Source organism: Solanum lycopersicum, chromosome 8, assembly GCF_036512215.1.
Source record: "Solanum lycopersicum chromosome 8, SLM_r2.1".
NCBI classification, from domain to species: Eukaryota; Viridiplantae; Streptophyta; class Magnoliopsida; order Solanales; family Solanaceae; genus Solanum; species Solanum lycopersicum.
The window spans coordinates 4,523,128-4,595,216 of NC_090807.1; the positions used below are offsets into that span (position 1 = coordinate 4,523,128).

At 33.0% G+C, this 72,089-nt stretch overlaps 3 protein-coding genes and 1 long non-coding RNA gene across 5 annotated transcripts in view; 2 read left to right on the forward strand and 2 right to left on the reverse strand.

The window, feature by feature from the left end:
* Positions 1 to 2,560: 2,560 nt before the first annotated feature.
* IPMS2 (isopropylmalate synthase) lies at positions 2,561 to 12,238 on the forward strand. The gene is given in 12 exon segments (NM_001329450.1): positions 2,561 to 3,599; positions 7,449 to 7,662; positions 7,747 to 7,827; positions 8,562 to 8,654; positions 8,747 to 8,833; positions 9,455 to 9,555; positions 10,049 to 10,082; positions 10,163 to 10,237; positions 10,381 to 10,464; positions 10,568 to 10,702; positions 10,823 to 10,968; positions 11,856 to 12,238. Coding segments are annotated over 12 exon segments (1,986 nt in total). The 5' UTR covers positions 2,561 to 2,793; the 3' UTR covers positions 11,986 to 12,238.
* A 4,816-nt stretch (positions 12,239 to 17,054) lies between these two features.
* Positions 17,055 to 45,038, reverse strand: LOC101252204 (BAG-associated GRAM protein 1-like). Of its 2 annotated transcripts, XM_004244709.5 has the most exons (18): positions 44,638 to 45,038; positions 30,646 to 30,696; positions 30,364 to 30,461; positions 29,497 to 29,572; positions 29,206 to 29,334; positions 29,039 to 29,085; positions 27,257 to 27,374; positions 27,036 to 27,152; positions 26,542 to 26,571; positions 26,327 to 26,426; positions 23,845 to 23,951; positions 21,813 to 21,956; positions 21,626 to 21,730; positions 18,974 to 19,120; positions 18,828 to 18,881; positions 18,603 to 18,666; positions 17,509 to 17,570; positions 17,055 to 17,408 (listed from the first exon to the last, which is right to left on the reverse strand). In XM_004244709.5, exons 1-18 carry the CDS (start codon positions 44,815 to 44,817, stop codon positions 17,298 to 17,300), a joined length of 1,740 nt encoding a protein of 579 aa, XP_004244757.2. In that variant the 5' UTR covers positions 44,818 to 45,038; the 3' UTR covers positions 17,055 to 17,297. The 2 variants fall into 2 exon arrangements, with proteins under 2 accessions (XP_004244757.2, XP_019070903.1); XM_019215358.3 differs by lacking the exon at positions 30,364 to 30,461 and having other exon boundaries at positions 44,638 to 45,015.
* A 2,302-nt stretch (positions 45,039 to 47,340) lies between these two features.
* Positions 47,341 to 51,932, forward strand: LOC104648639 (uncharacterized). Its single transcript, XR_742629.4, has 2 exons — positions 47,341 to 48,543; positions 49,520 to 51,932. It is a non-coding gene; the product is annotated as an uncharacterized lncRNA (long non-coding RNA).
* A 14,117-nt stretch (positions 51,933 to 66,049) lies between these two features.
* The window catches only part of LOC101252509 (geraniol 8-hydroxylase), a 6,476-nt gene continuing 436 nt past the window's right edge, over positions 66,050 to 72,089 (reverse strand). Inside the window, 4 exon segments of the mRNA XM_010326403.4 lie at positions 66,050 to 66,227; positions 66,230 to 66,788; positions 71,076 to 71,360; positions 71,787 to 72,089. The exon segment at positions 71,787 to 72,089 is cut by the window's right edge and continues 436 nt beyond it. Coding sequence (XP_010324705.2) covers positions 66,130 to 66,227; positions 66,230 to 66,788; positions 71,076 to 71,360; positions 71,787 to 72,089 — 1,245 coding nt within the window. The 3' untranslated portion in view covers positions 66,050 to 66,129.

Here is a 72,089-nt window from a genome sequence, read left to right on the forward strand (position 1 = left end):
AATATCATTATAGTAATATTTGACACTAAAATTTAAAAAGAAGTAAAAAATAATTTATATCTCACTTTATTTAATACTTTTCATTATCAATTTTTATTTTTAACAAAATACAAAAAAATGTCAAAATGTCTAAAACAATATATTAAAAAATTATTATTTTTTTAATCATAAATAATTAATTTTTATATAAAAGTTTTAACGTATAATTTATTCTTCATAAAAATTGAATGCTCTCGACCCTTTAAGGCAAAAGCCTTATCTTCAAAAAAAAAATATAGAGCCGTCACTGATCATTAATATTATGACGACTTTAAATTAAAGAAAAAAGACGACTCTTGAATTATGCTTTTATGGTAATTTGGTACACCCTATTAGTAGTGACTTTTAATTAAAATTATGAAATGCAATTAATATTTGTATATGTAATTTTAAGTTGATTTTATATAATAAGGTGAAGTTTTAAATTTTTTAAAAAACTTGATGTGAGAATTTTAAATACAAAAATTGAAATATAATTTTAATAATTTTAGATTTTATAAAAATTTTATAATTATAAAAAAATATATAACATAACAAATCCAAATTACATATTCAAATAAAACTTAAAGTTCCTATAAAGATTTTATATTACAAAGGCCAAACGGCCCTAAGAATCTATGTATCTACTTCTAGAACATACCTACTTTTCTTTTTCTTTTTATTTAATAGAGCAAATCAATGTTGTTTATAGTTGAATGTGCGATTAATATTGATCCAAAAAAATAAATTAATAAATGTTTTAAGACTACAAAAATTTGATAAAAAATAATAAATATAAGACCATTTTATCCTCGTAATGCACCAGGACTCTCACCTAGCTAGGGTTGCGTATCAGTCGGTTTCTTTCGATTTTCAAGTATATTAGTTTAGCTTATTGATTATCGATTTGTAGAAATGTTAAATTGTAATGGAATCATTAAAATATTAATTTATCGATTATTAGTTTATCAATTATTGATCGTTGTCAGTTCGGTTATTGATTTAACCGTTAAAATTTGACACAAAAATAAATTAATAAAAAAGTATTTCGAAATAAGGTGTCAAATCAAATGAATCATGTACCTGAGCTCACAAATTGTATCATGCTCAAAAGCGAACACTTTTACATTATAGAATAACAAAGATCTTGAGATAGCAAAAGATAAAAGTAGAATACTAAACTCTAAGTCAAAGATTTTAGATATAAAATAGTATAAATATAATTAATTAATTTACTATTGGGTTATCGATTAACCCATTAAAAAAAAAATCAAATTGTTAAAAATTGATACCCTGATAATAAAAAATAATAACTGGACTATTAAATCAATCACCCATTACTGATAAATCAATAACTTTCTTTTCAAATTAGAATTATTAATTTCAGTTCGATTTTGAATGATTCACACCCAATGATTCACCGTTGAGCCTTAAAATATATTACCAATTTGTGATTAACAAGCACAAATAAATATAAAATAAAAAAAGTAAAAATATTATCAACAAATATGTACTCATATCTTAAACTTATCAAAACAGAGGATTACATATAGTATTATTTTGTATTATATTTGGTACATAAAATATAAGCTAGTGAATTGCATTTATAAATCAAGGAATCAATTGAACACTAATAATAATAATAATTTCAATTATACTAAAATAAAACTGTTCATTGCCACTACTCTTTTTTCTATTTTCACATGTGAATTCAAAATATTTCATACATAAAAAAGAAAATAATTTACGTAATAATCAAAATAGTGAAAATAAAATATAAAATAAATTTCACCTACTAACCAAAAAATATATTGTTAAAAATAAAAAAAATATAGAGTACTAACACAACAATATTAATCATTCACGTTGTTACAAAAGAAATAACAAAATTTCAACAATACTAATTGCCTTATCTTGTTGGGTTCAAGTTATTGACATCAAATTGATTATTACTTACAAAATCAAATTGATCATTACTTACTAAATCAAATTATACTAATTGATCATTACTTACTAAATCAAATTATACTTTATTCGGAAACAATATTTAAATGAATTTAGAGACTATGCTGCTAACATGTTACAAAACTAAAGTAATTAGATAAGAATACTGAATATAAAAACAATAAAAATAGAGAAACAAGAGATAAGACCATTCCCATTCTTTCAATTATTCAAGTATTTACAATAAAAATCTTTCTATCTCTATTTAAAATATTACATAGTGGCATACAAAAAGATAATTATAAACATGACATCAATCATAAAAAAATGGAGGAGATTATAGAGACATACAATTATAATAATTATAAAAAAATAGAGGTTATCTAAATAATGAAGAAAAAAACAAAGATGATTAGTGAGTATAGCTTCTTAATATAATAGAAATTCATTCTATAATTACACAATATAGATAATCGTCATATCATAATCACAAGAAAAGTAATTAGTTACTTATTAAACTGATAAACCTTTAGAAAAATCTCAAAATTATTCCAAAATGATAAAACAATAAAGACCCATTCGAACTTTAAATTATTTGGTAAAACTTGAAACATTTTTTTATGGCTATATAATTTGTCTCCACGTATATTTACCAAATACTATAATTTTTTAAATAAAAAGGAAATTGCAAAGCATTTTAATAAATAGAAAGAGTGTAATAAAATATCTATTTTATTATTTTTTCGATAAATACGTCAAAAATTAAATAATAGCAACATTTACCAAAATCTCTTTGTGAAATGATCTAGAATCTTTTAACATATGAGATAAATGACTTGGTATCCACTTGGTTCAAATAATTTGGAGTACACTTTTTTCTTTTTATTATATAAATCTCCACACTTTGTTAGTATTAAAACCCCACTTTTCCTTTTCTCCTCTGTGTTTGACCCTTTTCTGCACATTTTCAGAATGTCTTCTTCTTCTTCTCTTTGTTCAAACTCTGTATTTTCTTATAGAAACAACTTCTCAATTTTTCAATCCAAAAATGTTCTTCTTCCTCCAATTTCTAGTACCAATAATTTCAGTTTTTCAATCAAAAAACACTACTACTCCACATTTATCCGGTGTTCGATTTCGAATCGTCGACCGGAATATGTACCCAGTAAAATCTCCGACCCGAAATACGTTCGCATATTCGATACTACTCTTCGTGACGGTGAGCAATCTCCAGGTGCTACAATGACTACGAAAGAGAAACTCGACGTCGCTCGTCAGCTAGCGAAACTCGGTGTTGATATAATTGAAGCTGGATTTCCAGCTTCATCCGAAGCAGATTTCGAATCTGTGAAACTAATTGCAGAGGAAATTGGTAATAATACTGATGAAAATGGATTTGTGCCTGTAATTTGTGGGTTATCTAGATGTAATAAAAGTGATATTGATAAAGCTTGGGAAGCAGTGAAATACGCTAAAAAACCTAGGGTTCATACGTTTATTGCTACGAGTGAAATACATATGAAGTATAAATTGAAGATGAGTAGAGAACAAGTGGTGGAAAAAGCAAGGAGTATGGTAGCTTATGCTAGAAGCCTTGGATGTGAAGATGTTGAATTTAGTCCAGAAGATGCAGGAAGGTATGCAATTTTATTTTATTTTTTTTTGCATAAAATTTCAAAATTAAACTATATCTAGAAGAATCTCAACAGCTCAAATTAATTAGGTAAGTAAATTTTTGTTTTATCGATAACAGTTCGATTCTTTAAAGTGACGGTTAAAAGGAAAATTTAATACTTACTTGTTTAGAAAGGAGTTTAATTTTATATTTCTCGACTTTCATAATTAGTACTCTTTTCCTCTTTATTTTATATGATAATATTTGATCGAACATAAAATATACTAAGAAATAATGAAAATTTGGATATATTTGCCAAATGGTCAAAAAAAGAAAAAGCTGAATTTATTTTCTCTCTACATCATAAATATAGTAGATATTTTCTCCGTCCTTTTATTTTTAAATTCAAATTATAAAAATTTTGATTAATGTTTTAAGATACATTTTTTTATTAATGCAAAAAATTGTAATTTATAATACTTTTCATATAGTTTTAGAATATTTAATTTTTTTGTTTAAAATATTCAATCAATGTGATCTAAATTAAATTAACTTTTGATAAACGCAATATGACAATATTTCTGAACAGATGAAATACTATCTTTAAAATTAAATGGAACAATAAAAGAAAAAAATCGTACCTTTGAATATTTTCCATATAAGGAAAGGTGGCTTTCTTAGTGTCGCATAAAATATAAAATAAGACGAAAAAAGGTAAAATAAAATAATAAATTATCTCTATCGATAATTAATTTTTTAATAAATATATTAATTTCAAAAATTGACGGTAACTAAGAACAGACGATTTGATTTTGAGTCGTAATTATAGATTCCATCGCATGCGAGGTAGTGAAGGACCCAAGCACTTAATTTCACTTTTTCTTTTGTTTACTAATTGCTGGGTTTTTGTAACTTTATGTTGGTTTGTGTGCATTTGTTTTAAAAATTTTTTGTCATGTTTAGATAAAAATAATATACTTCTCTTATGATTGAAAAATGTCTGGTGGGTGGTAAATGATACAATAATATTTGGGTTGTTGTTTGGTTCAGAGAAAATATTTTCTTTTTTAGGAAAAATGTGTGTTCTTTTTTATTTAAATTTTAGAACTTTTCTATGTTATTATTTGATTCAGATATAAAATTTATGAAATAAGAGAAACTTTTATTATTGTCCTTTGTTAGTTGTTAGAGTCACTTTAATGTTTATGTTTAGTTGATTTTTATTTGTAATAAGACATTTCTTAGAATGGACTTAAAAAAAGAAAGAGTGTTACGTCAATCGGAACACATAGAATATTACTTTTAAAAAATATTTATTTATAATTTAAACAAATTCTGTGAAAAGTTGAATTGAGATGAAAATAAGGTGTGTGGAAGGTTGAAGAGCTCAAAATTTGTAATATGAATAATGAAAAAGTCTCTTTAATACTTCTTATTTCAATTAGAAAAAAACATTTTTTTAATTCTTAAAAAAAATTATTGAATCAAAATAATAGCAATTCTTAGGTCAGCTAATTGCTCAGTTGACTTTTTTATATGGTTTAATTAGTGGGCATAGCTGGTAGATTCCTCTTAAAACTCTGAATAGACCCTATTGGGTGGTGGATTTGGTATGAAAACATATCATTATTAGAAATACAAGTGGGTTTTTTTTAAGTGTTTGATATATAAGTAAAATGTTTATTTTAAAATTAGGAGATTTGTATATAATCTTAGATAATTTCTATATTAATAAAGTTTGTGTATACTGTATCATTCTCTAGACCTTATTTGTGGAATTATTTTCTATTTTGAATATGTTATTATAATTTAGATAAAAGGATTGGAGGTGGAGTGAGGATGAGGTATACTCGAGGGTGATGAAAACACAATTAATTTTAACATAAAATGTTATTTGTAGATTTGTGTTTTTTCAAAACTATTTTATCATGCGATTGGTTTGAGGTATAATGAAAAAATATTTATTTCACCATTTATATCTTAGTAAGTTATTCCATACACATGATAAAATAATTTATCCCTAATTAACTTGTTTTAAAAATAATTAATTTTAAGATAACTTTTTTTTTGAAATAACTTGTTGACAACCAAACGATATAAAATATTTTCGTACCTTTCAAATACACCATTATTAGGTATTCTTATAGTACTAAATTGGGTTGTTTCTACGGAATATACATGTGATTGATGTGACTTGTGGGGCGTGAGAGCATAATATATTTTCCATATAAAGTAGTGTTGTCCATTTCAATAATATCTTCGACAATAATTACAGTTTTATGTGTCTTTTTTTTTGTGACATGATTTCAATTTGTTTGAAAATTAGTGATTGACTACAAATTTTTTAAATTCAACTTTAAATTAAAAAGAAAAGTACTCCACACTTATTATCCAAATCCATGTTCATGAATTGCAAATAAAGTAATCTATTCTTTTTTAGCAAAAAATATACCAAACATATTTTCATCTTGAAAATTTCAAATAAAATAACAAATATTTAAAATTTATGGCTACATGCCCACTTAAAGCCCGGATGGATTGATTTAAAAAAAGTAACTTTTGAAAGTGCTGAAACTTATTTTAAAATAAGTAGTTACGTGTTTGCATAAAAGTGTTGCAGTTGAAAAAATAATTATTGATGTGTTTGGCACTGATAAACAATTTCTTTTAATTAAGATGTCTAAAATACCCTTAAAGTTGTTGACATGATAAAAATTGGTTAATTTAAGGTTTTTATACTTAAAAACAATTAGAAAAAAATAATTTTTATTTTACATCTATAAGTAATAATATTTCCTATCATTCACATATTTCTTTATCATCATAAATTATTATTATTATTGTTAATAACAACAACAACAACAACAATACTACTACTACTATTACTACTACTACTACTGCTAATAATAATAAGAGTAATACTACAACTACTACTAATAATAATCCTAATAATACTAATACTAATATTAATAATAGTAGTACAAATAATATTAATAACAATAATAATAATAATAAAAAAAAATTAAGGACAAAAAGGTAATAATGACTTTTAAGTTGAAAAAAAAGAACCTCTCACCTAGCTTTTAGCTTTTAGTTAAAATCAGTCATTTTGACTTAAAATAAGTCACTTTGATAATTGTCAAACACTCTAATAAGTCAAAAATTGACTTTTAAGTCAGTTTGACCAGCTTTTAAGCCCATCCAAACAAGCTCTTAATCTTTCGATGACTGAATCAGTTAATATTTCATGAAATAATCTAGGTGCACACAATATGATACAAACTTCATCATTCTTTGTTGACTTGAATCAACCATCTCTGAGTTGGAGGTGGAAAATGCTTACTATCTAAGCAATTCCACTTATCAACTAATTTTAAGAACTGGTCGTTAGGATAAAACCTTAAAAAATGTAGTATTTACATGAAAATATTTGGTTGCCCTTCTGATAATTTGCATAAAATTTAGTATTAGTTATGCAATATTTGGTTGTCCTTTTTATTGCTCGCATAAATAATATCTTGATAAGTTGTGCATAAATATTTTAGTTGAGAAATAAGAATGTGTGGATTAAAATTACGAATTTATAATATTGTCCTTCACAATATTAAGAAATCTTTTATTTTGTTTAGACAATAGACAAATATTTTAAACTATACATGATATACTAATTTTTACAATGTTTAACTAAAAAAATAATTCCTAACTTTTTCTTACATAAAATGAATAATTGTTGCATATTCCCCAACAACATACCCATGAAATCCTATAAGTGGGTCTGAGAAGGATAGATTATACAGGAATCTTGAAGGCAGGATGCTTTTTGGTGTAAAAGAAGATATGAGTGTATATTTTTTGTTTATTCCACACTCAGGTCTGATCGAGAGTTCCTTTATGATATCCTCGGAGAAGTTATTAAAGCTGGTGCAACAACACTTAACATACCTGATACTGTTGGATACACTGTTCCAAGTGAATTTGGACAATTAATTGCTGACATAAAAGCCAATACTCCGGGGATTGAAAATGTGATAATTTCAACACATTGCCAGAACGATCTTGGGCTTTCTACTGCCAACACTTTAGCTGTAAGTGTGTAATTTCTTCCATGCCTATATGGTTATGTACTAACTTACATTGTATGAAAAATATTGAAGCATGTTCAATTTCAGGGAGCTTGTGCAGGAGCAAGACAACTAGAGGTGACCATTAATGGCATTGGTGAAAGAGCTGGAAATGCTTCTCTGGAGGAGGTGAGTTAAGAGAGTTTTATACAAAGAAACTTGAGGTTTTTATACTGCCAGTAACAAAGGCTTTTCTCATCGTGAATTGACGAGAAATTTGTGTTATAAAACATGATTTTCCCACTGAAACAACTTATTAGGAAATTGCATGGTAGAAAACCGATTCTAATGAATCGTTACTGAGTTACCAAATTAAAAGTATGAGTAAGAAAGGAATAGAAATTGCGTATTGCTTAATTCTTATTCCTGAAGACATGAACATATGGGAAAAGGTATATTATCATTATATTCTTTGTTAGAAACGAATGAGAAAAAAATTGTATGAAGAAGAGCAAAAACAAGTGCCAGCTAACATTTTTGCTATATAATACTGTTAAAGTTTGAACTTCCCTATCCTATGGCATGTCTGAAACATGAAAAATGGATACTTCTCTTCCTGTCCAACAAATGCTTGTTCTACCAATAGGTTCCATACTTTTGTTACGATATAGCTTATATAAGGGACCAGCTACTTCTCTTTTTTTGTTTAATTCAAGAAAAATCATATGACAAGAACAACTGTGAAAATGCAACAAATAACGGGTATTTTTACAGCGGTTGATGGTGATACCCGAAACTTGAAAATTGACACTACTGAATTGTATAGGAACTTTTGCCTCTTTGATACTTTTATTCTATTTGGTCATTTTCCCGTGCTTTCTTTCTTTCTTTTAATTTTTTACCTTTCCCTTGTACTGAGATAGGTTGTAATGGCCTTAAAATGTCGCGGAGAGCAAGTATTAGGTGGCCTCTACACGGGGATTAACACTCAACATATTGTTCCATCGAGCAAAATGGTATTGTACCCCTAGTTGCATCCTATCTTCTAGAGACTTATACCAGCTAAATCTGTTATCTTTGTGCTTTGTGATGACCTATACCTTTGCAGGTGGAGGAGTACAGTGGGCTACAGGTGCAGCCACATAAGGCCATTGTTGGAGCTAATGCATTTGCTCATGAAAGTGGCATCCATCAGGTAACATTGATGCACCTAGATTTAGTGTTGTAAACTTTTTCTTTTATATTACTGTGGTTGGTAAACATAACATGTAGCTACTTATGTTGAAACATCCATTTATTAATCTACTGCAAGTATTGTGTTTTACTGCCTCTTTCTCAGACTGGACACTTGGTTCACTTGTTCTCTTTTAAAGCTTAAGTACATGTATATATTTCGTCAAATTATGCGCATCATAACAGAAACCACAGTTGCTTGTAGATTAAGATATCTTCTAACTCCCAACATAAAGGGCTTAACTTCAAAAGTTTGAATCTACCTAGTCTTTCTTCCCTGAAATTTTCCATTTCCTCTTTGGCCTTTTCACTTGTTGGTGTGCATTTGCTGTAATTTTCTCTAGTTGAATTTATCAATTTATCTCCTACATATTAGAATTTATAGCACAAATCAATGTTTTTTTTTTTGGTTGACTGTTCAGATTCATATTAGATATCAATTATTTCAGTTATCATTCTTTGATTATCTGCAGTCAGTTCCCAGTTGGCCCCTAACTTTCAACTATCGTTAAGTTGTCTACTAAAAGAAGAGATGATAATCTAAGTCTCTTCTGTCTTTTTTACTTCCCTTTATATGCTTTAGGATGGAATGTTAAAACACAAGGACACCTATGAGATTATATCTCCTGATGATGTTGGGCTTAGTCGTTCTAATGAAGCGGGTATTGTCCTTGGGAAACTCAGGTATGCGTTGGTTTTCCAGTCAATAATTATTTTTGTGAAGTCATAAGGATCATTCATTTTGTTTGCAAGTCTTATTGTGCTTACTTTGGAAATAATATTTTTTACAACTATTTTTTACAACTGTGAGTATAGCTCCATGAACTCCATGCCATTAGATTTGATCTTACATTTACTATTTCCCTATCATGGAAGAATTTCTTTTAGTACTGGAGTACTGCTCCATGAACTCCATATAGTTACTGTTTCAACAGTAAATAGTCCTCCATTTTTAATAAAATATATATCAGCCTATAGTATCTCTCTCTTATGTTTGAGCTAAAAACTTGTTGAGATTTTCGTGCTATAATTTGGTTATTTCACTATTGTATCACACAATCATAATGAAATTTTACTATCCTCCCTCCTGTGCCTCCTTAATTTTTCATTTGCAATGTTCACATTGAACTACATCCTTCCCTTAGGAAAACAATAACATGTTCAATTTTTTTTGCAGTGGTCGCCATGCACTGAAATCCAAAATGCTTGAGGTAAGTTGCATACATTGTGAGTTGTACATATTTATTATATCATTAAAAATAGGGATCAATCATTTTAATGTCTATTCCAGCTTGGATATGACATTGATGGAAAAGAACTAGAGGACCTCTTTTGGCGTTTTAAGTCAGTAGCTGAGAAGAAAAAGGTGAATTGAATTTTTCATATTTCCGTTAATTAAGTGTTCAATAGCACTGGCAATTTCTACTTCTACCTGTGTGGAACAAATGTAGAAGTTGAAGCAGAGGAGATATGTTGCCCATTTATTTGTCTTCCGTACTTCTCTTTCAGAAAATTACAGATGATGACTTAATAGCACTGATGTCAGATGAAGTTCTCCAACCTAATGTTTATTGGAAGCTTGGAGATGTACAGGTAGATGAAATTCTTCCTCTGTGTTGTCTTTGCCTGTCTTTTCTTTTTATTCTTTTGGATTGAAGTTCAGCTGATTCAAAATGATTTAACGTTCAATCGACAGATTATGTGTGGAAGTCTTGGCCTCTCTACAGCAACTGTGAAGCTTATAAACACTGATGGTCAAGAGCATATTGCTTGTTCAGTTGGAACAGGACCTGTTGATGCAGCTTACAAGGCAGTGGACCTCATTGTGAAGGTTTAATACACAACATGAACTCTCATAAAACCGATGGTCAAAATTGCAACTGTATTTATAAAACATTTATCCTTTGTACTACTTGAGTACTGCATTAATGTACTTTCCCTCGTTATGCAGGTGCCTATTACGCTCCTTGAATATTCCATGAATGCAGTCACAGAAGGTATAGATGCCATAGCATCAACCAGAGTGTCAATCTGCAGTATTGATAGGCATACTATAATGAATGGTTCAACTGGACAGACTATTCACCGCACATTTAGGTATGAACACGAAATATTGTTTGCCTCTTTCAGTTTTACATGGAAAAATTCCAAAGAATGACACAGCATGGAAGAGTAAATGTAGCCATCGCTAAACAAGATGGGAACAGAAAAATATGCACACAAAATATGACAAGTAATGATTTTGGTATCTAAATGCCAAACCTTTATATAATATAAATGTATCACAGGCTCATAACACAGGCAAGGAACTTCATAATCTAATATGGCAAGCAGTTAGTTATATAATCAGGGGCGGACCCACATGGTGTCCGCCGGGTGCTCGAGCACCTATTAACTTCGTTACGAAATATATATATCTATGTAGAAATCGATAGGTATTTGTATAAAATTAACATAGAGCACCCAATGAATAAATCATATAGTTGGCCCAATGGTTCTAGGATGGGTACTTAAGACTCTTTTAATGTTGTTGTACCAAAGTTCGAATCTCATTGTTAACACATTTTTTATAGTTTCACTTAGTTCGAATCTCATTGTTAACACATTTTTTATAGTTTCACTTCAGAGCACCTACAACCTTAAAATCCTAGATCCGCCACTGTATATAATGTAGATGCCCTTCGGCAGAAAAGTATGTAGATATAATAGCTTTTGAATCCCCGTGGCTTCTTCGTATGTTCACTTCTTCATATTTTGAACCTCTTTAATGAAAATCCTAGCTCCTCCAGTGTGTATCCAACAATACAAGTCGGAGTTACAAATGCTTTATAAAGTGATGACATCCTTCACCGTATATCAAAAGCATTTCCTGCATATATGCTTGAGTCAGCATGTAGTTGATACGTGAACACCATTTTCTTAGGCGAATCATAGGTCACCATAATATATGCATCTTTTTTGACTTGTCTCATCTTTTCTTCCAGTGGAACCGGAGCAGATATGGATGTTGTTATCTCTAGTGTCCGAGCGTATATTGGTGCGTTGAACAAAATGTTGAGTTACGAAAAGCTGGTGTCAAGATACAGCAAACCTGAAGACAGTGTGGTGGTATAAGAAAATGTTCGTAATGTTCCAGTTTCTTGTCATTTCTCTTGTCAATTGTATAGAACTAGGGGTGCCTTATCAACAAATTACGACTTGCCTGGAAGAACGATAAAAGGCAAATTTGAGTCGTAATGCATTTTCATTTTCTGCAGGTTGATGTACAAGCTTGTACTAAATGTGTTAAAAGTCATTTTAGGCTTTGTGTTGTACCAATCAAACATAGATCCTTTTATGTGGTATAGCTTTAAATTGATTTTTGCTTAAGCAATGCTATGTTAGGAGCTTCTCTTCGAAGTTAATTGGAGAATAGAAAGTGGAAATTAGGCCATCAGAAAAAGTAAGGCAACAAACTTGTAACCTTCCACTCAAAGCAAAATGCAATATTCAACTAACAAAAAATTACATTTGTTATATCTTCTTATGCAATGTAGTTGAAAGAGTCCCCTTGCTTCACCTGGTTGGCTTCTCTATAGCAATGTGAGATGCCTCACTTCTGCCCCTTCCATAGTTCGTTTGATAATGTTTTCCAGCTTCAGATTGTTGGTGTCTTTTTCTTTGAGCATATTTGTAACCACCATTACGTCCAACTTCAGATCGTATTTGTCTTATCCAAAGCTCGATTACAACATTCTATTACATAGAGTGCTGGCATTGCTTCTGCCTGATTGTTGCTTCTACATTGAGTTGCGACTGAGAAAGCCATAATGAGATGACCACTGTCATCTCTGAGAACCCCAGGCTTGGTCCAAACCTTTCCATTCTTTGAACCCATTTTCCTATTAAGTCACAAGTTGGGAAGGCAACACAAATAGTTGTCTTGATGTTCCATAAAATTTGCACTTCCATTCTAGATGGCAAATATTTGGTCTTCAAGATGTCCAATTTTTTCCCAAAATTTTCAACGCTATACATATTTGAGTGATTTGTTGTACCATTTTATGCACACTGTTGATAGTGTTCATATTCCACCAAGCATTGAAGAAAATTCTAATGTTGCCTCCTATTCCAAGGGAGTTCCCAAAGTAATTGCATATATGCTTAGCCATCTCACTATCACTAAATTCATTTTGAGGTATTGTGCAGCTAGGCATTTGGTATCCATTGGATTACCAAACCTTTTGGAGTTAGCTCATCAAACGGTAGCTTCTTGAGCATCATTCTCCAGGTAAGAAGGGTATTTTGAAAGGTAAGCACTTGTGCCAAACCTTACTCAGGATGCCACCTTTCTGTCTGACTTCTCTTATGCTTTGCCAAGCAGAAGAAATTGTGTATTGACCATCCCGAGTAATGTTCCAAACAGCATAGTCATTATCATTAGCATCCCCGACAGGAAGTTTAGCAATATATAGGACTATATGTTCGGGGAGATCTTCCCATAAATTTATGGGAAAATGGTCTGATATATCCTTCACCATTTTGAGATCCATTTAAGAGGGGGACAGATGATCACCCTGTTTTAAATCTTTAGGCGAAGAGAAATAACCATTTTGAGATCCATTAATCAAAATAGAATACCACAAATTCAATTCCACACTAAATTTATCAATCTATTTGAGAAGCCAAATCTTGTAAGAACATCCATTAGAAAATTCCAAGGCATTCTATCATTCGCCTTAGCCATATCTAATTTGATGACAATATGCTTAGACATACCATGGATTATTTCTTGAGCAAGCACTACATTTTCAGTAATCAATATGCCTGGAATGATACCACTTTGATTAACATATATGAGTCTATGCAAAATAGGATTGAGCCATCTAGTTAGAATTTTAGAAACAATTTTGTTAGAAAAACTACTTAAGCTAATAGGCCTTAATTCAGAAAAGTTAGAAGGGGACTCAATTTTAGGGATAAGAGCCAAACATGTGTGAGTGAAGTATTTAGTGAGTTTTTTTTCATAGAAAAATTCAGCAACAAAGTCAGAAACATCATACTTAATAATATCCCAACATATATGAAAAAAACTTACCATTGAAGTCATCAGGTCCTACAATGCTATCTGCACTCATACTGAACACAACATTTTCTATTTCATCCTCCATGGGTGCTCTGTGAAGCATATCATTATCCTCTTCAGTAATAAGTTTGGTGTGCAATCCAAAGTGCCACTGTCCAGGTTAGGTTGCCTCATATTGAAAAGATTCTTATAATAGTAGCCCTTTCATCATGTTGTCCCTTTCAATCCAGTAGTCTTTGATTCTGTGATAAGAAGTCTCTTTTCTCGTGAAAATATTTGTTGTTGTAGTCCCCATCTTTGAACCATTTGATTCTAGTTTTTTGCTTTAGTGAAGCATCCTACATTCCAAGCCACTTAACATATTCTGCATGCTCCATGTTCAAATTTTCCCTGCTTTGTTCATTGTTGTTTAGAGTGTCTAGTTCTTCAATGAACTCTGGTCTCCTATTTGTTAACTTGCTCATGAATACCCCAATGGTCTCTCTAGATCATTTTTTGCTTAAAACCTTTAACTTACACTAGAGTCATTGCTCGTCAAGAGTTTTGAACAGTCTCTAAAAAGTCTGACCGTTGAGTCCATAAGTTTAAGAATCTAAAGTTTCTGATGAAGTCATTTTTATTGAAAAGGATTTGCATGAGAAGAGACCTAGCCTGTCTTAGCTAAATGTTTGATGGTATTGGTATGCCAACTCTGAGCCCACAGATCATTAACAAAAAATTTATCAAGACTTCTCCAAATTCTTTTACTAGGTCCTATATTATTGCACTATGTATGTATACTTAGGTCCAACAAAACTCAAATTTAGATCAAAATATCTGTTAGCCCTATGAAGTTTGCCTCCTAACTTTTCATCAGAGTCCATAATATCATTGATGTCCCCTCCTACACACTATGGATCATTAATAGAGCTACTTATATTTTCCATGTTGTCCCACAAGTCTCTTTTATCCTTATCAGTGCATTTGACATAAATAACATTGACACATACCTACTGTTTTGATGGTAATATGTTGTTCTTCAGTGACTGGCTATGACTTCAGCTTCATCTTGGTGGTTCCAAAGACACCAAATCTTGCCTCTAGTGTTAGTCAGACAATATTGGAATCCAAGAAATTTTCGATATCCCTCAATCTTAGTCTTATATTAACTAGAGGTTCTAGGATAGCCAAATAATCCACCTTGTTAATGTGGATCAAGTATTTGAACTAGCTCTTCTTCTTCTTTTTTTATCGAAAAATTGACCCTTTTGGCTCTCGATTCCATATAATTGTGTTATATATTCTCACTTGGTTTTAACTAAAGTGAAAATACAGGATGCAAGTACATTGTGTGAGCATTTGAATGCTACTCTAACTGCAGTCTCTGTACAATATATTCTTTGATCTGACCAACGGTGAGCGATACTATCGAAATGTACCCTTCCGCTGCTGCCTTAGGACCATTATATGTGAATCTCAATATAGACGTAATGGAAGCAATTGACAAGTTGTGACAATAAATTTTCTAGACTTGGCATTTGACAAGTTGTGACAATAAATTTTCTAGACTTAGTTCAAAGTTGAATTACGAATTTGTCCTTCACTTGAGCATTATTTGAATATCTATAACATTATACGAAAATAAAAGAATAATATTTAAATTTTTAATTACCTGAAAAATTAATTCACATTTTAATTACAATAATTAGGATAATTCAAAAGACAACAGTTATACTTACACTTAAATAATCATGAATAGAGCAAGTGAAAAAGCAATTGAAAGTAATAGATCTTTACTTTCTTCAAATAAATAGAGAAACTATGTTTCATATTTAAGTAAACCGTTTCATCTTCATATACATTCAAAAAGGCATGTAAGATATAGGAACACCATTTTAGTTAAGAAATCAAAGATTCTAAGACGATCATGAAAAACATATGAAGTGTGATGCATGCAGTGAACTGGCCTATTTCTCTGTTGTTCTCTTCTAATCCCCCCCCCCCCCCCCTCCTATGATATAATTTGAAGTGTTATTGGAATTCAAGGTATATAGATTTGTTCGAGTACTTTTATAATGTAAATTCAGTTAGGATATTCGCTGTTTTTTTTCCTTCGCTATTTTATTAATCTTTATTTGTTTCGTTTCCCCTTTTTACTTTTTTTTTTCTTAGCTTGTTTTTCATTTTTGAAAAGGTGAAATTTCAATAATAAATATGATGAAAGTATATAATTTACATGTAATAGTAAAATAATTATACCTTTGAGAATGACACATGGTATTTTTCGCAACTATAATTTTTTTTATGCAATATATTTAATCTCTTAATTTCATATATAGGCTTTTAAATTGTATATATCATTATTTCTCTTATAAGAATTTTTCCTTCTCCTATTTAATTTTGGGTGATTGAAGATTAAGATCTTAGTTAGAGAACATATTTTAATCTTCCCATGTCTTAGATATTATTTTCTCTTTAGGTTGAATTTATAATATTTTTCCTTCAAATTATATATGACTCATCACAAACATGTTTATAATGTTATTATTGGTTTGTTTGTTTTTCTTATTTTGTTGATTTATTTTCTGTTAATCAAAAATTAAATTTGAAAACTAAAAGATATTAATTATTTTTACTATTCGAATAGAGTGATGAATTTTTCATGAATACTGAAACATCATATCATAAAAAACTAACACAAATAATGCTATATTTTATATAAATACAATAAAATATACTCATACGTAGACCCGTGGACGTATCACAAGTAATTGCATTCTCAAGACAATCTTATCGTATTGTCGTTAAGCTTCGATGTTTAGGTGCTTTATAGAAAAACAAGTCATTTGTTTGGTACATATTTTAGGATCTTCTTGTTGTAGTATGCAAAATGTGTATTGAAATTTATATTTTTGATAAATTTGTCTCACGTCTTTGTTATTTCATTAAAGGGATTCGATACATTTATTATTATTTTTCAGTCAGGAATTCATAGGCATATTTTATCGCCAGTTTTTACATATTTCTGGTTTGTTTGATAGCAAATGCACCATTCTATTTTATGATTTATTTTAATGAATAAAAAATAAACAGTAAAATTAATATTGTTAATTTCAATATTTTATATCTTATAACTCACTTTTAAATAAATAATATTTTTTTTATAATAATAGTAAGGAACAAACGTGCAATGCACGTTATCAGAAACTAGTTTACAAAAAAAAGCACCACTTGACCTCTGTTTGAGGAAAATAGGGTGCAGTTGCTATCCAACGATTACATGGACTTATGGTGGTACTATCTTACTTACAAACAAATAAAAACAGAATTATAACACACTTTCAAAGATTCCTGAAGCTAAATATAACCTAAATTAGACGTTCTATTGAGTAATGGAAGGCTCAGATGCAGCATTATGGATTTCATCACCTGAGAGTCCGGATTGAACAAATGAACGAGCCATCCCTGTCATTGTTGCAACCTCTTTCTTGTACTGCATAGGGATGGAAGAGAGTTCAGGGGGGGATATGACATAATCAGTTTCTTGTGAGTCAGCTTCGCTGCAGATATAGGTAAAAGCATGAAAATCTTACCTCGTCGACAGCTCCTGCCTTAATTTTAGACTGCATAATGCACCATTTCTTGAAATGCGTACCTGTTCGAATCTCAGAAGTTAGTTCTCGCCTTTACAACATAATAATTCATATCCTCATTCTTAATATGTTAGATGGTTGATACTTTGAATTCTAATCTTCCTGGTCACCCATATAAGATATACTTTACCACAGTTGCTCCTGTAACCATCATGTAACACAATTGACACCTATGAACTATACGTGGGCTGTATCATATGCTATAATTCATACAGATAGATACAACAACTCAGTGTAATCCCGCAAAGTAGAGATTCACACAAATAGACTTGAATAAGATGACAATGCAGATTCAGACCAATCAGCTTGGAGTAAAGAAATTTTCGAACTGCAGCTTCACTTGGGAAGCACAAGTGAAGGCTCAAACCATTGCAAGAGGCAAACAGATTCACACCTACTTAAAATCCCAGCATGATGGATGAAAAGGGTAGTAATCCTTCATAGCCCCCAGGGCTTTGGTCAAAGTGGTAAGAGCACAACACGTGATGTGTGGGCGCACATCATAGGTTCAGACCCTATGGCAGGAAGAATCTCGGGGTTTAAGTGGAGAAGAGTAGGGGGGCCGGGCTCATAATCAATCAAATTTCAAACACAGCCTTTGGCCCTGAGAGACTTTTCAGTAAGTAAAAAATGAAAGAGTAGTCCATAAGAGTCGACGAAAGAGTACTACAAGGTGACTAGTAAGGTAAGTGACAGAAAGTACAAAAAAAATGATAAGCTAAAAGCAGACATGCAACACAAGGATGATTAGAAAGATGAGCAGCCAAAAGATACTAAGAGGTTGATAAATGACACTGGTTGATTTTTCACAAAGGTAAAGTCATTCCTGGTGGTGCATTACAAAATGAACAATGTAGACAAATATTCCAGATCTTGCCTGGTCTATTTCTAGAAAACAATCTATTATAAAAGATTACCAAAAATAATCGGTAAACCAGCAACGAGAAATTCTTTAGAACGAGCAAAAGGTGACAAATGAATAGTAGATTAAACACTTCAAATTGAACGAGAAACCATAGCCCAGTGAAACTTACCAACTTTTATGTCTAAAATGCAGGACGAGTCAGAAGATGCCTCTAACAACCATCTACAGTGAACCTGATTCAATGACAAATCGCATTATAGATAAACAAGGGGCAAATCCTACAGCAGATAAGCAATGATACATAGCATGTGGGGTCATCTATAAGGACCACCATTGAATTGAAAGCACAAATACTGGAAAACGAATATGGGCTGATGAGCAAACCCAGCAATACCTCAAAGCATGATCCAAATGGGACATCATGGGCCTGTTGTACAGTCTCAAAAAACTAAAAGAAAGGAAATGGTAATTAATATAATACAAATTATTATAGCATAAAAGAAACCAGTAAACAAGGTGGCAAAAGAAATGATTAGATACCAGCATTTTCTTATCCGGTGACAAGATGGCGTGCTGGTACTCTGTCATTGCTGAATCTGGGGGACACATGGGACTGTTACATATGGTTCTGAATGTTATCTCTCTGACTTGGCCGTCATACTCATCAGCAGAATGCCATGGACCTATCTATAAAAATAAAGGCATTCAAAAGTTTAGCCATAGCTAAGGCCACGGGAGTGAAGCAATTTTTATTTTGGGGTCACTCTAGCTCTAGACAGGAACAACTGAACTTCCAAAGATGTGTTAAATTTTGTTAACCTAATTGCAGAAAAATAAATGTATGCCTGTGAGAACTACTTCATATTTCCTCTTCTTCTCGAAGTCTGAAATTTTTGTGCCCCAAAACTAATTTAGTTAAAAATCAGCAGAGGTCAATTGAATTTTACAAGACAAAAGGGAACAAAGAGGTCCAAGTCTACAAAGAACACATCAACTAAACATAAGCAGTTGTTTTCATCCTTCTGAAAGGTTACTTCTTTTTGTTCCATCAAGAAATAACTCATATTACACTTTCTTACTTCTTTATGGATTATTTAGCATCATCAAATTTTTCTTATTGTTTTCAGGGTTAAGGATAACCTTTATTAATTGAGGTAACATTTCTTCAGTATGTAGGAAGAAGTGAAAAAGGCTAAATTCAGTTCCTAAATTGTCCACTCATATTTAGGTGATTTAAAGCTAAGTTGCTTGGACTCTTCACTTTCGGTGCCTCACCCGTGTCAACACGATGTGGGTGTGGATGTGGGATCCGTACCCAATCTGGTCAATTAGTTTTGGATACTTTGACCAAATTTGAGAGAGAAATTCTAGACATATTCAATGATTTATAAAATAAAAACCAAAACTAAGGTGGAATTGAAGAAAATGAATATATAAAACTATTGTAAGATTCTCCACTTAATCAATATTTTCTTACGGATGGGCAATGGGGGTAGGGCAGCCTGGGGTGGGGCAGGGTAAAACCTAAATGGGGCGGGGCGCAGGGAAGGGTAAAACCTAAATGAGGCAGGGCGGGGTGATACACAGGTCTGCAATTATTTTTGAATTATGTAAGAAGAACAGAGCAAAGTAGATTATTACTCTGAACACCAATGAGTTTCACTAATCCACTTTATTTCACAATTGTATTGCTATTCTAAAGTCAGAGACTTCTCTATTACTCTTTTTTATATATATATATATATATATATATATATATATATATATATATATATATTTCAATTTGAGATTAAGTATTTCATATTTAATTTTCAATATCTTGATTATTTCAAAAGGTTTGAAGAATGCATGTATAAATGCACGTTCAAAAGGGAGTTTGAACTTGTATTCTAAATCAGAAAGAATATTGTACAGCAGGACTGAACATATTACAAATTAAAAAACAACAAGCAAAAATTGAAAAAGAGGGTAGGGCAGGGCTTAATAGAGTGGGGCAGGGCAGGGCATGGATTTTTTTAAAAAAAATTACTAAACGGGGTGGGGTAGGGCCAGTAAAAATCTAAACAGGTTATGGCTTGCCCTACCCCGCCTCGCCCAGTTGCCATCCCTAATTTCTCCTCAAGCTTTCCACATAATATCTCATAATTTAGGTTTTATAACTCTATTTTCAGGTATTTAAATTATATTTAGCCGAATCTGTTCACCCGTATCCATACATGGATCCGTATCCGCAAATCTTAAAATTTAGATCATAGAGGATCCGAACTCTAGATCCACACTTGTACCTGACATCTGCACCAGAGTCTAAAGCAACTTAGATTTAAAGTAGTTTAGTAACAGTAAAATATAAGCAATTTTTTCCCTGTTGATCATAGAAAAAATTTAGTGTAGGATCAGGGATCAGATACGGTGAGGCCAGTGATGTATCAAATTCATCAGACTTTCAGAACATAAAAGATTTATGAGCAAGTCATGCTTTTTTCAGATTGTGATAGGCAATTCTAGCTTTATGCGTTAATACCTCATCAACCTAAAGGGAATTTCCTAGAGCTTGAAGTATCATTTTCTTTCCATTCAATTCAGAAAAAAGCCTTCTCAACTCATCATCTTTTAAATCTCCTAAATTGCTCTCCCCTCAGTGCTACTTTCATGTTCCTAACAACCAGCAGCAACCCTTACTCCTCTTCAGCCCCTTCTGACAGGCCCGAGCATATACCCAGCAGTAAACTCCATGCAGATTTGGATATATACACACAACATATCATCACATTCAAGATATGGAGAAAATGTATTTCCACAAAGTTCACATTTTCTGCTTACTTTGTTTTCCAATAAATAGAAAGACTAATAAGAAATTGCACCAGAAACACTACAACCTGATAATCAACATCACAGGTTCTTCAAGGTAACTTGCATGCTTATTTCCTCTTGGAACTACAGCTGTTACCTACCTCTTTTACTTTTGACAGGGTATATGCCCTAAAAGATGCATTTCAATGAGTGAGAAATTATTTTGACATCCAACTATAGTTAAACATCCTGCTTCACCCACAAAAAAGTTTTTTTTTTTTTTTTTTGAAAATAAAGGAAAAGAAAACAAAAACTGTAGTACTTGAGCTCTGAAGTGCATAAAATGAGAAGCACAGTTCACAAAAACGTTCTAACTTTAAGAAACCAGGACATGGAACTTACGTTGAGATTAGAATCTTTGCGTGCTGTACGGTACTCGGTAGTGAAATTTGAACCATCAGACAATAGTATGTCAAAAAATTGTTGAGGTGTACATGGGAAGGTGTCCTGAAAATTTATAATAAAATCTTAAATCATGTATCAAGAGGTTCTGGTTGCTAAATGATAAGAGCTTAGGTTTCATACATACATTGTATATACCAGATAGGACTTCTTCTTTGATAAAAGGCTGAGATTTCCCAGTCATTGGCAAATTTTCTTCCTGGCTCATATCCATCTTTTTATTTCCTTTAACTGAGCTGCTATGTGCACGTAGTGCTGACTGTTCCCTCTCCTAAAAGAAAACCAAGATGGAAAATGTGTGGGCATGGGGGTCATGACCGAGAAGATAAACATAGGTATAGAATGGAAAATCTAGGGAAAACTGTCATGACCAAAGGATGCACTATAAATAATAACAAATTTCTTAAATTCTAAGCTTTATGAACAAATTTAGAACTGCTGAGATTAAGAACACATCTGCACATGATGTTGCTTCAACAAGCTCACAGATAAAATATTATTACACAACATCAGAAGTATGCAGCGACAACAACAAATTGTTATACCTCTTAGCAATATTTTGTAGCCTCCAAGATTAACAGAGCATTTCTTTGCTCTTCTGCTTGGCCAAAAAGTTGATAAGATGCTTATGAGAAATGAAATATGAGCATCATTCTTGAGTAATAAAAAATATTTAGGCAAACAATAATTAACATGTAACTTGGGACCTTCCTTACACAGTTACACAATGCAATCACATTGAAGAAACTCGTAAATGCTACTTCCAACATGTTTGCGTTGATTTACAACCAATCACTATTCCTTTCATTTTTGATAAAATACAAAAATAAGATAATAAATACATACATATTAACCAGTAACCGTTCCTTTTTAAACCTAATTTATCAAACCCTATTTGAAACCAAGTAATCGGGATGTTATCAACATGGCAAAGATCTATACTAGAAGAGTGAGTTCTAATGAAATAGAGATTATTGATATGAAGTTGCTGACTTGCCTCTGCCCTCAAAAGGCCCATGTCTCTGATCCCGATGATTAAGATTATTGTCTAGGATTATATTCTTACAATTGATCAACATGAAAGCATGAAAGCAATCACCCTTTTTTCCTTGGAACAAGGATCTATTTTACAAGCACATAAAGTAGGGTGCTTTATGTCATTCTTATGCACTACTGGGCAATTAAATCATCCATCACAAGTCAATACATGTACTCTACTCCTTTCCTTTTTCTATTTTCTTTCTCTATATTCTACACAGCATTCTCATGCTCGCAATATACATCGATATGCCTGAATATTTATCACTCTAAACGGCTTCCTATCACGGTATAGCTCTTCATGAGAGAACATCAATATGGTAATCAAAATCAAACAGCTATCCAAAGTCTTCTTCTTTCCTAGAGTGTAAATAGAGATATTAACTATACTCGCAGAAATCTTCCATCAATTAGAAGTGAGATAAGATGATAAATAGAAGAAAGACATAAATTTGATGTCTAGTATGCTAATGCATTAGAACTAGGTAGCTTACATGATACGTATCCTATATACTACATGACTCTTTTGGCATAGTTAACTTAAGTAGGAAATATTTCCAATGTGCAGCACAGTAACACAGGTGGGAAAGGATGCAATCACTTACTAGTTCACTGTCCTATTGCATCCAGATTATGGGTATGGTCTGGGGCATAAATTTGAGTGTAACATGAATTCTAGGGACTGCCGGAGAGGTGCTTCTAGGATATAAATTGGGAGAAAGAGAAGGAAATCAGAAAATCTCCTCCTGCACTCATGCAGCTAATATGCGAAAGAAAATAGGAGAGCGTTTGACGGATAGAGAACTTGTTTGTATAGATTATTGGAAATAACAAATTTTTACAACTTTGAAGCACTTAGTGATATTGTGTTGCTGTTGATGCTTTTTGTAGATACTTATCTCTTCCTTTTAGATTCTCTACATTTTGTATACTTGTATGTGGGATCCCCCCATCTCATTAATAAATTATAACTTCATCAACAAAAAAAAAAGAGGAAAAACACAGTGAAGCAGGCAATTTGATTTGTAGGATGTTCTAGAAGCAACATTCATTAAGAATGTATAACTGATTAATATCTCAAATAATTAGAAAAAAGGACTAATTAAAAGCAGAGAAAATACCTTTTTCTCTGCTTCTAGCATTTCATGGTAGTTCGTTGTTGAGCGTTGCAAGGCTCTAATTGCATGATTCCTATTCCAAAAAGACGCAAACATATATCGTACTCGCCCTGGAAGTTGAAAAATTATGTGATTAGACAATAAATATTAAGAATCAAGAATGTCAATATTAAATTCACCACTAACATGAGTTGAAATAAAGAACTTCTCGTCTTCACAATTTGTATCTCGTTTTAACTTGAAAGACTATTGATAGAGGAGTTAATTGTGTATGTTTTTTAGTTTGTTGTTAGCTTGAAGAACATGTGGTGCCAGCCAACAGGTAGATATTAGAGTTCTTTTTTATTTTTTGTTTTTCCCTAAAAGCTTTAAGTATTAGGTGGGAGAAAAAGAAAACTTCCTTTTTTTTTTTACAAAGATAACAGTTGTGTATAAATCTTCAGCATTAAAGGCTGGGAACCCAAATTACATCATGGAACTACATACAGTTGAGCATACACAACAAAACTAAACTAGATCCTACTTCATCTTTACAAAGAACCTATGATATCTATAATAGCTATAGGATCATCTACTTACTCAGAACAGCACCAGAAAAACGTGATAATACAGGTCATCTTAATCCTGTGTAAAGGACTATTAATGCTCTCATAACATTTCATATTTCTCTCCTGCCATATGGTTGGCCAAATCACTGCTGGGACAATTCTCCATCTGCTTTGGTCTGTACTGCCACTACCTTCATTTTTCTAGCTTTCTATAGCTTAACTTGCCGTTTGTGGAATGGTCCAACTTGTGCCCCTGAAGCTGGTAAACAAGTTCTAAAGTTGTCTAACCACCCTACTGTGAAGAAACAGAACAGATGGTTGATTGTCTCTGCTTGTTTCTCACAAACAAAACACTAGGACACAATCACTCTTCATGAGATTATCCTAAGTTAGTGCTGCCTCTTTTACTACCAACCAAGTAAACATTGCCACCTTATATGGAATTTTGACTTTCCAGATAAGCTTCCAAGGCTAAAATCTCAGTTGAGGCTCATTTGATTCAGATTCTTGTAGGCAGAGCTAACCGTAAAGATACCTTTGTTGTGATGAAACAACCTGAGAGTGTCTTCTCCCTCTTTCAATCCTCCAAAATGATCTAGGGTGCCATAAAATTCAGCTAGTCTATCACCTCGAAATTATCTTAATAAATAATGCTCTATCACTCATATAACGTGTAAAGAATTAAAATTAAATTTAAACCCACATACAATCGCATATACCCCATCCCTCCCCACCCCACATTAGTTTTAAAAAAAACCACTTCACCCGCCCCCCACAACCTTAAACCCACCCGCCCCGTCCCGCATAGCCTTAAACCAGCACCACCCCACCCTAACATCTGCCCCGCTCCATTGCCATCCCTAAAGTCACTTCCTTAGTTTCCAGTAGTCTATCTTCTCATACTTGGCCTGAATCACTCTAACCCAAAGGGCCTGCTCCTCTTCAGGAGATCTCCACAACCACTTCATCAAAAGGCTTTTGTTCTGTTTCTTCAAGTTTCTAATGCCTAACCGAACTTATTTCTTTGAAAGATTTCCAGTCTTTTATTTAACCAAATGAAATCCTTTGTACTCTTCTCTCAGTTCCACAAAAGAATCCTCCTTAATGCATATTTCCTTCACCTTAGGTGGGAGAGGAAAAACTAACATCAAATCTGTTGGCAAAGCATCTAAGACTGAATTGATCAGGGCCAATCTTCCACCTCTAGACAAATACTGTGCTTTCCATCTGAGTAATTTTGGGTTATATGGTAATTAAAATTTCATTTATTATTTTTGATAATTAAGGAACAATTTTATCATCGAGTGAGCAATGAATTAAAAAAAAAACCTATTTGGACAGTATAACCCAACTGCCATTCAGCATCGCCCAGACCCCACTTAGTGGGATTTCCTGGGTATGTTGTTTTCGTCGTTACATTCAGCATAGCACCTACCAAACAAAAATAATCCTACATCACACTATTCTCTACTCTATATAGGGTAGAAGTTCCGGTGATCCAGCCAAGACTGCTGCTTATAGCTCCTCTGGAATGAATGTCTTGGATTATCTGCTTCACGAGAGAATAAATGGACTGCTGCTTGTTGTTGTAAAATATCATTTTTCTTAAAATAAAAGTAGATACAATTTTGGGTCAGTCATCATTTTCTTTATAAAAGTAGATACTACACAAACGAAACTTGGAATGAACTTTAGACTCGCATTATCGTGCTAGGAGTCTACAAGAGTTATACAAGTCAACAGAGAATCTCCTCCTAACAAATCAGTCAATCATTCTACATCACAACCCAAAATCAGTCTGCACAGGGCTTCCCTCCTAACAAACCATAACTCAAAAGAACTGAAAAGCTCATTCATTATCCAACTTGCCGACTCATTTGAAGGAAGAAAAAACATATAAGATAATTGAAATTCACAAAATAGGTTGGTTTACTAACCATCAGGATTTCCTAAAGGTGGTACCCCATGACCGCCTGCACCTGTACGCAGAATTATTGTAATAGCAGGGTTAATGAATGCATGCTGGCTCCTCCTTATCTAAAAGCAAAATAACACTACCATCAATTTCCAAAATATTTCCAAGGCAACCTTCCCAAGCACCGTGACAACTTGGAAATGACAATCCTCGTAACAAGCACAGATAATATCATACCTCGTCAATATCTCCTAAAGGAATAACTACCTGTGAAAAGAAAAAAATAACTAGGTCAAATTAGCAGCCTAGAATACACAAGCTTCATCATTCTTGATATAGATTTACTATATCAAAATGGCTGGGGGGAAATACAGTCTTGACCAGTTAGATCGAGGGTCGGAAAGAAAAATATTAGGATATAAAACCAAGCACATATACTAGAGAAATAGAAAAGGGATGTCTTTAGCCAGAATCAGATTTTGTTTATCAATCAGAAAAAAATTCCAATAAATTTTGAATAACAACCTCCAAAGTTCAAAATATCAACCAGTGAGGTTGCAGTAGAAATATTTGTAACTAGCCTTCTGAATGGAAGTACTGCACCCAGGACAAGCTAATTAGCATTGGGGAAACAAACAAACATCACAAGTAAATGCTTGAAAAAATTCAAAGAGCAAATTCACAAGGTCCCAATTTCCAATTTAGGGCATAGAACTTAAGGTGGAACTGACCTTCATTTGCTTTGAGAATACATTTGAGTGGAAGCAAATATGCCACGAGGAGACATACATACGTCCATGATACAAAAATGACCTCTCAAGTGCACAAGAATAACTATGCTCAACAACCTGCAATTAATGGTTCCTTAAGTGATCAAGCTGAATAGTCTAGTTGTCCAACTTAGTATCCTTGCAAAACTAAGAGACCTCTATAAAACCAAATCAGCACTTGCCTCATCAGCAGGGAGATCAAAAATTGTTTGCAGCGGGCCAGGTTTCTGATGAACAACAGTAGGCCCTTCTTTATCCAAACCAATCCTTCTACGAGTATTAGCACAGCCATTCAACCCCCTAAGACACCAAGAAAGAACACGGAGAGGAAAGAACATTATCCACCAGTTCTCAGAAATATTATCTTTTGGTGAGATAGATACGACAGAACTATAACACTATCATCAGTTATTTTGCTGATGGATAAATAATCTTCCAGCAATCGAAAGAGTAATTTGTACTAAATAAGTCTCCTGCAACTCTCCGTTGAAAGCGAGAAATGTTCAAATTGAACATGAAAAGCATTATCTAATTATTGCAAAACAAAGAAACTAGATTACATCTCGTCATCCACTTGCCAACTAGTGAAATAAAGGATCAGCAAAATCATATATGCTCCCCCCCCCCTCTTCTTTGTGATAATTTGTTACTCTGTATTATTTATTTTTTAGTAACAACCTGTATGTTATCATTTTGTGTTATCACACCCAGATTTGGCTTTTCTAGGTTTGTAGTATCTGGCATCAAACCCTCAAATTCATCCGTGATTGCATGTACTTGTCCCAAATAAGTTGTCATACTTGATTCTTATTTCTTTAATTTTTCTCATTCGAGATATCACGTCATAAAAACGAGATGTGTCATAAGTATATAAAGCGCGAGCCTTTTCACAGACTTAATAGCATGTATGGAATGGATGGTACAAGGGCATTATCTCGGAACCAACAGGACATCACTAGAGACTATATAATTGAGCGTCAAACTTCTCCCCCGGTGCTTTGGTCTTTTCACTATCCAAGTACTCACTAGCCTTTTGGGTTAAGTGATATTGAACACCTTGACCTTTGCACCACAACTCAATCGTGGAAACCCATGATAAATAGTTTGAACTTCCCATTAATGATTCAGAAGTAATCTTAAGGCTTGAAGTTCTGATTTTCGTATTTTTTGAGCCAAATACATCAAATCAAGACATCTTGTGAAATGTTAGTAGCCCAATATCTGGAAAAAATCAAAGTCGCAACCGGATCTAGAAAAAAACAGTTTCAGTTGCCCGAAAATTAAATCTAACAACAGGAAAGAGGTCGACATCATTAAAGAAAAGTATATAAACAGAATTTTAGGCTTGACTAGAGTAATACTTTTTCTCAAGGCTAAAATATCATATGTTTGTTTTTTTTAATCCATGGTGGTTGTCCTCCACTGGCCTCTTTACCAGTTGGACAATAAGAATGCTTTTCTCCATATTGACCTTTAGGTGGGAGTTTATATGGAGCAACCACCTGGTTTTATGGCTCAGGGAGAGTCTAGCCTGGTGTGTTGATTGCAACGGTCACTTTATAATCTGAAATAGTCTCCTCAAACATTGCTTGGAAAGTTCAGCATAGTAATTCATGAGTTTGTCGGAACTCGTAATGAGGTTGATCACTATTAGGGGTGGAAATTGGGCGGGTTGGGTCAAATTTGGGTGGGTCATAATGGGGTTAAGACAACAATCGGGTCAAAACCCAACCCAAATTTGCTTGGGTCAAAACGGGTTAGGTAATGAGTTATATAACGAGTCAAGACTCAGCCTGATCCTATTTTTACTAAGTTAAATTGTTTTATTAGTTATTTTGAACTATTATAGTACCTAATAAAATTATCAGGTTAAGCATTTTAGTAAATAGCATTAGTCCCATGCAGAATGGTTGACATTCAAACAGGAAGAAATGTAAGGCCCCAAAAAGAAGATAACGCCCTACCTTGATGAATTGATATTGAGTTTTACTGTTCTAATATGAAGACAAACCTGGAAAAGAAACAGTCATGATTTAGTTTCACAAGGATAGAACTTTACGGCATCAAGCAAAACCATGATGCTTTATTCCAAAAGAAAAAGGGAAACAAGAATGAAATCATCAATATATACCTGCCCTGATGTGCTGTTCAATGTATGCCAAACAGCACCTGACTGACCTTCATTTTCAACAGGTACAATCACTGAACCAAGAACAGCACTTTTCCAAATTATGTCCCAATCATATATTGTCACATTTATCTGCCGAACAATCAAGCACAATAAAGAAAAGGACCAAGAACACCAAAATTCATGTAGCCACAAGTTAATCTAATAAATGACTTAGAGCACTACCTCCAAAGAGTATTACAGAAACACATATAGCACTTGTGCTTCATTTGACAAGTCTGTTGAATAGCTTACCTCTGCTGGCAGCTCATCAACAGAAAAGTTGAACTCCTCCCCCCACATAGGATTTCTTGAGCCAGGGATCATTGAACTGCAACAGGTACAAGAGTACACATTGTTAACCACATGCAACAATACATGCTGAATATATGCTTTTGTATAAGAACTTAACCATTCCTCATCACCCCAAGTGTACGCTTGCATATACACGCACACACACATATCTCAAGCCTAGTCAACATAACTGTCTCTCCTTCTCACCCCCACCCCCAGCTGGAGCCCTCTGCTTCTGATGATGAACTTAAAGACAAATCTTAGATTGTACCCATTGTTAACAAATCAACTGACTGAGAAGAGAACGTATGCTCTCAGCTGATCAGAGAAACTGTGGCTGACTTTCAACTGTTACTACAGAGTACATGAAGTAACACACCATCTTAAAACCAAACCAACCACCAATGTCAGATATTGTCCATTTTCTCAAAACATAAAGTTCAAAACAACTTTATCTCATTTTAACAATATTTTCATAGTCATCGTTTTATATATATATAAAAATAAAAAAAAAATAAAAAAAAAAAAAAAAAACTGGAAGATGAAGAAAACAGAAGAAGATCATCGCACCAGCAAGAAGCAAAACTAGCACTAACTTTCAAAAAAAGGGAAGGACTAAGATGTAACAAGGTTCTCAAGTTGATTTTCAAGTTAAAATAAATTCATAAATGCTTGTTTAAGTGAACTTAATAGCAACTGGAAGGACATTCAATGTACAAATATGTAATTGCACTAGAAAATCATCACACTTCCTCTTCAACGATGCAACATCTATTTATATGACTGGCCATTCAAGATAACAGGATAACAAAAATAGATGAGAGTCACCTAAATCTTTTTTGTGTACCACAAGTGATGATTGCATATGGATCTGATGTACCATTCAAATTAGCAGCAATTAGATTTTTAGCAGCTAACAGTTCAACCTGGAATATAGGAGAAACACTAGTCAAGTATGAATTCCTAAAATACCTATTACATGCATTAAAAATCCCAACACATGTCAATACAATGAATTACATTGGTAAGTCATAGCAATGGAGTACAATACACCACAATTAGAGATAAGAATGATAGCATATTGCATGAGCACCAAGTTCAGAAATATACCTTGATTATGTATGCAGAATTAGTTGGAGGGTCTCCTTTTAACTGGCCTACCTACAAAATAAGTGCACAACTACATGTCAAAATAACTCGATGTAACTGAATAACAGAATGGAAACAAAAGCGCCCCCCCCACCCCAAAAAAAAAAAAGGGGGGTCAACAACCTAAACAAATGACTATCTAATCTTATATAGAAAACCCATCAAGGTTTATAATTCTCAAAGTCAAATCAAAGGAATTTCTTTTCTAGAAACTTCCTTCAAGTCAGAGATTCCTGTTAACCAGGCCTCCTGATAAACATTCTAAAGTAAACATAACATACATTAATGTTAAATTCTGTATCCAAGAGATGAGTGGCATATTACTGCTAATTTTGACAATATCTTTTCCTTAAAAAAGTTCTTCAGTTCCAAATTGAATTTCTTATTTTAACTTGGCACATGTATTACACAAGGAAATCACAGATTGTTATTATGTTGAGCAAGTGAACATATGGACACCACTGATTACTTTCTGGTTTTTGTGGATTAGAAAGGTAAGCCATTCACGACTGTTCACCACTACGGTGGAATATATTACGAAGACCTTCTCATGTTGTTTAACTTATTTACTCTCTAAGTAGTCAACATCAGCCTTATTTAACTTAGCCTAATCCAATTATCTTTTCGAATGTTTTTGACTTGTACTTTTCCCATCAGTTCTTTTTTTTTTTTTAAACTTTCTGACTTCACATGTTTACCCTGGAGTTCTAAATTTAAAATTTCTGTTATATTTTATTTTTTATAAAGTCATCTCTGTTTAAAGATAATTCAATCATTTTCAACGTTAAACTGAATAAATTAGGCCAACCTAGGTAATATGTTATTTGCAGATGACATTGTTTTGATCGAGGAGACTCCCGTCAAAGTCAACGATGGACTGGAGGCGTGGAGACAGACTTTGGAGTCTAAAAGGTTCAGGCTGAGAAGGACCAAGAAAGAGTATATGGAGTGTAAATTTAGTAATTAGATGCTTGAGACAGACGTAAAAGTGAGACTTGATACTCAAGTTATCCAGAAGAGTGAAGATTTAATTATTTGAGGTCTAAGATCCAAGGACATGGGTTGATCCATAATGATGTCACACACTGTAATGGTACAGCTAAGATGAAGTGGAGGCTTGCATCTGGTGTCTTGGGTGACATGAAAATACCACAAAAACTTAAAGGTAAGTTTTATAGAGTGGTGGTTAGACCGGCTTTGTTGTATGGGATGGAGCGCTAGCCAGTCAAAACTCCTATGTTCAAAAGATGCGAGTGGCAGAAATGAGGATGTTGAGATGGATGTGTGGGCATACTAGGAGCGACAAAATTAGAAATCAGTATATCCGGGACAAAGTGGGAGTGGCTGCTATGGTGGACAAGATGAGGGAAGGGAGATTGAGATGGTTTGGACATGTGAAGAGATGTAGGATACCCTAGTAAGGAGGTGCGAGAGGCTGGAGATAGTAGGGTCAATGAGAGGCAGAGGCAGGTTGAAGAAGTATTAGGGAGAGGCGATTAGGTAGGATACGGTGCATCTTCAACATTTCGAGGACATGACGTAGATAGGAGGCTATGGAGGTCACATACTAGGGTAGAAAGTAAGTAGGTAGTGGAGGGTTGGGCTTAGGCTTGGTGTTTTGTCCTTGTACTAATCGTTTTATTGCAGTTCTTGCTTTTGATATCTATCATCATCGGTAAACATTGCACTGCTTCCTTTGTCAGTTGCTATGTTTTTGTTGGGTTTGCTTCTCTTGCGCGGACCAGTGTGCGCTTCTTTATCTTGAGGCGGGGCGATCTGAAAAAAGCTCTCGCTTCAGATGAAGAAGCGAGAAGCGACCCTAAGGCAAAAGCGCAATAACTAAGCTCTCCTCACAACTCTTCTTTCACGACTCTTTCCCTTCTTTCTCTCCTCACGACTCTTCTTTCACGATACTTCTTTCCCTTCTTTCTCTCCTCACGATCGCGACTGAGGATGCCTCTCTCTTCAACCTCGACGACGACTGCAGGAAACTTTTTGTTCATCTCTTTTTTAGCCAATGTTTATTAGTTCATCTCTATGAGTTTTTTTTTCTCCTGAAATATACAATCTTCGCCTGTGCTTCATCTCTTCATCTCTTTGAGTTTCGACTGCTCTAGTTTTTTCTTCTTCTTCTCTTCTTCTCTTCTTCTCTTCATCTCTGCTGCAATCTACTCTGTTTCTAATTACTGACTGCTGCCTCCTGTGTTTTTTTTTTCAATTCTTTTGCTTTTTTTTTCATTTTTATTTTGTGATCAGTGTGTATGCTAGCAACCTTTTTTTATTATTTTTTGAAACTTCCTTTTTGTTTGTAGTATTTAGTGAACTTGTACTTTCTCATTCAAGATGTCACAAAAGAGGGATCCGGCTTGGGCATGTGGAACTCCTATGGGTAGTAACACAAAAGTCAAATGTATCTTTTGTGATGTGACATGCAATGGCAGAATCTTTAGTCACAAAAGGCATCTCATGGGTGGCTATAGAGATGTAAAAGTATGTCCGAAAGTCCCGAATAAAGTGAGGGAAGAGATCAAAGAATATATGTTGAAGAAAAATGAGTTTAAAACTCAAATAAACCATAAAGCATCCATGGTTAATCTTGTTGATAATGATGAAATGGATGATGATGAATTTGAAGTGAATATGACAATGCCAATGGGGCCTCCCTCAAAGCAACAAAGGATGCCTTCAAGTAGTGGGAGTGGGTCTTCCATCAATAGCACCGTCAAGAGTCCTTTGAATCTCTATTTCTCGCAAAAATCAAACGAAAAGAGAAAAGGTGAACCTTTTGACTTGGAATCTTCTAGAAAGATTTTGAGGGGTTGTGTTGTATCTGCTTTTGCTAGGTGGATGTATGATGCAGGACTTCCTTTCAATTGTGTTAACTACACAGATAGTTTTGGTGAATTCATTGAGACAGTCGGCCAATATGACCCCGGAATGAAGCCTCCCACCTATCATGAGGTAAGAGTTCCTTTTCTAAAAAAGGAGGTGGAGAGGACAAACAATATAGTAGAAGAACATAAGGTTCAATGGAAAACGTATGGTTGTTCCATTATGATGGATAAATGGACAGCAAGGAATGGAAAAATGGTCATTAATGTTTTGGTGAACTCTCCAAGAGGGAGTGTATTTCTTGAATCTTATGATGCTAGTAACTCTTCTACCGACTCTAATAAGATGTTTAATTTGTTTGAGAAGACTATCATGAAGGTAGGGCAGGAAAATGTGGTACAAGTTGTGACTGATAATGCAAGTGTGAACAAAAAAGCAGGTAACATGTTGAGGGGAGTGTTCCCACATATTTTCTGGACTCCTTGTGTTGCTCACTGTATCAACTTGATGTTTGGTGATATTTTCAAGCAAGCCCCGTATTCTACAGGTGAACTTGAGTCTTGATATTTAATTTGCTTTTTTAAACTTCATGTTAGATTTCTTTACATTTTAACTGTCATTTTTTTGACAACTTTTGGCAAGGCTGTTAAGATACATGCTTATATCAATCAAAGGGCATTGTTGTTGAATATGATGAGGAGATATACAAAGCAAAGAAATTTGGTAAAACCCGCCAAGACAAAATTCGCAACAGCTTTTTTGACTTTGTATAGTTTTTATAAGCAAAAGAAAAATTTGAGAAATTTGTTTATGTCAACTGAATGGAATGAGAGTATTTATTCAAAGGAACCTCTTGGTAAAGAAGTTGCGAGACATATCACTAGTCCATTTTTGTGGAATGACGTTGTTCAAGCACTCAGAGTTGGTGGTCCTTTAATTCATGTACTTCGTATGGTAGATGGGCAGAAAAAACCACCAATGAGTTACATTTATGAAGTCATGGATAGGGCCAAAGAAAGTATTGAAAAGGCATTCAATTATGATACAAGGAAATATCAAAGTGTTTTTGAAATCATTGATGCAAGGTGGACAGATCAACTTCATCAACCTTTGCATGCAGCGGGACACATTTTGAACCCAGGGCTCTATTATAAAAATAATGACATGAAGACTTCAGTTGAAGAAGTGTGGCAGGGATATCATAAATGTGTTGAGAGGATGATCCCATATAAAACTTTGCAAGACAAAATAGGGGAGGAGCTTGGTGTGTACATGAAAGCGGATGGCCTACTTGGAATTGAATCAGCCATTAGAGCTAGAACCTTGAGGTCACCAGGTGAGAATTTCATCTTTTAATTGTTTACAACTTCAACTTTTAAGTTATTACACATCTTTTAAAATAACTCTTCTACAGTTGAATGGTGGATGCAATATGGTCATAATGTCCCAAACTTGCAACAATTTGCTATAAGAGTACAAAATTTAACTTGTAGCACATCCTGTTGTGAGAGAACTTGGAGCGTGTATGAACATGTGAGAAACTACATTACATTAATATATTATTACTAATTTAATTGATATCTTAATCATCCCAACTCCTCCTATTAATTACTTTCTACTATGCGCAGATTCATAGTAAAAAGAGAAATAGGCTGGAGTTGACACGCCTCAATGATCTAGTGTTCATCAAATATAATAGAACATTGGCGCGTCGTTACAAGACTCGTAATACCATTAATCCAATTTTGTTGGATAGTATTGATGAGGCAAATGAACGGTTAACTGGAGCACCACAAGATCACCAAGATGAAGAAGTGTACGAAGGAGAAAGTCTCACTTATGGTGATGTTTTTGTGGCAAGTGGTGTTGAGGAGAATATTTATAGTTTTAGGGGGAGTACACTAAGGGGCAAGGAAAGAGAAGTTGGAGGTTCTATTTCAAGTCGAAACCTTGTTGATGAGCCTTCTAATGATGAAGAAGATGATGGCCAAGTAGAACCCTTGGTTATGGCACTTGAAGAGTTTGAGGATCTTGTTGAAGAATAGGAGTTTGAATCTTTGTGATTTAATTATGTTTTTGATTTTTGCTTTATATGTTATGACTTATGAGTATTATTGAGTATGTAATTTCTTTCAATCTAAGACTATATTACCTCTATTTAGTTATTTAATATTTTTTTATTTTTATACTAAATGTCGCTTTTTAAAAAAAAGTGCACGCTTCGCTTCACGCTTCTCGCTTCTGTGAAGAAAGCCCTCGTCGCTTTTTTCCGCTTCTCGCTTCCCAAAACACTGGAGCTGACGGTCTCGCGGAAACAATCTCTCTACCTCCGCGAGATAAAGGTAAGGTATGTGTATATTTTATCCTCCCCAGACTCCACTTGGGTGTGGTGTTGTTGTTGCTTAGCCGAGTTCTTGTATTAACTAACTCTTAAGAGAAATGTTCAAACATATTAATCAGCTGCGCATTTTAGAACTCCAAAAACTGCTGCCAAGTACTTTAAATCTTACTAGTTAGTTTTTTCACAATAACCAAGTGTATACTCCTTATTTCAAATTGAGGGTTTCATTTCAAGTTGGATTCTTCAAAGTAATGTCAACTTTCTTGAAATGGAACATTCACCTTATACATATACCATCAGAAAATAAAATTTGACCCCACATTTTACATTTCCCAAAATCAAAAGAAATCAAAATATAGCTAAGTACAACATGGGTCCACTAGCTTAAGCTAACATATATTTAAGTTCAAAGACAATAAGCGCACTAACAATAGTGCTTGGCCTAAAGAGTTCTCTGAAGACGGTTGAAAAGAACAAAAGACATCTCTTTGCGAATAAAACAAATTTCTTTTCCCAAAAGAATTTATTTTTTACTGAATAATACAAACCACCCTTTTGTTTTGAGTAATCCTTAACCAAACCAAACTTATTCCAGTTAGCCAACAATTACTTTAATTTTTTTTTTATAGTTTTTTGGTTTTTCTTTGACTTTACATGTTCTCTTCTTTGTTATTATGCTTCAAATCCTAACCATGGCTCCTTTCATGCACATTATTCGTGATACTACAGAAAAGCTTATATGGTGAAACTGAAATTAATAATATGTGGAGAGTCTGATGCAGAAACATCTAATCAGACATGTTGTGCAAACACATTCCAATAAAAGACCATCCCAAGTGCAACCACCATACCAATTTTCATCTTTAAAAAATTTGGAGTCCCTAATGGACACACTGATCAGAGAAAAATAAAAACAACCTTGCAATAACACCCTAACATTTGAAGCAAATAAAATAACCTTACACATCCAATCAATCAACAATGCCCTCATTCCCAAATTATTCACAATGAAATTAATTTGATTAACCAACTTATTACATGAAGAAAAAAGAAAGGGACCTTTTTTTCCCTTCATGGAAGAATAACACTGAATTAACTATATTATTACTGTATAGATGTGCATCCTCATCAGTTCATTGACACCGTTGCCTTTGATTTAGTTTACTATTTTGCCAAAACATTCAGCTGCTAATAGGGAAGGCAATGCTATCATTATTTTTGTTTCAGCAAAAAAAAAAAAAATAGGTTATTTGTGGTAGGCTACAACATAAACCTCGTAGATCAAGAGCAAGTATGAGCAACTGAACACATGGGTAACTAAAGAGGTCAACACCCCTATGGTATTAGCCTCCGGAAATCCATTAGAATATTCTGGCAGTTCCTCAGTAATCAATCAACTGTCAAAGTTTGAAATGGTAGAAAAACAAGTTTTTGGATTGATAAATGGGTGGGTACTCTGACCTTAAAAGATCTCTTTCCTGACATCTTTGTTTTGGCTCAACACCATTAGAAAACTGTTGCTGAAATGTGGTCACCACAAGGATGGAATCGAATGACTGGGAAATTCCCAGAATGATTGAACTTTTCAAACTACTGAGAGTTTCCAAGGAATCCAACCAGGTGAAGACTATTTATGGTGCCATGGGCACAACAAAGGAAGATACAGGGTGAAGGATATAAGCAAACAAGTCCTATGGAGAATCAAGACTTCAAATGGCCTTGGAAGCAAATTTGGAGAGTCAAAGTGCCACAATAAAGTGGCATGCTTCACCTGGCTGCTAGCTGATGAAGCAGTTTTGAAATTGGACAATGTGGCAAAGAGAGGTATATATCTATGCAACAGATGCTCCTTATGTTGTAAGGATACAGAGACAGTAAAACACCTCTTTCTACACTGCAATTTCACTGTTCAACTGTGGCAGATTTTCCTTAATCTCAGAGGTATTTCCTGGAGTATGACTAGTAAGATTGCTGAGACTCTTTTCAGTTGGGAGGAGGCTGGAGTTGGGCTATAAACAGAGAAAGATGGAGGATAATACCTGCTTGTATATGGTGGACTATATGGAGAGAGAGAAATGATAGATGTTTTGAAAATAGGGACAACAACCTTCAGGAAGTCAAGCTTAAATGTATTTTGTTGTTCTTTTTTTGGTGTACAAATGTCTACTCCAATGAGACTGAGTCAATCATAGATGGTTTAAGGTCCTATTAAAAACAATAGTTAATTAGTAATTAGTCAAGTAGTTGGCTGGTTCAGCATACTAGTTAGTTAGGAATATAAATTAGTTGTAACAGATTGTAGTGGCTAGAGTCATATAGATGTGCAAATGTATGAAGTGATGTATATATATATGAGTATAATGATCGGATGTAACTAACTCAATACAAATTACATTTCACTTTACATTGTTTGTTTTCCTTTTCCTCTCAATACGTGAATCTAGAATCTCCATTGAAGGAGTTAACATGGTATCAGAGCAAGGAAGTGAATCAACAACAATGGCGGTCAACCTCGTTATTCCTTACACACATCCTCTCTATTTGCATCCATCGGATACTCCAGGATCTGTTATTTGTCCTGTTAAGTTGACAAGATCAGAAAATTATGGATTATGGCGGAGATCCATGCGAATTGCTTTGCAAGCGAAGAGGAAGTTAGGTTTTGTGATGGGAATTTGTAAGAAAGAAAGTTTCGAGACTAAGTATCATGATCAATGGGATACCTGTAATGCAATTGTTCTCTCATGGCTTATGAACACTGTATCTCCCAATCTCTTAAGTGGCATCGTGTATGCGTCACTAGTTAGGGAAAATCTGAAGGAACGATTAGATAAGGTTAATTGTGTAAGAATTTACCAGCTACATCGAGAGATTGCTACGATTGCACAGCGGATCGATAATGTTTCGGTTTATTTTACGAAATTGAAGGAACTGTGGGAAGATATGATGCAATGGTGATATTTCCGAGTTGTGAGTGTTCAAAGTCAAAGGATTATGTTGAGCATTTGCATCAACAACGACTAATTCAATTTCTTGGAGGCTTAAATGAATCACACTCGCAGGCTAGGAGGCAAATTCTCATGAAAACTTCTGAAACAACTCTCAATCAGGCGTATGCCATGATTGTTGAAGTAGAGAGTCAAAGGTTTGATGTGGATCGTAATTCTCTGGGATTGAAAGTTGTAGCTGAAGGAAATGATATCACAGCTCTTTAGACTGCTAAGCATCCACCAAAGCTTCGATACAAATCTCCAAATGCCTTTAATGATCATTGCAACACAAAAGGCCATATGAAGAATAATTGTTTTCAGCTTATAGGATATCCACCTTGGTATAAAGGGAAGAAGAAAGATGGATCTAATGTGCAGCACAATGTAGCACATGTGTTTAATCCTGAGTATGGTGGTCGTAATGCAGGGCCTTCTTATGGAAATTTATCCTTTTCTCATAACCATAATCCTGCAGGTGAAATTCACAGGTCTGTTGGAGGAAATGGTCACACAGGAGTTGGAGCACACACTCATGGTCATGTTGGATTACATGGATCTCATAATTGTTCAGGATCTAATATCACTGCCGACATTTGTGCTCATGGATGTGGATCTACAGGATCATATAGTCATGGAGGTGGTGGTATTAACATGGCTTTCACAGGCAATCAACTTAATCACTCTAATTCATATGGCTCTCCTTCACCTAATACTGCAGCTATTGTTAACTGCTCAGTAATACATAATCCATCTAGTAATAGATGGATAGTTGACACAGGTGCAACAAATCATATGACATCTACCCAGATCTGCTTTGTGAGACTCAACTTCTACCTTCAACCGAGTTCAATAAAGTTCATTTGCCTAATGGTCAACAAATACCTATTGTTTTTAGTGGGAAATCTAGATTGACACAGGGAGATATATCTCATGTTTTATACATTCCAGATTTTAAATACAACTTGTTATCAGTTTCTAAACTGACTAGAGAACTGCATTGTTGTATGGTATTTTATCCTGATCATTGCATATTGCAGGACCTTCACACTGGGAAGGTGAAGGGGACTGGTAGCATGGAAAATGGTTTATACTACTGGTCACACAGTGTTTCTTCTACTGTTGCTTCTACTATTTCTCCCTCAGCTGCTTTAAGCACAATGGATACTGTTGATTTGTGGCAAACACAACTAGGACATATTCCTCACAAGGTTCTTCAGCAAATGCAAATACCACATATCTCTAATTCTTCAAAATTGTCACCTTGCACAGTATGTCCTTTGGCTAAGCAAACTAGGTTGCCTTTTCCTCAAAGTTCTACTAGATCCAATAATGTGTTTGATTTGATTCATGCTGATGTTTGGGGTCCATATAAATTTCCTACTTATGATGGAAATAGATATTTTCTACTTTGGTAGATGATTGTAGTAGAATGGTATGGATCTTCCTTCTCAAATTGATTCATTATATTGAAAGACTTTCTTCAGCTAATACAAAGGGAGTTTGGTGGTTATATCAAAATATTCCGAAGTGATAATGGTACAAAAAATTTTAACTCTCATTGTAGTGATTTGTTTAGAACAACAGGTATTGTTCATCAAAGCTCTTGTGTTTACACACCCCAACAGAATGGGGTAGTGGAGAGGAGACACAGACAGGTTCTAGAGGTTGCCAGGGCTATTAGATTTCAAGCAATTTGCCTATCAGATTTTGGGGTCTATGTGTTCAAAATGCTGCTTATTTGATCAAATATAATACCATCTACTGCATTATCAGGAAGATCTTTTGCTGTGTTTTTTGGAAGAGAACCCTCTTTACATCATCTTAGAGTTGTAGGCTGCTTATGCTTTGCTGTCAATCACCATACCAATGGTGATAAATTTGACACAAGATCTATTGAGTCAGTGTTTATGGGTTATTCTACCACACAAAAGGGATACAAACTATATAATTTGTCCACCAAATCCTTCTTCATTAGTAGAGATGTCATGTTTAGAGAAGATCAATATCCATTCCAACATATTCAGGCTGAGTTTTGGGACTCTTCTTCCATTGAGAATTCTGATATGTTTGTTTATGATGATCCTCCCAATATTCCCTTGCCTGAAGTATCTGTTATCTCTCCTAATCCAACTTCTTCATCTCCTGATCCAGATTCTTCATCACCTACTCAAATCTCACAATCATCTGAATCTCCTTCTACTTATATTGAACATGATCTTAGAAAGTTAACTAGATCCTCTAAGCCTCCTGGATGGCTACATGGTTTTGTCCATACTGCTTTCTCACAACCCTGCACATTCACCTACTTGTTCTACTGCTCATCCTTTATCCACATATATGTCTTATGCCTCCATATCCCCATCCTATTTTCAATCATTGTGCAATTTCTCTGCTATACAAGAACCCACTTCTGATGATGAGGCTGTGCAGAATTCACATTGGCTTCAAGCCATGGAACTAGAATTAAAGGCTTTACATGATAATCATACTTGGGACTTGGTAACATTTCCCCTCGGGATGAAGGCTATTGGGTGTAAGTGGGTTTACAAGGTCAAGTTTAATGCTCAAGGTGAGGTAGAGAGGTATAAAGCTCGACTAGTAGCTAAAGGGTACACACAACAAGAAGGTTTGGATTATCAAGAGACATTTTCTCCTGTCGTCAAGATAGTGACAGTGAAAGTTGTACTTTCTTTGGCTGCTATGCATGGTTGGTTTTTGCATCAAATGGATGCCTTTAATGCTTTTCTTCAGGGTGATTTAGTTGAGGAGGTGTACATGGTTCCTCCACCTGGTCTGCTACGACAGGGGGAGTTATCCACAGTCTGTAAACTAAAAAAATCACTCTATGGTCTAAAGCAGGCTTCTCGGCAGTGGTATTTGAAGCTTAGTGAGGCATTTATAGGTTCTGGTTTCATCCAGAGTCACCATGATTACTCCTTGTTTACCAAACATTCTGGTTCTGATTTGGTTCTTATCTTAGTTTGTGGATGATCTTTTGATCATTTGTTCTTGTTTTCAGTTGATTCAGGCCACCAAACTTATGTTACAGAATCATTTTAAGATCAAAGACTAGTGGGAGATGAGATACTTCCTTGGTCTTGAAATTGCAAGGAACAAAGATGGTATTATGGTGAGTCAAAGGAAATTTGCTTTGGATCTCATCTCAAATTTTGGTCTTGCAGGGACCAAACCAATTAGCACACCTTTGGAAGTCAATCAAAAATTCACTAGTCAAAATTTTGACATGAATTGTGAAGTTGGGGATACACATGAAGATGTGGTTCTTAGTGATCCTACAGGTTATCAGAAACTAGTTGGTAAGCTACTAGACCTCACCATGACAAGGCCAAACAGTAGTTATGCAGTACATAATCTTTCAATTAAGAAGTCACATATGGAGGGTGCATTAAGAATACACCAGGTCTGGGAATTATGCTGACATCAAAGATCTCTAAACAACTTTCAATTTATTGTGATGCTGATTGTGCTACATGTCCTATGACAAGAAGATCTGTTAGTGGCTTTGTGGTGAAAATTGGAGATTCGTTAATTTTGTGGAAGTCGAAGAAACAGAATATTGTATCAAGAAGTTCTGCTGAAGCAGAGTATAGAAGCATGACTAATGTTGTATCAGAAATTGTGTGGTTAATAGGCTTGTAAAAGAGTTGAAGATAAAGCTGGAGTTACCAGTTAGACTGTTTTGTGATAGCAAAGCAGCACTTCAAATTGCTGCTAATCCTATATATCATGAAAGAACTAAACATATAGAGATTGATTGCCATTTTATTCGAGAAAAAAATACAAGAAAGGCTTATTCAGACAGATCAGGTGCCTTCGAGAATGTAGTTAGCTGACATATTAACAAAGAGTTTAGGGAGGACTCAACATGATTTTCTATTATCCAAGCTGGGTGTATACAATTTATTTGCACCATACACCTTGAGGGGGAGTATTAAAGACAATAGTTAGTTAGTAATTAGTCAAGTAGTTGGCTGATTCAGCATAATAGTTAGTTAGGAATATATATTAGTTATAACAAATTGTAGTGGCTAGTGTCATATAGATGTGCAAATGTATGAAGTGATGTATATTATATATATGAGTTTAATGATCAGATGTAACTAACTCAATACAAATTACATTTCACTTTACATTGTTTGTTTTCCTTTTCCTCTCAATACGTAAATTAGAATCTCCATTGAAGGAGTTAACAGGTCCATCTAGTTCATGGCTTGGCATTGGAAGGACTTTAGTCTTTTTCTTGTTTTTGTAAAGATGGTTTTTCAGTACTACCTAAGTACTGACTGAAATACAATGTTACTAGTGTCAAAAAAAAAAAAATAGGTTATTTGTGGTAGGCTACAACATAAACCTCATAGATCAAAAATTACATATTTTTTCACACATCATTTATCATTATATTCCATGTCGACATAATGCCACAGCATATTGTTAGGTTTCTGAAATATTTAGGCGTATGGCTCCTGATTATATACTACAACTACAACTCTACTACTACTACTATGACTCAATCATAAACAAAACTTCTCATAAGACACGTCATTTCACACATTTTGGCATTTAGTAGGAGTCTGAGTGACCACTAACCACACCCTGGTCTAACCCTTCCAAGCAGCAATGTTTTTCTGAAACTTCCCTTCCAAGGCAGCAATTCCGACTAGAATATATACAAATAAAACATTTAAAGAAGCCGGTCAACCATAAATGCAACTGTGTTTCGTGATTCTTGGCATATTTTTCATTACCAAGACACTCAGTAAGCAATGGCTCTTTATTAAGAAAGAAAAGAAACAAACAAACAAAAACCAAAGTGAATTTGCCCTTCTTCTCTTATAATATATACTATCACTACTACTAGTACTATGCCTGAATCATAAGCCATTTAAACCAGACTTATCATAAAACATGCCATATTTCACACATCTTGGTATTTAGTAGGAGACTGAGTGATCACCAACCATAATTCACTAGCCTAACCCCTACGAGGCAGCAATTTTGTCTAGAATATAACAAATATTATATTTGAAGAAGTTAGTCAAGTAGTACTGCAATTGTATTTCCTGATTCTTGGCATCTTTTCATTACTACACTACTCAAGAAAGCAATGGCTCTAAAGTAGGAAACAAACAAAAACTGAAGCGAGTTCGGCCTTATCCTACCTAAGATAATACATATGGAGGCAAAGTTCTGCATTTTCAAAAGAGCAACTTAATTAGAAATACTTTATTTTACTTCTAAAACCAGCAACATTCCAAAGGAAAATCTTCCCGATTCAGTAATCAGTATTACTAGGATATCAATACAGCATGATTCTTCACCTTTTTTATATCATTGCTGTCACGCAATAACTAGTCACTTTCAATAACTTCAAAAGAGTTTCATGTAACTAACTGATACGTAAACCATTACAGTAATCCCACAAAAAACATCACATTCAATTAAATAACTTGTAAAATGCCCCCTAAAAAACAAAGCAAAATGCTTCTAAATTAGCCCCAAAATCCCATCATCAATGCGCAATTTTTTTTAATAACCAATAAATTCGCCAACAGTCCAATACTCCATTCCACTTAAATAGTAGGTTTCTGTTTGCTAAGGATTCGAACCCGTAACATCCCTCTAAGCCACACCATCACTATTACCCGTGAATAGATCAAATCCATTAACAACAAGCGGTTACAAAAATTTCTCTTCATACACATTTCTTCAACAATTTCATAAGCAAAAACGGTAATTCACAATACCCAAAAACACAGAAATTCACAATACCTTGTCTTTATCATCGACGACACCAGAATCATCATCGACGGCAACACGACCACCAGCGTTAGCATCGCCGCCGGCTGCAAAGAACCAGTAAGAAATGATGACGAATGCCGTGGCAGCAACGGTGACTTTCACCTCCCACCATGACGGCACCAGTACTTCCAACGCCGTCTCTACAATCATCTGTGAGAAAAATATCAAAAAAAAAATGTGCAAATATATAGTTGAAAATGCTGGATCAAACCAAAATATTCAAGATTTTTAAGCACACAAACATTCCTGTAGTATATATATAATTATGTATATACACACAGTATATGTGTGAGAGAGAAGGGTCAATGCCAATTGTCAACGATGATGATGAAGAAGAACAAATAGAAGAATTCTAAATTAGCCATTGTTGAAAGTTTAATAGTAGTGTGGAAAGACAATTAAATTGTTTGTAGTGTAATGACAGTTTTACCCTTTTCTGAATTGTGCGATTGGATTTTCGAATTAGGGGTGTGTTCGATTTGATTTTATATATTATGGTTCGGTGTATCAATTTTCAAATTTTAAATACACTAAATCATTAACCATATTAATAAGATTTCTTTTTATCAATTTTAATTTGTAACTTGATTATCGATTTAACTTGTAAGAGAATGCTTATGAAATGATTATATGACTTCTCCAATAATTTAACCAAAAGAACGATATAACTTTATAAATGCTCATCAAATAGAAACAATAATAACTAACATTAAAAAAAATTACGAAAGTACAACACAAAGAGAAATTAAGACGAATAGAGATTTTATTTTAGGGCAAAGATAGAAAGTAGTAAGGTATTGAGACTAATATTTATTTACGAGCAAAATGATAAATTACTATAGTCTTAAAAGATTATCGTTTAGCTCAATATTAAAAACAAAATCCATAATTCGATATTTTTTTAATAAAAACATTAGAAACTGTTATTTCAATAGCGATAAATCAATAATATTTTTTCAAATTCAATTTGATTTTCTCACGCCCCTATTTCTTATTTGAATAGCATTTGAGGATTAGGGGTATTTTGGGAATTAGAGGATTAATAAAAAAGTTGGAACTCAAAGTAGAAAAGTTTTATCCTTTTTCTTTTTTCCTTGGAAAGCCGTCCACGTGAGTTTTGGTGGAATTTATAGCTTTTGGCTCTTGTGGGAAAAAAAATAGTTTTATATTTTTTGAGCAAGTCAAAGTTAGACTATTGAATAAATAAAATTTTATTTTGTAAATATACGACCTTCTAGTTAGTGGCAGGTTATTTCAACCCAAAGAAAAATGGCTTAGCTAAATTTGGTGTAATTATATTAGGAAAAATTAGTAAATTAGTCAAAATAAATAACATATTTAGTAAAAATATTCATATTTTATAAATATTAGCAATAATGTCAAAAATGTCATTATTTTTAAAAATTTATGTGTCCCAATTTTCTTCCTATTTTATCTCTCTTTTTCAATTAATTCTGTATATCTTTTTTTTAAAAAAAAATTATTCTCTCTCATATTTATCTTTTCAAATTGTTAATTCTCTCTCCCATTTAATTTTTTCTCTCTCTTATGGTTATCTTTTCTCATTTCCCTCCAACATTCAAGTTGCAAATATTTTTTTGCCATATATTTTGGTTGTTTTTTTAATCCAAAATTGAATCAACAAGAATCCCTTTGATTAAGGTATCTCTAATCTTTATCCTATTTTCAGATTTTTTTTCTAATTTTATTTTTGTTTAAGTCTTAAAAAATGTTGTTTGTATTTTTCAATTTCCGTTATGATTTACTCTCCAATGGCTGAATCCAAGAGGCTTACTAGAGGTATTCATCTTAATCAACCAATTTCTGGTGATTTTTCATCCTTTAATTTATTTATTACTTAACAAATAGTGTATAATGTATGATCCGCTGCTAAAATGAAGGAAGAAAGAGGGTAAGAACATTTACAAGACTCATTGGTGTGCAAAACCTTCCTCAAATTCAGAACGCAAATGCAAAATTTTTGTCTACTCGTGAGGATCTTGAAAAAGACGAAGATCGCGAACAATTTTCTATTAGTTTGTTTTGTATTTATAATTCTTTTTTAGAATTTGGTATGCTTTCTTAATTTGTATTCAAATCACTATGTATACTATCAATATTTGTATTTATTAAAAATTTCATGTTGTATGGTTTATGAATCTTGTATTTGTCCCTAATTTGTATTCATCCAAATGTATGTCAACTAGTTATGTATTTTATTTATAAGAAGAACAACTTTCTATTAGTTTATTTGTATTCAAATACAAATACAAATAATAGACATATGAGAATTAATACGACTTAGAAAAGGAAACAAGATTTTTAAAAGAAAAATAAATACACATGAAAAATATATACGAATACAAATGTATTTCTTAAATAGCTACATTTTATTTGACATACATATTGCAATGAATACAAACTAATAAAGGTATGTCAACTGAATTTGATATTTTTTTTCTAATTTGTATTTATTCTAAATGTATTTCAAGTAGTTATGTATTTTATTTAAGAATGAGTACACCAAATATTCAATTATTTCTTTTCAATTTTATATTTCATTCACTTTTTCATCATACTAATTTTTTGTATTTTATATATTATTATACAAAATTCTAAATAAAAACTAGAATAAATAGAAATACAAATAAAATACATATTGAAATGAATACATATAGGATTTTTGAAGAAAAAAATAACTATATAGGGAAAAAATATATAAAAATACAAATATATTTCTTAAATGACTATATAGATAAATTCGGCATACCTATTGGAATGAATACAAACTAATAAAAAACTATAATAAATATAAGAATATATTGTGGAATGAATATAATTTTAAAAAGTAGAAAAAAAAACAAAATTTAAATTTTATTTGAAAATATAACTGATGAGAAAATTAAGGATGCTTACCTTTTTTTTCTCCTTTTTGTTATTAAATAATTATATTCATAAATAAAAATAAATAATAAAAACATACATAACAAACTAAAATGACATTTTTACTAAATATTGAAGTTGTTGCTAATGAGTCCTCTTAAATGCTAAAATATTGACATTTTGAAAAATTTGATATATGTTGACACCCATTTTGATACCCAACCCATTTTCCTTGCCAACCCAACACCACTTTAACCCCAGGCCCATTCCTCCTCCAGCCCATTTATCCAACACATTAAATCCCAACCCAAACCCAATAAACGACCCGACCCAACTTCCCTCTCCCTCTTAACCCGCTCCGACCCAAACTCCCTCCCCGCGTCTCGTCTCCCCACGCTCTCACCCTCCTCTCTCCATCGCGCGTGAACGAGCAGCGCAACGGACACCTGCTGTCCTGTTGCCGCGTACGCTGTCTTGCAGCACAAGACGACGCGAGGTCGTCCTTGCTTGTTCGAAGATGATGACACGTCGCCTTGCAAGGACGCCCAATTCATCTCGACCCTCCACCTCCCTTCCCGCTCGAATCGTCCTTCCGAATAAGGGGGGAATTCGAATTTCGAATGGGGATGGGCCTGAAATGGGTTTTTCGGCCAGCCCTCGTCCTCTTGGAACCCTAAAAGTCTTCTATAAAAAAAACCCCTTCCGCCTTCAGAAAACGGGGTGTTGAAATTTTTGGTTGGGATTTTTTTGAGAAAGATCTAAGAGAAATTTTCAAAAAAAAAAATAACAGAGACATAGTAGTGAGTTTTTTTTTAGAGAGAAAGCACAGTGAAAGGCTTAGAAGTTGTCAAGACCTTTTGAAAGGAGAACTAGTTTCGGTTTTTTGAGTTTGATATTCTGTTCGAATTCCTTGGTCGCTGCTCGAGTTGGAACTTTTGTGATTGAGGTTGTCGGTGCTCTCCTCGTTTGTCCCAGATCGCCGCCTCGGAAACGGTATGTAACTTCACTTTTCTTTAAGTCTCTCTTTACTTAGCTGATTCTGTGATGACTATCATGAAGATTAAAGTTCTTTATTTTGGCTGAACTTTGTGTCTTGGCTTACTTAGTTTTGAATATGATTTGCACAGGTGTATGAATTTGAAGTTTATTCTTCAAATCGATTTCAAGTCATATAATGTTTGTCTTTCATATTTTCTGAAATTTTGCTCATTTGGTTTCAAATGTTCAGCTAGTCTTGATTTGCCTCTGTTTGTTGTGAATTCAACATGTTCATTAAGTTTAAGTATGTGCGAATCGACATAGCTTGGCGTCTCAATCCCATGTTCCCTTCGAGGCTGCCCCCTTTAAGTCTCCTCTTGCTTATCAAATTTTATCTCTTTTTCATTTCAAATATTTGATGCTTAACTTTTCTAAAAGCATAAGTTGTGAGGTTAACTAATGTGTTGTTGGGTGTCCAATGTTTGTTTCTCTTGCTTGGTTCTCTTTAATAAGTTTCTTACGTTGCTTGAGCTTGTTATTTGAACTCAAAATTGGTTAGGAAGTTTGAGGTTTGTTTCAACAAGCCTACGACACTTTTATTGCTTTTCTTTTCTTAGGCTTAGGATGGTATGTTGGTTTCATGTTGACAACTCTTCTTCTTTTGACTTCTACATCTTAATGAATGCATGACTTCCTTTGTTTCAAAGCATACTTTAGTTACAAATAGTTTATGTGCTGTTGTCTATTGATATCTTTGAACTTGCCATAGGTTTCATGCTTATGTATGTCTGAGAGTTTGAGGAACTCGTTCTTGCCTAATGCTTGCTTTATTGAGGGTCTTGTTTTAATGATAATATTTAGTGGCTGTTGTTAATCCTTTTCTTTTGTTTTAATTACATATGACATCAATTCGAGTCCATTTCGGACTCCATTCTCGCATTTCTCCAAGTTAAAAGATTCCGAGTCAGCCAACCTCTGAAATGATGTACAGGTCAAAAAAAAAACCAGCAGAAGCTGCTGGAAAAATTGTTGCAGGGATTTGAAGGAGATGTATACAGCAGTATACATGTTTTATACACAGTTGTGCACTGATATACAGGTTGAAGGCGTACATATGGATCCGAGTTCGAAATCTGGTTCGATGACAGGGAAATTACACTCCTGAAAAGGAGTTTTCAACTTTTGAAAGTTGAAAAACAGTCTGATATACAGCCTGTATACACAGATATACCAGAACGATATACTATAGATATGCTTAAAAAATATGATTGGCAGGGGAATGTACAGGGACGCTTTATTTAACTAAAATTCGGGATTAGGCAATTAATGCGGACGTAGGGTGCAGCCCGTATACATTAGTATACATTATCAGGCGAAGATATACACTTGTTAAGTAAGTTTTAAAAATGATACAGGTACAAATACGCAGGGAAATACAGGGAAAAACAACGGGAAATATGTATTCAAACAGGTGCAGGGATCGAGAGGTCCAAATGGGTCAAATATATACTGTATACAGCATGTATACATTTGTATATACCCTTCATGATCTATTTTTCAGGAATGGGCCAGGGCCCTTCAGCAATTTTTAACAGGCCCAAGGGGCCACAATGTTTTTTATGCAGGATTTTTAATTTGTTGAAAGGGCCCAAGTTCATATTTGAAATTAGATAGGACAGGTGGGCTTTACCCAATGGAATGAATTTGGGCAATAAGGCCCAAGTTCAAATTATTTCCCCTCTTTATTTATTACTTGCTTGAATTAATTATTGTTGTGGTAGAATTTTAATAATCTCCAAAGGGGTAGCCAATCTTCACTATTTTAAAATTTACCACTTTATTTGCTTATTTTATTTTATTTTATCACCATTTTCCTTCAGTTTTCTTAAGTGTTTTCCTTTAGAAGTAATAGGATACAAAAAATTTAAAAATTAAAGAACATATCAAAGCGATTTCTTACCAAGTTAAAAATAAAAATATATGTTAAAGTCATTTTAGTCAAATCGTCGGTCAACCGCAAGTTAGCGGGCATCCCGAGGGCCTAACACCTTCTCGGGATGTACATTGAACTTCGAACCTTTTCAATCGATTTTATCTGTTTTTAAATCTTTTGAAATTTTTCTTGATTTTATCAAAATAAAGTGGCGACTTCGTAATTTTAAAAAGTTGATTTTTTCTTAAAACAATAAGATTAATTAATTTTTCGATACCTAGTCAATATTTTCCCCTTTTTAAACCAAATAGTTAGTAGTTGTATCTTTTAAAATAAAACAATATATTTAGTTGGTCATATAATTATTTGATCAATAGATAATTAGATATAATTAGTAGGAATAATCATATTTATGTACTTGATGTTGAAATTTAACATAAGAGTGTGTGACCTTACATTTGTTTTCAAATTTAAAATTTATGTTGCATTTTGAATTTCATTTATTTTAGTAGGATTAACTTGATACTTTGCATTGCAAGTCATTTATTTTTTTTAGTTAGACTTGATAGATTTTTATTTGTCAAATATTTTCATAATTTATGACGTTATATTTATTGGACTATAGCACACGAACCTTGGTAAAATCTAGTTTTATCTATTTTTGGACTCATTTGAACTTGAAAATGTGTTTGTTTGCCCCTCGAGACCAACTAGCTTCATTACTAAAGTCTTAACAGACTTCCATGAAAAATTTCAGCCGAAAACAAGTAGAAATTCAAAATCGCCAAAAATTCATGGACTATGTAGCACACTGGTATAATCAAGTTTAACCTGCTTTTCGGTTGGTTTGAACTTGAAAATGTGCATGTTTGTCGCTTAGGACCAACTAGCTCCATTACTAAAGTTTTAACTGACGTTCATGAAAAATTCAACCTAAAACAAGCTGGAATCCCGAATCACCAAAAATACATGGACTATAACACATGAAATTGATAAAACTTGATTTTACCTGCTTGTGGGCTCATTTAAACTTAAAAATGCGCATGTTTGCCCTCGAGACCAGCTGACTCTATTACTAAGGTCTTAACGGACGTCCACGAAAATTTTTTAACTTGTCACAACATTAAATTTGTCATAGTAAGCAAAAGTGGTATGTTGTCTCTTGAGCCTTTAGGTCATCGTGTGTCTTATCTTTCTTAATGAAAAATAAGGCTGGCATATGGACAGGACTGGATCAACAAGATTGATTTTACCAGAACCAATCCTCCTTACCGAATTTATTTACCGGAATTGATTTTACCAGAAATTTGCAAAGGTTCTGTCTGATCCCTAAGTTATCGGATAGGTTTCGGGTTGGACCGGACCAGAATCGATTCTTACCGGATCATTGTTTACTGATAATTTTTTTATCGGAAAAGGGTCTAAAATACCCTCGAAGTATTAGAATTGGTACAAAATTACCCTTCATCCACCTATTGGCTCTAAAATAACCTTCTCACCCACCTATTGGCTCCAAAATACCCTTGTCATCCACCTTTGGGTTCAAAATTGACCACTTTTTAACGGTTTTAAATTTAAACTAATTATTTATATTTTTTAAATACGTGGAACTCAACTATTTTTGTTATAATTTAACGTATCTGTATAATTTATAAATCAATCCACTACTCACTTATTACTAATGAAACACCACAAAATTAATAAACTCGTCACATTACTAATGTAACAACATGAAAGCTACTGACAATGAGTGTTTTTAAAAATTTGAGATGAAAATATCTATAGAAGTAAATTATCATACATTCAAGTGTTAAAATAAAAATTACTAATAAATTTAAAAGTTTGACTATGTTCATCTTAATTATTCTTTCATCTCAATTATGTGATGTTACTTCATATATTATTTTTTTAAAAAAAATAATATATTAAAGATTTTAAAACAAATCATAAATATTTATAAAATTATATTAAAAATTAATTCGGGATGTAGTAATCATAAATTTTGAATTCAAACTTTAAAGAGAATCTTATTAAAAGTATTCTCCTAAATAAGCGGTTCAACTTAAATTTAATTGGGGCTTCGATTCAAACTCGAATAATTTTGGATGTCATTTTTAGGAATCAATGATTTTGTCGTGTTCTAGTAGTGTTTATGGCAATTTTAATATTATAATTGGTTTATTAATTGAGTGGGGTATAGTTAGTATGAGTGGGTAGTGGGTTGGATTAAAAAATATATTAATAAAATTAAATTATAACCAATAGTTGAGCGCCACGTATTTTAAAAAATATTTAAATAATTTAATTTTAAAATCGTTAAATAAGTGGTCAATTTTGAACCCAAAGGTGGATGAGAAGGATATTTTGGAGCCAATAGGTGGGCGAGAAGGGTATTTTGGAGCCAATAGGTGGATGAGAAGGGTAATTTGGAGCCAATAGGTGGATAAAGGATAATTTTGTACCATTTTCAATACTTCGAGGGTATTCTAGGCCCTTTTCCATTTTTTTATTTCTATTAACTTTAATTATTATATAATATTGTATTATTAATTATATTATTAAAAATTTTAATTAAAAAAATTAAACTTAAAAGTAAATTTTAAAGTTCCAATTGAATTTAAGTTTAAACTTTAAAGTTTGAAGTTTAAAATTGACTACGTAAAAGTAGACATATAACCAAAGTCGAAATTGAGAGATTCCAATTGAACCATTCAATTTACTTCAAATAAATCTCCGAAATTCAAACTCCAAGTTAATATCACAAAATAATAATTATGAATTTAGGAGAGATTGAAAATTGAGAGATTTTATATGATGTTAATGAAATAGTTTGTGAATTTGTGATTTAAATGAAAGAATATAGGTATATTTATAGTGATAAGGGGTTAGAGATGGGGGGGGGGGGGGCTGTTTTCGGCCATTTTGAGCCCCAGCCTAACGGCTATATTAAAGTTCACCTTAAAAAAAATTTAAATGGATCTGACCGTTTATTCAGATCAACCGGAGCAGAATCGAATCTTACCAAACCGTATCAACTGGATAAAAAACTGAATGCCATTTCGATACCTGTTTCAGTACCCTGTAAGACTGGTTCCTTACCAGTTCAACCTATACCAGACTTATCGGTACGGAAACCAGACCGGCCCGACCAAAACCCTGTCCAGTTGTCAGCCTTAAATTGAGAATTGAGGTGTGACATATATATCCCTTATTTAGAAGGGAGAGTTGGAGAGGACTAACACAACATTAGATAATTATACCAAAAGTAACATCAATTGTACCATAAATTTGAATTCATTTTATTTTTTTATTTTCTTACTAAACCACGTGGATCCCTTTTTGAAAGACACATATTTTTTTTTTGTCTTTGTGGGAGACAACTGGCCTCCACATTCATTTTCACTTGCACTCCCCCAAGTACTCCTCCATTTTTCTTTAATTTCTCTCTTTCTCTCACTACTAAGCCATATCTTTTCTCTCCATGGTTGCTTCATTCCTACGCTCTGTGGTTGAAGTTGATGGATGCTACAATGAGAGTATGTAATTCGCTCAAAATAAGGATAATGTCCCTAATAATTTAGTATCGTTCTCATTGTCATCTGTTTATATGCCTCTTACCCTTTAAAGTTTCTTGAATTTGGTATTTATCAGGATTATGAATGGACTATTCAAAGTTACTTCATGTTAGTATCTAGTAAATTCTTGCTTATATTTTGTTTGAAAGTTTCTAAAATAACTCATGTTATATATGTTCATATCTTTGTTTTTTGGTGTTGTTAAAAAGGTTGATTATGTTTTCTGATCAAGGTATAATTTTAAATTCCTCTAGAAATGGAACCTTTGATTTATTTTTCTTATAGACTTCTTTATGTATCTTCATTTGAGCCTTTCTTTTATTTTCTTTCAATCAGAGCCATCAGTTACTAATTAAATAGATGATACATCTATTTTTTTAGTTTATTTTTTCATCATGCTTCTTTGTTAATTCCTGATAGGAAATTGATTGTTTGTTCAATCACTTCTTATGAATCAATTTCATGTTAGATATGCCTAAGTTAACTAAAAAAGTTTATGTTTCTTTTTCCTTTTTTTTAAACACGGAAGTTCTACAACTTGGTCCTCGCATAGCATTCACCAATCCAAGAGCTATATTATTTAGCACTACTAGACAATATTAGTGAGTAATACGTCGTTTAATTAAACTTAGAATCGATTTTGTGTGTGCCTTTTAGGCTCATACCCATTTAGGGTTTGAGTATCTTTATTTTTGTATGTAAACAAATTGTCGACTTTATTCAATATTTCTATGAATTTCTACAAGTCCTATATAGATGTGACATGCAAGTCGTCTTCTATTAGCACTTTTTTCTACTGGATTTCGAACATAAAAATTGTTGATTTCCTGCATTCTACTATGCTATCTTGGGGTTTGCAGGAAAGTAAAACTACTGAAAAACTTCAGTTGTTAGTTGTTGCATGTTTATTCCTTGATGTCAGTACGGGGAAAAAAATGTTCTTTCAATATGGATTTGAAGATTACTAGAATATATCAGCAGGTCTTATGCTCTCTCTATTTTTTATATTTCCTTGAATCTAAAGTTTGTACGCTAAAGATGTTTGTGTTCTTTATATTATCACTTTAAATAAGTGTATATTTTGATTATATAATGACATAAGATTTTGCTATTCTGTTACTTTCTTTCACGTTCTTAATCTACCCAAAACAAGTAGTATGTTGTGTTTCACATGAGCTTTTTTCTATTTTTTGAGTAGCAAGGTAAATCTATGCATCTGTCAAACAACAATGTGCAAAGATAGAGACATTTTTTGAGATACTATAAATGATTTTTATCTTTTGTTTACAGTGAATTGATAGGGTTCCCTGGCAATAGGTTGATAATACTTCTTAGGACTATTAACAACTCTGGGCCAAAAAAACAATGTCAATTAATTTAGGAACTCTACGCAATTAAAATGACCGTTGATCAAACACATGTAAAACTATAAAAGCCAAATTAAGAAATCACGAAAATTAGGGTGCGAAAAAAGACATAAATATGAAGCTGAAGATGTAAATGGCAAAAAGTTGTCTGCTTCCATATTACAATTGATGTTACTTTTGTACAATTATCTGATGTTGTGTCTTTTGGTTGTTCACTTATAAATAAGAGTAATAATATAAGTTGCTTGTGGTACAACTTTCTTATGCTATGTTAGTCCTCTCCAACTCTCCCTTTTAAATAAGAGATATATTTTTTAATTGTATTAATAGAAGATGTTGATAAGATGATAATATCAGTTTTGTTATTACTGGAACTGTTTTGAATATTAATAGAACTATACTATCATCTCAATATCTTCAGAATTACTTCAACAGTTGATGGATTTTTGTAGAAAATGTCTAGTACATAACGTTTTGATTAGGATTTTGAGGTAATATCAATGGATGGAAACATAGCTGTTACACGACATGTTTGGCCTGTAATCAAGATTCAAAGAGGCGGGTTTTGCTCATCGTGCGTTATGAGCTAGAGCTATGTATGAATGTATTGGTTTTATGGACCTAGATGAGTTATTCCACTTGCCGACTGGTATGTCTATAAGTGACATTTTAAGAAAACAATCAAAGAGTGCTAATAGCAAAGTTGCTTGGTTGTAGGTGTCATGTCATAATGTAGGACCATTCAGTTACAAATATGTACACATGTATATCTCTCTCAACAACTATAGAAATAGAAGAAATTGTAGAAGCGGAAAAATAGAACTGAGTAGATATAGCTAGTTAAAGTGCAACAGAACTGGAATAGAGATTGCTCAAGTTTTGCAAAAATTCAATCGCAAACTAAAGCACCTAAGATCATCTTAACTTTTATAGCTTGAGGACAAAGTAAGATTTCATTACGCTACAGATAAGGGCTATCATTTAGGAATAGAATTTTCTGAATGTGGACAAATTTATACCTTAAACAATCTTATAACTGCATTATGTCTTGTTTGTTGCAGGGTATCTTTTAGGTGTTGCCAAACCCTATTATATTTTTTCACTTCTAGGTTTAATTTCTCCACAAGTCTTTTTCCAGCTAATGCATTATCGTGGAAACAGAGCCACACGTTTCTATCTATTCACCTGAGAGTTTAACTTTTTATACACTGATGTAGAAAGAAATAATAGTAATTTGATTCAAAAAGTGTGGATCAGTTTCTTGATAAAAGTAGTAATGAGATCGGCATATGACCTGGTTTTCTGCAAGGAAAATGTGATCTGAAATGTACTTCATTTTGGCTCTACAGTTCAAGTAAAATACGACTAAATATTAGGTATCTTAGTCTTCCTTTGCACTAGAACTTTAAACGTCAGAAATGTAAACCATAAGTCTTTTCAATGGAGCTCTTAATTTGGTTTTCTCAAACTAATACCAATTCTATCTCATTTCAGGTTAGTGCATAACCATGTCTTATACTTGGTCTCTTGGTTACTGCTTTAGCAACTAGCCATTAGTATTCACGTGGTGCTTTCATGATATAGAGGAGGTGCATTCCCCATGGAGATATACTCTATATATCACCAAGCTGCATAGAGCAAACAAAACTCTTTCTAGATTCAGATGAAAAATTTTAATTTATGCAGATTTTGTATGATGATTTATGCAAATTAAGAAGCTGTGATTTGTTGTTGCAAGCAAAGCACACAGTAACTGATGAAGATAAGAGTTAAGGAGAGAGAACATAATGCCAAATTGCGTTTTGTTACCATGCAAAAACAGGGAGCAATAACATTTATTTAGAGATGAGTATTAGAAAAGACTATCTGTAACTGTAATGTTTTATTTTTGGGATGATATTATGCACTTATTACAATTCAATTTAAAGAATCCTGATTAGGAGCATATGATAATTTGTACATAAACTATTAATTATTGATTAGGCAAAATAAGAGAGAGTCAATATTTCAATAAAAAGAGTCAACATTTCAATAAATTCGTTAAAGTTTTAAATTGTACAATCCTACTCGGTACTCCTTCACTCTCTTGTTCTATTATGTAATTATTACATTAGTTTCTAGTTTTTCTTCCCTTTTTTTGGATTTTGTCCGCTCATGAATCTATTATTACTGTTCATCTCTTTCTCTTAGCTTTTTTCTTAAAAGTAGTCCTCTTTAACCACACTCCGGATTTGGTTATTCATAGTTCTTTTCTAAGAACATTTAACCTAACAATGTCCTAGGAATTTACAGGTTAATCCATCGATACTTTTAAGAGGCTAAGAGACTAACCATATACTAAGTAATATAGATTCATGATAATATTCATAAATTTACATAAGTTTATCAAATACTTAACATTTTACATAAACACACATTTTACATGAACACACACATAATTTACATATATGGAAAGTTTACTAGAAACTTAAGTATGAAAACTTACATTTCTAGAACAGAGTGAAGTTTCCCTTTCGGAAAACCCGAAAAGCTTCCAAACTTTTAAAAATAACTTTTAAACAAAGAACTGAAATCTTTATATATTCTTCACACAAACTTATTTATAAATGGTAACTTTAAAGAGGAAAGAGGTTTTTTTAAAGATTTTGGGATTTTCGGTTTTTGGTTTTCTTCGTCTTGCTCTTTCTTCTCTTGAAAATGCCTGCTTTTATAGAGATCTTTGAACTTCAAACTTCGGATTTTAAATGAAAAAGGAATCTTATCATCTCAGCCGAGTACACTTTTGGGCCCCATCATCACGTGAAATGATATTCCTTTTCTTGCATTATTGTCCTTGTAGTCTGGTATCTGTCTTATCCTTTTTAGTGTGTCCCAAAAGTTTTTCCACAGATGTGTGGTAGTGAGTAAAGTGGGACTTCACAGATTGTCTAAAGAAACACCTTTCTTGATTACGTAATTTTACATATATATATACACACACACACACACACATATTTAAGTGTTTAAGTTATGCAATGCTATAGAATCAAAACTCATTCCAGAATCATCATCATTAGGATCTTGGGAAAATTGTATTATCTCTAAATTTTCTTCTGAATTTTCTTGACTATTTTCTGGGCTTGGAATTGGGCTTGGGTCTTTAATCATATATTTGTCTTGTTCCTATTTTTGTTCTAGTAGTTTTTCTACTGTTTTGGTAATGGGAAATTCTATGTCTTTAGTTTTCAATTTCAGGTTTTGGGTAAAAGATAGCGGTAGTCTTCATCTATTCTGAGAAGAAGATGAACATTCTTCATTTTCACTTTGTGGCAAAGTGACAGCCATAAACGGATTTGATAAGTCTTTACCGACTACCGTTTGAACCGGACTATCTGTATCTTTATCCGATACAGTGGATTTCTTAACATTCATTGGGGAATGCACACCCATCTCATCCATTTTTATTTGGGATGGAAAACCCTGTATATCTGTTTGAGTTTTTGCCTCTTGTTTAGTCTTACCTTTGCTTTCCATTCTTCGGAGTCTTTCTCTAAGCTTGGCATTTTCTTGCATTAGAGCTTCATTTATTAGATTTAGCCTTTTGAATGCTTCGGTCATGGATGAACAATGATCACAAAATATTACTTTGTCTGTATCTTTTTGAATGTTGTATTGTGGAGTTTTATCTGGGTTTTGTCTAAGGGCTAGAGAAATATAGTAATTTGGCCCTAATATTCCTCTAGCATAGTCTAAAGCTTCTGTAAAATCATTAAAGCCTTTAAAAAGAGGTTTTATGAACACCATTAATAGAGTCTAAAACTTCTATCCATGTTTGAAAAACACCATTTATTTTACCATGAATTACCACATAATATTTAAATCGATTGTCTTTATTTTTGCTAGTAAAATAATATCATAAAACATTTAAAATAGCAATTACATATTTAGTGTCTTTTTTATAATGAGCTATCCATATATTATCTATAAGGCATGTTTGTTGTTTGTCTAGTTGGCAGTTTGACAAATGTCTGAATGTCCAATTAGACGGCTCATATGCTATTAAATTTTGTTGTCCAAATTGCAGTCTTTCTATTCTAACATCATCAATTCTATCTAGAGGTTTAAAGTTTAAATTTGATAACATTGTCTGTTTGTAAGAGTCTGCAAAATTTGAGGTTGAAGGTTGAACCCTTTTACCTTTGTCTGGTAGTAGTGGTCTCATTCTGTAAAATTTAAACTTTGATCAGTAAACTACTTAGTTGATCTGCAATACTATTATCATTTCCCTTAATATGCTCAAAAATTATAGAACGATAAATTGATATAGTATCTAAAAAATTAAGCCATCGTCTTCTACTACTAGTTTTATCATTAATTTTCTGATGAAATTTTACTATAGCTTCACAATCTGTTCTTATTAATATTTCTGGTTTATTTAGAATATAAATTCTAAAACTATTTAAACCATATATTACCGCTAAAATTTCAACATCTATACTAGCTTTATTACCATTTTCTTTGAATTTTCCACTTTGGTAAGCACATATTTTTTCTTCTTTGTTTAGAATTGTATTTATGTGGTCTTGATTTTAATACTGCACCCATCCATCAAAACTTCCATCTGTCTCTATTATTAAATAGTCTGATTCTAATGTCATATTAAGATCGGGAATATTTTTTATTTTTTCTTTTATTTTTTGTACTAATTTTATGTCTTCAATATGAAAGTTTCTTTGTCCCTTAGTTCATGTCTTAGAGTATAATGATCCTACTATTTTTCCTAAATCTTTAATAAATGGTCTTGCATAATTGATTATTCCTAGGAATTTTTGTAAATCTTTTAAATTATTTAATTTATCTGGCATGTCTAGAGCTTTTTTCGCTATATGAGGTTGTAATTTAACTTTTCTTTCTCCTAAAGTAATTCCTAAAAAGTTTATATAGTTTTTACATAATTGTATTTTCTTTTTACTAATTATTATTCCATTACTAACAAATAACCTAAAAACCGATTGTAAGTGTCCTAAGTGTTCTTTTATATCTTTACTAAATACTAAAATATCATCTACATATACTAAAACAAATTTTTATATTCTCCAAATATTTTATTCATTTTTCTTTGGAAAATTGGAGGTGCGGTTTTTAACCCAAATGACATAACTAACCATTCAAAATGTCCTTCAGGACAGGTAAAAGCTGTCCATTCTATACTATCTGGATGCATTTTTATCTGCCAGTATCCTGACTTACAATCAAATTTACTAAAAATTGTTTTTCCTTGGATTCTATTTATTAATTCTGTTTTGTCTGATAATTTATAGCCGGCTCTCATATATATATATATATATATATGAGAGAGAGAGAGCTCATTTCTTTCTTACATGGACATGAGAATGTTACTTTGTTATCCATATTAGTGAAAAGTGATTCTACTAAATTTAGTTAAACTATTTAAGTTGTATTGTTACCGTATAAATCAATATCGAAATCAAACATGTTGGGCCCGTGCTTAAGACGAGCCATGACCGATCTAGTATATCTATAACATATACTTTTTGTCATGAGATATAATGCTCGAGTACTAGCAATACATATTTACATAGAAAAGAGTCGTCCCTCAAAAGCAATCAAGACTACAAGATGAATTCAATATGGTTCAGATACGAAATGAAAATCTACCAAAATAAAAGTCAAGAGACGGCAAAACTTCCTATTCGCGATTGAATTTGATAACTCTTGTAATATACCTTTTGCTCATGAACAAGGAATTGTGCATGAAATTTATGTTACAAACTAGAAGAAAATGAATTTTATCATGACAAGGTGATGAACTTGTTCACTATTTGTGCACTTCCTCAAACTTCATCGTCATCATTGACATTTCAAATAATATAATGATACCTTTAATCACCTATTTTGCACTTCTAAATCTTTTGTTGGCTAGTTGTATTGAAACTCATATTCCTCATTTAAATTTGTATCTTCTTTTGAAACATCTTTCTCGTTTGAACTAATGTGAGATATGAAGCTTAGAAGGGTCTGAGTTGGGGATGAAGGGTGAAAAAAAGTGATATGAATATATATATACGATGAAAATTATTTGTATGCTTCTTCATGTATGAGCTACAAAAATACGCCAAGGAAAAGTGAAAGCAATAGAATAAAGGGATTTAAAGAAGAAAAAAAACAATAAAGATTGAGAAGTGAAAGGTTGTGGTATTCAAAGAAGTAGCGGTGACTATTTACCCAAATATGTATTCTATCTGTCTCCAAGCCTACATTATGGGATTAAATCTCAATAGAGTCATAAAGCAATAAAAATGTTATCTCATCCTCATGTGCAGTATGTTGCATTGCACTGCACTAGAATTGTTCTCTCACTCTCTATCTTGTTTTAGTTGAATTTACTTGAAACTAATAGACCACTTACTATCTAGTTTATGATATTTTATTATTTCTTTATATTTGATTCATGTATGTCATGTTTGAATTGATAGTGTTTTTAACTGTGGAAAATATGGAGATTAGTATGGTAAGACAAACTCTTGTCACTGATTTATATGTGGTAAGTTCATTTCCTCCTTTGAGGTAAGTCCTTCCATCAATATAACACTCAATTGATTCTTCTTTAATATTTATTAAAAGATATGATTGTGGCCCTAGGAAATGGTCTGAAATCATTTCAAGGTGTGAAAAATTCGGCTTAGAAGAATTTTAGGGTAGAAAACCTTGGGCTAATATTAAGAATATTAATTCTTGATTTATGTACCATTATTCACTAGTATAATCATGAAATTTATAGTTCTAGGGGAATTATTTATTGGCGGGAAAGCCTTGATATCAGTGAAAAAAAAAATCATGAGGTTAGCATTTAATAAGGGATTTGCATATAATTTGGAAATATTTAGGTCATTTGTGAATGATTTTGTATTATATTATTACATTAGACTAGTACTAACAATTTAAGCCTCAGTCCAAAACCGATAAAATATGGATTAAAAGAGTGTTTTTAAATATGGATAATATTTTGACTTATACCCATATTTTACCTATTAAAATATTGGTATAGCATAGGTAAACTATGGGTTATATATGGGTATTGCAAGTTTTCTCCAAATTTTCAAAAAACTTTCTGTTGCCAAGTTTTAAAAGTGATTTTTCAAAATTTTCATATATGAGTCCCTATTAATATTCAACTCTCGACCCACCAACCCCACCCGCCCAAAAATAAAATTTAAAGTTTATTTTTAAAACATGTTTTGAACTTCAAAATTTTAGTTTTCATCCCTACACTCAACCTCCCACCCACCCCCATACCATCCCCCTCCCACCCCAAAAAAAGTTTAAGTTTGTTTTTAAAAAATGTTTTCAACTTCAAAATTTCATTTTTTCATCGTTACCATCAACCCCCCACCCGAAAAAATTAAGTTTATTTTAAAAAAAAATTTTCAACTTCAAATATTAATTTTTCACCCTAACCTGGACCCCCCACCCCCCCGGCCAGCGTTCTCCCTACCCCTAATCAACCTCCACCCTTAAAAAAATTTTAAGTTTATTTTTAAAAATTATTTTCAACTTCAAATATTTATTTTTTCACCCTACCGCTGGACCCCCACCCCGCTAGCCCCCTGTCAACCCCCTCCCCCAACCTCGATTTTTTTTACACTTTTATAATAAAATTAAACTAAATGAAGCATTTCAACAGATTTGATCTAAGAAAAGACTAAAATATTTCTCCATATTGAATTCTTAAGTAAAGAACTATTTAAAAATGAAATATGGGTAAAATATGGATAAACTAATAGTTTATCCAACCCATTTTTACCCATTTCAAATATGTGTGGGTTGAATGATTACCCATTTTTAACCCGCTCACATTTGACCCTATCCGCCTATTTTCCACCACTACTTTAGATCAAGAACAATGTAAAGTTCCACAAAATGAGTCAAGGTTTGCATTCTGAATTTCGCAACAGTTGCTCAGTGTTGGGTTATGGGCCTTTTTCCCTTCCTATGTGGATAAATAAAAGCCCAATTTAGACTAACCCATTTTTGTTCATAGGCCCATTCTTATGAGGCAAATATAAGCCTATTTAGGTCTTATTTTCAAATACACAGAGAGTTTCTTCAGCAGCCAAAAAGAGAGAAAGAGAGCAGTTTTCGTAGTCAAAATTCAGCCCTAACAGCCAACTTCAAATTGCGATTCCCGCTTCGTTTCTTGTCCGATTGAGCTGATTTTTGGACAGCATATTATTTTCATCTCAACTTTGATTAGGAACTGACAGAGTTGAATTTGGTGGCCTGCAGCTTCAGTTTTGCTGTCGTGAACAGTAGCTGCGAAATTGGTGATTTTGCTCCTTTAATTCTCTAGATTTGGTGCAATCTTATTTTGTTGTTGCTCGTTGTTTGACACTTGTTTTGTGGCCAATTTTGGAGAACAATATTGTAACTCTTGGTGATTATAGTGGAGCTTTTGGTCCCGTGGTTTTTTACTCTTCACATCGAAGGGTTTTCCACGTAAATCTTGGTGTCTTGTGTGATTGGTTTATTATTGCCTTGTTTTGGTTGAATTACTTGCTGCTTTACTATCATATTGGTTGTGGTTGTTTGTCTTCTGTTCAAATCGAAAAGGGAAAGTATAGACTTGGGTATTCTTCCGCTGTTATCCTGTCAGACATTCTTTGTTATTGCCTTGTCTTTCCCAACACTCAGTGCTACTAGATGTTTTCTTTAACTGAATTGTTAGAGATGTTTTCCACTGCATAGTATTTTGTAGATTGATGTGAGGTCTCATGCCTAGACCCATACACCTTTCTCTTCTTAATTAGTAATCGATGATTGTATAGACATAACAATTCTTCCTTGAATATTGTTCGTTTTCTGAAGCTATCTCTTGTATATTAGACGTGATGTGGTTAGTAATTCCACCTGAAGAATGTGCGTTTATTTGTCTAAATATTTTTCTCTAGAAGTCAAAAAATACCACTAAACTTGTGACTGATGTTTGGTTTATTTTGAAGTAATTTTTTTCAATAAGATGTAATTTGTTTGGATCATTGGAGTTGATATATATTATATTATATATTGGAAATAGATATACACATTGATGGGTTGACTAGTAATTTGCCTCATTCATGAAGTATGTTACAACTCCACTAAATAACTCCCTACAGTAAAGAAGAAGAATTATGTATTCTTGAATAGAGTGGAGTTATAGAATAAGGGGAGATGTAACTCTTGGATGAATAAGAGTTACAAGTCTTAACCTTCTCCAATAAAAGGGAGGACTTGGGGTCATCCAAGAACAACACAAGAAAAGAGTTCCAAAGATAAAGAGTGTAGTTGTTGTGAAAAACAATACGAGACTCCATAGTGATCTTGTAAGAAACTGCTTAGGCAATTGGTGGTAATATCACTTAAATTATTCCTATAACAAGAAGGTTTACATAATTCTGCATAAATCTCTGAGTTTAAATTCTTCATTATATCATTAGTCTGTTTTAGATCAACATAATAGGCCGGTTTTAAAGTCCTATAGATGTATATAAGGTCATCTATATAAAGCTCAAAGATATTGTTTTCATTTTTAAGGAAAATATGTATGTGACTTCATTTTGAGAAAATTGAAATGTTTATATGACTTCATTATGTTGTTTCATGTTCATGCTCACTGTTAGATTTTTGATACATCGTTAAAGACTTATCGACTCGATACCGTCATACTCCCACATGTAGTTTTTGCTATATCTTATAATACAATCAAAACAAGTGATCCTCACCTAGAGTCACGCATGGTCACTTATGTTTTTTTTGCATTTATTCGCTTACTTCTTTACAACGTTAAACTTTCTTATATGATTTGAATGTGGTCTTGTTCTTGAATTCATATAGATGTTTGGTTTTGGGTCCACTCGTTAGAAATAAATCATTGTCTTGACGTAACCAAGATTATGTTTCACAAGCGTTCTTTTGAATCAAATGCCAAACTAATTTGAACTTATGCCAAATATTTTCATGTCCAAACTAAGATTTTAAATAGAATAATGTCTCTTTTAATGCAAATATTTCATGTAACTCCCCTTATGTCCTGCTAAGTATTTTCACTCTTTAAGAAACAAATTGCCCTTTTTTTGAACTATCAACTCAAACCTAATTTTTTATACTTACCTATCTTATTTTCATATTATTACTTTTATTAATATGCTTTAACGTTAGCTTATTTTGCTTGCAAAGTGTTCATTTTTATAGCTTAAAGATATTAAATAATTAACGTTAGTGTTACCGATAACCATTTTTTTAACGAATCTTAAAAGGATGCTTAACCCCTTTCCTTTAGGATAATTAGATTATGAACCCTTACCGAGAATCACATAAGTTTTGTAGACCATTGAATTTGAGTTAATTTTAGTATTACTTAAGTTAAATATCTAGGTATCCTAATTCATCTTTAAAATAATTAGATGGCGACTCCTTAGGAATCACCAATATATTGTACACTGGTTAACGCGAGTTAAATTTAGATATAACAACATTTGTGCTTAAAACTTCGAAATTCAACTTGTAGTTTGAATTTTTGTATTTTCTAGAAGTTGTAAAAACAACAAAAAGTTTTATTTCTTTTTATCACCAAAAGTCAAAAATAACTAGTCACAATCAAACATTACTGATTTTCAAATATTATTTTTCACTCGATTATTACTAAGCTGAAAAAACAACAACAACAATAAATCTTACGTGGACTCAATTATTACATTATACCAACATTGTATGCCAAATATATATGATTTGGTGTAAATATCAAAGAGGAGATGGGATAACTCGCAAAGGACGAGCTTTGGATGAGATGAAACTAAATGTTTCCTCCATGTCTAAGTCTTTTGGCTCAATGTCTCCTTCAAGTTTCCAATTGAAGGAATTTAAGAGTGAACCCAACATTGTTTGGACTAATCTCATTGCCAATGGTAAACCAGGACATATCCTTCGACCAGCACCAAAAGGAATCAATTCAAAATCTCGTCCTCGCACATCCACTTCTAAATTTTGAAATCTCTCAGGTCTAAATACCAAAGGGTCCTTCCAAAAAGTAGGATCCCGACCAATCGCCCATACATTAACTAGAATCGATGAGTCCTTTGGGATGATGTAGTCGCACAATTCAACATCTTGCTCGACGACTTTTCGGGGTATTAAAAATGGAGTTGGTGGGTGCATTCTTAAGGTTTCTTTGACAACGAATTGCAAGTAAGGGAGTTTAGGAATATTTGATTCTTCTACTTGTTTCCCTTTTCCAATGACTTCTCCAAGCTCAAGTTGGACTTTCTTCATAATTTCTGGTTGTCTAATTAATTCTGACATGGCCCATTCTAATATGGTTATTGGTGAATCAGTACCACCAGCAACTAAGTCCTGTAATATTTAATAATTATCTTAAATAAATTAGGGATATAAGAGATTGACATGTGTTTGAATGGTCAAAATGATAAGTATATGAGTCAATAATCTGTCTTTAAGTATTATTTAAATTGAAATATGTTGAGTTAAAATGATTTATATAAATGGAAAGATTCATAAATACTTGTGAAAGCTTAAAATATGCCATAATCTACAATTGTTAACTAAATATCACATAATCTACAATTATATTAACTAAATTACATAATCTACAATTATTAACTAAACTACATAATCTACAATTCATTCCCTCAAATTTATTCTCCCTCTTGTGAATTGTGATACTCAAATTCAAATTCATTTCTCTTTTTTTTTTCAATTATGCAAAATGTGTGGTTTGGATCCTTGAAGTTAAATATTTAAATGAATCATTATTTAAAGTAATTGAATTTTAAATAAAAACGAATAAGGCATAAATACGCTCTAACATTGATAAGTAAACCTTAGGATGATAATATAAATAGGGATATATAGATGTGACATTCAATGAAACTTTTTAAGGGATAAGGCAATAATCTAAACAGATTATAGCTAGAAACTAAATCCACAAGATAATAATTGTAACAACCCGTTTAGTCGTTTTGAGCAACAGACTTCAATTCTGGAAAAACTGGCAGAAGCGACGGACCCCACGACGGAACGTCATGGGCACGACGGACCGTCGAGGGGGTCTCGTCCCAAAATACTTAGAAAATCTGAAATTGGGTACTGAAAATCAACTCTCTGAACTTTGTGACGGAATGACAGGACGAACCGTCACAGACCCTTGGTGGAAATTTGGGTCTCTGAACTCTGCGACGACCTGCAGGACGGACCGTCGCAGGCACGACGGCCCGTCACAGGTTGCGCAAATCCCAGGCAGAGTCGGATTTCTGGTGAAGTTTTAAGGGACGTTTTTGGACTATTCTTTCCTTAATTATAGACTTCGTGGGTTTATATTAATAACTCAAATTCTTGAGGGTTAAAAGAGGTAACCCTAAGTTAATTAGCGGGGTATTATTGCCACCTTTTATTCTTAAATATATACTAATTAGGGTAAAAGAAAGAGGGTGGAATAAGAAAAAGAAGAAAAGAACAGAAAGAGAGGGAGAAACGAACGGGAAAGAGGAGAAACGAGAAGAAGAACAAAGCTTTGGGAACTTGCTTGCTTGATTTCTAATCTTCGGTGGAGGTAGGTTATGGTTTTCATGCTTTCATAGTAAACTCTTAATAGGGAATGATATGTATTGGTAGTATTGTAAACCCTACTATATGCTTAATTGTATGTTTGCATGAATATGATTATGTGATTGTGATAAGATAAGCATGATCAAAAATATTGAATCCCAAATCTTGAAAAGAAACTTTAATATACATTATTAATGATGATGCCTTGGTATAGAAGAAGGCTTGATGAATTAAAGTAATGGGATTGAGGATGCCTTGGTATAGAGAAGGCTTGATGATTTACAGAATGATATTAGTGGATCGGAGTGTCACGTTCCGACACATAGATTTAGTGGATCGGAGTGTCACGTTTCGACACATGTAGGGGATCGGAGTGTCACGTTCCGACACATGTAGGGGATCGGAGTGTCACGTTCCGACACATGTAGGGGATCGGAGTGTCACGTTCCGACACATGTAGGGGATCGGAGTGTCACGTTCCGACACATGTAGGGGATCGGAGTGTCACGTTCCGACACATAGAATTAGGGGATCGGAGTGTCACGAACCGACACAAGAGGAGGAAAGATAATGAATCTTGAAAGATGTTAATATACTCAATCTAACGAACATGATTCCCAAATGAGTATGGTATTGGGGCTTGAGTCCTCATGTGTGAATTTGATGGTACTTATTGATGATTATAGTACTTGTTGTTATTACATGTTGAGTTTTATAGTTGATTTATGATAATACTTGATATATACTGTTCCCTATTTTGAGTTGGCCGATGATATCTACTCAGTACCCGTGTTTGTACTGACCCCTACTTTTATTGTTTTCTTCTTGTTTAATTGTGGAATGCAGCAAACGTGCCGTCATCTTCGACTCAACAGTAATTCAAGTCAGTCTTCGTCACACCGGATCTTCAGGGTGAGCTAACACTTCTAGCTTGGACTGGATCTCCCCCGTCACGTCTTGATGCCTTGAACCTCCGGCACGGACTGACTTCTTATGTATTTTTAGCTTTTAGAATACTCTTAGTTTAGTCATTTGATTGTAGATGTTCTTGCGGTGATGACTTCCAGATTCTGGGGATAATGATAAGTTTTTGAGTTATAGAAGTTGATTATTGATTTTTATTAATGAGTTTAAGTCTTCCGCATTACTTTTTGTTGTTATTACATTGAAATGTTAAGGTTAGATTGGTTGGTTCGCTCACATAGGAGGGTAAGTGTGGGTGCCAGTCGCGGCTCGGATTTGGGTCGTGACAATAATGAATTGGGTTATAAAAAACATGGAATTAATTTTAAATAGGTCAATTAAAAAAATATAATGAAATTAATATTATTTTAGGTAAATTGTATAATATGAATCATAAGTAGTTTTTATTATTTATTCGGGAAGAGTTAAATTTGAATCAATCAAATCAGACAACATAATAAATTATTATATATTTAATAATTTTAATTTTTGGGAGCTGTTAAAAAAAGGACAAATATGAGTTAAATGTTTATTCTAGATGTTGAAATAAGGATGAAAGTTTTGTAACAATTCAAATAATTGAGGGACATTTTAAACCCTTCTACTTAATAAATTTAGACATTATCTAAATTTTATTATAAATTTAGACATTATCTAAATTTTATTAGATAATGCTAAGTGAATACTACCTTGCTAGGGTTAAGGACAATACAGATATGTCGTTTCTGTTGATGAAGATAATTCTAAGTCAAGGAAAATATTGTTGCTTAATTATTTCTTGAACTTTTGTGAATTTTAGTTATACTAGCTAGTAGGTTTGGGAAATCCATTGTTTAGGTTTACCAAATTCTTTACTCTTAGGGGTCGTTTGGTAGGAAGTATTAAGAGAAATAGTTCAAATATTATTTGTGATATTATTTAGTACTATGTTTGGTAGAAAATTTAGGTCTATGTATAATCAGTCCATGGATTAGTTATACACCCTAATTTGGTGCGGAGCTAATCTAGGTAAAGACAAAAATACCTCATCAAATCCTTTTAATCATTTTGTTTATTTCTTGATTTTATATTTTATATTTATACTAATAAATTTATTTAAATAAATTAACTTACAAATTTTATTATTTAGATATGATTTTTTTTCTTCTAAAATATGAGTTATTTAATCTATTTATTATTAATACAAAAAAAAAATATATATATATACATATATATGTATAACATTTTGAGTATAAAAATAGTTTAATTTATTTTGCTATATTTGTTTGTATTTTTATTTTATTTTATTTTATGATAATTTTTTTAAAAAAATCATTGATACAAAACAAAGTTCAATAAATATTTAATATAAATTATTATAGTTGTGTGATCTTTTGAGATATTAACTCCAATTTCTTAAGATGACAATTATTTACTCTCAAATAATTCAAGTGAGAAAATAGTGAACATGACGATCAAATTTTTATTCTCCTAGCTAGTTAAATGTTATAAAAAATAATATTGTCCCTCAATTATCTACCTTGACCCAATAAATGAAATAGAAAATCCCATAATAACTCAAAGTTATAATTTGAATGAATTTTTTTTGGTAGAGTTTTAAATCACATACAAAACTAGATAAGAAACAATGAACCAAACACTTGATAAAAATAATCATGCATTATCAATCCTTCTATTACTAATCCCTGCATTATTGATCTTTGTACCTATCGAGCTCTTATAGGTTTTTGAGAAAACCATTTTCTTGTAGGTTTAGGGATAATTGGGATTTGTAAATAAGGTTTGTAAGTAGAAATTCTTTATCGTATTCTTCTCATAATTTATAATGCATAAATTTATATAGATCGATCGACAATTGAGAATTACTATCTCCGGAGCCCTCACTTTAGGGCTATCTTTCACCGTTGACAGACATGGTTCAAAGTGCCAGCTACACTTCCTCTTCTAGAACAGTGACATCTATGCTAAGGACGTTGGCTTGACTGAATCTCGTTAAATTCTTATGTTATTTCTTATTTTCTATTGAGGCTGGGAGATTGAGAAGGGGGTGAAGGACATGTTAGAACTTTTTTCAGCTCTAAAATTCAAAGGATAAAAGAGAGGAGCACAAACCAGGAGCATTGATTTTATATGATTTTGATCCATCTCTTTGGGATTTTCTGCACTGAAGTTGAGTAATACTTCCAAAACATCATTCTTTTCACCATGGCTCCTTTGTTTTTCCTCTAATCGTTCATCAATCAAATCATCTAAAAATTTAAACAACTTACCAAAATGGTAATTTGCACGATACCTTGTTCTTTGAAGATCAATCTTTTCAAGTATAGGGAAATAATCCGCTAGGTTAATCTTCGCAGCCTCATTCATGACACCCCATATCATGTCCTTCAACTCAACCTTTAAAATTAAAAAGCGTAAAAAAACAGGACATTTGGTATACAGTTTAGTACACAAAAAAAAAAAATCATAACAAGGTATCACATGAGTTGTGGTGATGCAGTGATGAGAATGTTCACCCTTAACCAAATGTTTCATATTCAAGCCCTAAGGGCTGTTTCATACTTAATCAGAGATTTCATATTCAAGCCCCGAGGGATTTGTTTCACCCTTAAAAAGAGGTTTCAAGTTCAAGCCTTGAGAGACTGGTTCATCCTTAACTAGAGGTTTCGGGTTCAACCTAGGTATGGAGAAACACCTGTTGGGAGTGTCACCCCCAAATGAGTCTTGCATTGCGGGATCTGAATTTAGTTGGAGCTCCAATGTGGTCTCCGGCCAGTGGGTAGAAAACCAAAAACAAAATAAAATCATGTTATTAATTTTTACCTTTGAATCCGAAAATGGGTCAGCCAAGTCTTTGGAGAAAAGGGTGCTGCACATCAAATTGAAATTAGTCTTGAAAACAGCTTGACATATATCCAAAGCTTTACCTTGTTGACTACATTTTGCACAATAAGCAATCAACTCTTTCACCTTTTGAGACCTTAAATGTTCATTTGCATCTAGCTTATTGGAAGAGAAGACACTCTTGTTCAAGATTTTCCTAAGCATTCGCCATTGAGGACAAACAGGAAGACATGCCACAGAAAATTTGGAATACATATGTGCTTGAAGGGCATTAGTAATAAA

Coding starts and splice junctions, on each gene's coding strand:
- LOC101252204 (XM_004244709.5), bottom strand. CDS start 44,817: ATGATTGTAGAGACGGCGTTGGAAGTACTGGTGCCGTCATGGTGGGAG. Junction 18,667..18,827: donor CATTTGGATCATGCTTTGAG/GTATTGCTGGGT, acceptor TCATTGAATCAG/GTTCACTGTAGATGGTTGTT. Junction 17,571..18,602: donor CATTTTAGACATAAAAGTTG/GTAAGTTTCACT, acceptor AGATTCGAACAG/GTACGCATTTCAAGAAATGG.